This window comes from Zea mays, chromosome 10 (genome assembly GCF_902167145.1).
Source record: "Zea mays cultivar B73 chromosome 10, Zm-B73-REFERENCE-NAM-5.0, whole genome shotgun sequence".
In the NCBI taxonomy this organism is placed as follows: Eukaryota; Viridiplantae; Streptophyta; class Magnoliopsida; order Poales; family Poaceae; genus Zea; species Zea mays.
This window is the reverse complement of record NC_050105.1, coordinates 3,745,563-3,817,651: the sequence shown is the minus strand read 5'-3', so window position 1 is coordinate 3,817,651 and position 72,089 is coordinate 3,745,563. Positions and strand designations below refer to the sequence as shown.

General features: G+C 44.2%; 2 protein-coding genes and 2 pseudogenes across 4 annotated transcripts; all 4 read left to right on the top strand.

Annotated features, from left to right (window-relative positions):
* Nucleotides 1–28,009: 28,009 nt before the first annotated feature.
* Nucleotides 28,010–28,983, top strand: LOC100281973 (uncharacterized). Its single transcript, NM_001154890.2, has 2 exons — nt 28,010–28,483; nt 28,617–28,983. The coding sequence occupies exons 1-2, from the start codon at nt 28,104–28,106 to the stop codon at nt 28,624–28,626; spliced, it is 390 nt and encodes a 129-aa protein (NP_001148362.2). The 5' UTR covers nt 28,010–28,103; the 3' UTR covers nt 28,627–28,983.
* Nucleotides 28,984–29,389: 406 nt separating this feature from the next.
* LOC100280188 (LOC103628843-like pseudogene) lies at nt 29,390–43,020 on the top strand (annotated as a pseudogene). The gene is made up of 14 exons (NR_158744.1): nt 29,390–29,814; nt 29,944–30,122; nt 31,330–31,484; nt 31,766–31,833; nt 32,650–32,767; nt 33,797–33,912; nt 34,540–34,639; nt 34,721–34,900; nt 34,998–35,066; nt 35,242–35,604; nt 41,140–41,245; nt 41,380–41,458; nt 42,443–42,541; nt 42,631–43,020. The product of NR_158744.1 is annotated as a protein-like pseudogene (transcript).
* A 14,546-nt stretch (nt 43,021–57,566) lies between these two features.
* On the top strand, nt 57,567–58,472 carry LOC103640727 (Non-specific lipid-transfer protein). The gene is made up of 2 exons (NM_001310217.1): nt 57,567–58,032; nt 58,128–58,472. Exons 1-2 carry the CDS (start codon nt 57,677–57,679, stop codon nt 58,135–58,137), a joined length of 366 nt encoding a protein of 121 aa, NP_001297146.1. The 5' UTR covers nt 57,567–57,676; the 3' UTR covers nt 58,138–58,472.
* A 3,516-nt stretch (nt 58,473–61,988) lies between these two features.
* LOC100216807 (major facilitator superfamily pseudogene) lies at nt 61,989–66,784 on the top strand (annotated as a pseudogene). Its single transcript, NR_152384.2, has 11 exons — nt 61,989–62,637; nt 63,149–63,315; nt 64,203–64,337; nt 64,452–64,554; nt 64,659–64,761; nt 64,853–64,906; nt 65,025–65,087; nt 65,195–65,232; nt 65,331–65,406; nt 65,747–65,837; nt 66,536–66,784. The product of NR_152384.2 is annotated as a major facilitator superfamily pseudogene (transcript).
* Nucleotides 66,785–72,089: the final 5,305 nt, after the last annotated feature.

The following is a 72,089-nucleotide window of genomic DNA, read 5'->3' as shown; positions in this document are numbered from 1 at the left end:
TGCTGGGATCGTCATCTTCCTCGAACCCAGAGGGCCCGTAGGTCGAGACGTCCGTCAATCGGTCCCAAGGCGACCGCATACAAAACCCCAGTGGGGTTGCACTCGCCTCAATGAGAGCGCCCGCCAAAGCGAGGTCGCTTGGCGGGTTGAGGCCGAGTCGAAAAGACGTAGATGGGAATTAGTCCGTACCTTTTGGTCGACGCGGAGCGACGTAGTCACATCGGGGACTGGTTGCGCCGTCGTCTCAGGTACGAGGGCGACATCCTGCAAGCTCTCCGCGAGTGTGCCGGCGTCGTCCACTTGCTCAGGATTTGCGCGTCGCGGGGGGACGGCGCTTGCCTTCGTCTCGAACGCGAGGTCGACGCCCGGCGAGCCTTCCGTCGGGGCACTGGGGACGTCGATTCGCTCGACAGCCGACGAAGCGCGGCTTCCCGCTTGGCCTTGGTTGCCCCGCCTCCTCCTCCGTTGGCGGGGGAGAGGACGGGGCGAGCTCGAATGTTGTTCTTCCACCGCGCGGGGAAGATGTCGTCGGTTCTGCCGCCGATGGGCGGGATGTCGGCCGCCATTGTCGTTGTCGCGCGGCGGTGGAAGGAGTATCATGTCGTAGCTGCCGTCGAAGGACATGAACTCAAGACTCCCGAAACGGAGCACCGCCCCGGGCCGGAGAGGTTGCTGGAGACTGCCCATCTGGAGCTTGACGGGAAGCTGTTCGTCAGCACGCAGCAGGCCCCTACCTGGCGCGCCAACTGTCGGCGTTTCGAGACCGGGGGGTCCCCGAGCCGACGAGTGAGTGTGCCGCGTGCCCCAGCCCAGATGGGTCGAGCGCGTGGGCGAGCGCGAAGGGGGGAGAGGCGAGGTGTCCGGAGACGGGCGTGAGAGAGGTGGAGACCCCGCGGCCTTCGTGTTCGTCCCGCGCCCAGGTCGGGTGCGCTTGCAGTAGGGGGTTACAAGCGTCCACGCGGGTGAGGGAAGCGAGCGGCCCCAAGAGAGCGCCTGTCCCGTCCTCGTCCCCGCGCGGCCAACCTTCTCTAAGAAGGCCCTGGTCCTTCCTTTTATAGTCGTAAGGAGAGGACCCAGGTGTACAATGGGGGGTGTAGCAGAGCGCTACGTGTCTAGCGGAGGGAGAGCTAGCGCCCTAAGTACATGCCAATGTGGCAGCCGGAGAGATCTTGGCACCCTGTTGGTGTGATGTCGTGGCTGTCGGAGGAGCAACGGAGCTTGGCGGAGGGACAGCTGTCGGAGCGGTCGAGTCTTTGCTGACGTCCCCCTGCTTCCGTAAGGGAGCTGAGAGCCGCCGTCGTCACAGGGCACGCGGGGCGCCATCATTGCCTATCTGGCGGAGCTGGCCAGATGGGACACCGGTCTTGCTCTCTGTGGCCCGAGTCGGCTCGGGGTAGGGTGATGATGGCGCTCCCTGTTGACGTGGCGGGCCCGCGCCCGAGGCCGGGCGACGTGGGGGCTCCTCCGAAGCTGGGGTTGAATCTGTCTTCCGTTGCCGAGGCCGAGCCCGAGCCCCTGGGTCGGGCGAGGCGGAGGTCGTTCGGCAGAGGCCAGGGCGGAGTCCAAGCCCTGGGGTCGGGCGAAGCGGAGTTCGTCGTCTTCCGGGTCTTAGCCCGAGTCCGAGCCCTGGGGTCGGGCGGAGCGGAGTTCGTCGTCTTCCGGGTCTTAGCCCGAGTCCGAGCCCTGGGGTCGGGCGGAGCGGAGTTCGCCGTCTTCCGGGTCTTAGCCCGAGTCCGACCTGGGCGCGGGACGAACACGAAGGCCGCGGGATCTCCACCTCTCTCACGCCCGTCTCCGGCCACCTCGCCTTTCCCCCCTTCGCGCTCGCCCACGCGCTCGACCCATCTGGGCTGGGGCACGCGGCACACTCACTCGTCGGCTTAGGGACCCCCGGTCTCGAAACGCCGACAAATAAATATCTTAATATTTATTTATATAATATATAAAAACTGTTGCAAAGCACAGACAACTAGCTAGTATATTATATAAGTTGGATTGATAAAAGGGTATAAGAGAAAAATATCACTTTAAAACTATAAATAAACTGAAATAAGAAAGTATGGGGTAACTTATTTTATCTTATTTATAATCTTAAAGTGATATTTTACCCTCCTATCTTTCCATCATAATCTAATCTATGTAATCTAGAAGGAAAAGAAATAGTGCCTTAGAGCATCTTCAAAAGTTCCCTAGAATTCTCCTCTAAATCAAGTTTTTTTAGAAAACACAAAACGTGTCACCAACAGTTCTCTAAAGTGCTCCCAACTTTTTCATAGCATTAAAACTCTCTAGCTACAAATAGGGTTTTTTGGGCTCCCCAGAAACAATATACCGCTTTAAGGGATCTGTTAGACAAATGATTAAAATTTATCACCACTAATTTTTTAGATGCTCCTTGAAACTGATTTTCAGAAGTAATTTTCTGGAAGCGCTTGTAGATGCTTTTACTTGTCACGTGGGACGTTGATTAGATCATTAACATGGAGTCCTGGACATAACAAGTTTGGTGGATGAATGATGAACTAGTAGTTTATTATAAAGAAGAAAATTTAGATTGGTCGTTCCATCGCTGCCAGTACAAGAATTTGGAAAAGTTTTTTTCTAATTACGAGACCGCATGTAATTTTAATTTTGGTGCGTCGTCAAAAATAAAAATTAGGACTCAAGTAGGTATGTAACATTAAGACACTTCAACGAATACTATAAACTATTTTTTTCCTGTTTGGTAGGATGCACAAGAGTGGATAGGATGAAAATACTTGACTAATATAATTATATCTATTGTTGAAAAAAAAATAACTATACATCAACACTAACTTTTCTATGATAAAAGTAATTTTTCATCTCTTAATCTCACGCGTCCGATTGATTCTCCTCGCGCTCGCCCTGAGAAAAAGGCTTCATCATGTCATCTATTTATATTATTATTTGTTTCGTTTTACCTATCATCCAATAAGATTTTTAGATCAAATTCATATTAGTTTCCCTCTGTCCTCAAATATTTGTCGCAATAATATTTATGCCGGCCAAACTTTCTTAAGTTTGACTAGATTTATAGAATATATTAGCAATATTTATATATTCAAATAATTTTATTAAAAAATGGATTCAGAGATCTATCTAATGATACTAAATTATATATTATATATATATTAATATTTTTATGTAAATGTGGTCAAAGTTAAAAAAGTTTGATTGCTCGAAAAGTGAGAACTATCAATATTTATGGACCGAGAGAGGGTATTTTTATACCTGATCATCACTCTTAAATCACACGCGTATATATCCAACGTTATAGATGGTTTGATTATTTATTTCTAGATTGAATTGTTGCTAAATTTGTGTATAAATTTGTAAGGACTATCCTTGCTCGCCGTACAGGCGTGCACACGTCGTCTTCGTTCCTCCCCCTCGTTTCTGTCGGGGGGAATTGATCGAATTTACAACTAGGGAGAAGAAAGTCCACGCTCCCTTCCCACCAGCTCCGCGCCAGCTCCCATTGCATTGCATTCCCATCCCACCGCACGTCGTCTTGGATCGATTCACGACTGGCCACACGCTGCTGACACGCGGTTTCGTCCCCTTCTTCATTTCAATGGACTTCTTGGTCTCCAAGCCACCGCCACTCCTCCGCCAGCTGACGGCCAGTCAGTTTCTTTTTCTTTCCACCTCTCTCTCTCTCCCCGACCTTACCTTCTCCCTCACACATTCCACTTTCCACCGAACAACGACCGCCATTCTCTCCCTCTCTCTCTTAATTTCTCCATCCACGAACGACACGCACCAGCTAGCTAGCTAGCTACTAGCCTACTACTCCTGTCCTGACGACGACTCCACCGCCATAGACCTGCGCATTCGCGATAATGGGATGCACAGGAACCCAGACCCAGCAGCAGCGACTCCGACTCCGGCCGCCCCGAGGCAGAGGCAGCAGCTTCGTCTTCGTCCTCCGCGCGCTCACGCTCATCCTCCTCATCTTGCTCGCCGTCTTCGCACAGCCTGCTTCCAGCCGCAGGCCTCTGCCGCTCGTCGACGACCACCACAACAACGGCGTCGTCAAGGCCGCCGCCGCCGCCGCCGCCACCGACGTCATACTGCTGCTGCCTCCTCTACACGCCGACGCCGAGAAGGCTATGGTCGTCGCGGCACCGTCGTCCGTACTGCCGCCCGTAGAGGAGGACGAGGATCGGCGGCGGCATTGGCTCGCCGGTGGCCGCCACCAGTGGCTGCTCAACAAGAAGCCCCGGGGGAAGGCCCCGCCCTCCGCCCCCAGCAAACGCACCAACTGATCTCAACACTTCATCTTGCATCATACATGATGTTTTCCCTCTTTTATCTCTCTCTCTCTCTCTCTCTCTCTCTCTCTTTTTATTTCCCTTTCTCTATACCCTTATGGCCTTATCCAATTCTTGGACGCCTGCCGTGTGTCCGGTAGATGACACACTGATGCCTGTAGTTTTTCTATTCTATTGATTCTTTTGGGTTTGAGCTTGACTACGGTCTAAAAACATAGAATGTTAGACTATGTTCAGGAGTTACTCATATGGAAATATTGTATTATACCGAAGACTATATTATTTATATAGTAAAGTTTGAAATACGATGAGTAAGCTTATAACTCTATTTTAAAGTAAGTATAATAAAAGACTATAAACCGGCTTAATGCTGATATGAACGAGAGAGAAGAGAATAGCGAAGAAGCAGGGTATAAATTTATAGTCAACTTAGACATAAGAACCCAGTGAGAGAGCAAGTGGGCTATGTATTAATTGTGAAGAGCTAAACCACTACTCTTCTCTCTGGACCGGCTGCAAATTTCTTTACAGCCGACTACATTATTAAACTCTTTTAAGGCATCGTCTAGGGTGAGGCATCAGGCGATGCCTAGACGTCCAGGCGCCCATATAATTCTAGGCCTTAAGGCGTTGGTACAACTCCTCAACTTCCCGTACGACCCCGACAGGGTGGCCTCGGCCGACGAGGCCGTGGCGTCGGAGCTCGACTCGGTGGCCGCGCTGCAGTGCCTGTGCAGCTCCCGCCGCGGGATCGGGCCGCTGGTAGACGACCGGTGGTCCCTGGTGCAGCGCCTGGAGGCCGAGGCCAGGGGGAGGGACGCCGACATCGCCGCGCTCGGGAGGGAGCTCCGGAGGCTGCAGCACGACAACGCCAGGCTGAGCAGGCGGGTCGTCAGGAGCAGGAACGACGACGAGCGTCGCAGGACGCGTCTGCTGCTCTCCGTGCCCAAGGAGCTGGCGACGCCGGCGGCCCTCGTGAGCCGGTTCGTGGCGGCGTCCAGGTCGGTCGGCGAGTTCGCGGGGCTGCTGCATGGCGCTGGTACCTGTGCCAGCAGCAGCGACGACGCAGTTGCAGAGCAGGCGCGGTCGTGGAGGAGGTACGCGATCGAGGCGCACCTGTGGCGAGCGATGCTGCTCGCTGGCACCGGCGGCGGCGACGCCGGCAGCAGTTTCCACGGGATCATGAAGCCACGCGACGCGCTCGACGCCCTGATGCAGTTCCCACGCTCGGGGCTCTCAGCGTTCTGCCGGGCAGCCTACCTGGCCGCCGTGCAGCCGGAGGCGGAGGCGGCCGCGTGCCGGAACCTGGACCACAGGGCCTTCGTGTCCCGCGGCGGGCACCCGAGGACGCGGCTCTACCGCGCGTTCGCGGCGGCCGCGAGGTCCGTGTGGGCGCTTCGGGTGCTGATGGCGGGCTGCTCGGAGTCGGAGCAGAGTGGTGGTGGTGGTGATGGTGTCAGGATGTTCTACGCGAGCAGGGGGAGCCTGTACAGGGCGGAGTTCATGGAGAGCGTGCCTGCCCTTGGCGCGGAAGAAGACCGCCGCGTGGAGACGGGTGAGGAGAAGCTCAGCGTCGCATTTACCGTGACGCCCGGTGTCAAGGTCGGCGACACGGTGGTGCCGTGCAGGGTACTTCTTTGCCGTCGCCGGGAGGGCTTCGTCCGGATTCGATGACGACTCTCATCAGCAAGATAGTTTTTTTAGTACATTTTGCTTTTGTTTACGTTCTGTATCTTGGTATGGGTAGCTCGAAATATGAATATGCAAGAGTTACATGTTGATATTGCCATCCCAAACCCAAACCTCTTAGATTATATAAGTTAGTTTATGATAATTGATAAAAAGATATAAAGGTAAAATATCACTTTAATACTATAAATAAACTGAAATAAGCTAGTATTGGTAATTTATTTTAGTTTATTTATAATCTTAAATTGCTATTTTGCCCTTCTATGTTTTTACCATAATCTAACTTATATAATCTAGGAGAGAAATAAATAGGGTCTTAGAGCATCTCCAAGAGTTCCCAAAATTATACCCTAAATCAAGTTTTTTAAGAAAAACACAAAAACATGTGTTCCTTTAAAGTGCTCCCAACTTTTAGTAGCCCTTAAAACTCCCTCATTTGTAGCTATAAATGTGGTTTTTTAGGCTCCCCAGAAACAATATGTCGCTTTAAGGTATCTGTTAGAGAAAGGATTAAATCTATCCTCACTAAATTTTTAGATGTCGCTTGAAACTGATTTTCAGGAGTAATTTTTTGAGACCTCTTAAGATGCTCTTGTCACGTGGGACGAACGTTGAATTGATCATTAACCTGAAGTCCTGGACATAACAAGTTTGGTGGATGAATGATGAACTAGTAGTTTATTATAAAGAAGAAAAATTAGAACGGTCGTTTCATCGCTGCCAGTACAAGAATTTGGAAAAGTTTTTTTAAAATTACGAGGACCGCATGTAATTTTTAATTTTGGTGCTTCAAAGATAAAAATTAGGACTCAAGTAAGTATGTACATTAAGACACTTCAACGAATACGATAAACTATTTTTTCTGTTTGATAGGATGCACAAGAGTGGATAGGATGAAAATAATTGACTAATATAATTATATCTATTGCTGAAAAACAATAACAACTATACATCAACACCAATTTTTATATGATAAAAGTATTTTTTTTCATCTCTTAATCTCACGCGTCCGATTGGATCTCCTCGCGCGCGCTTTCTCTTAGCCCTGAGAAAAAAGCTTCATCATGTCATCTATTTATACTAGTTGTGTGCCCGTGCGTTGCAACGGGAACATATAATATCATTGATAGCTTATGTACGTTGGGATGAGTATCGACATATATCTGACCGGATCTTCTTCTTCCTTGGGGATCTGGAGAAAAGCCTGTTTGGAAGCCAAACATGTTAAGACCTGATCATGTGCTGCCCTTGTGTCTCTGATCATCATCAACACACTGTTCGACGCTTGTATGAGTCTTGTTAATTTGTATGCCTCGTGCATAGTCTCTCAACCATCAATTCATTATGGTATACAGAATTCATGTGAGTTGTGACAAACATTATCAAATTCATATAAATTATTTTAAAGAATCAATATAGAGTTTTATATGGTAGAGAAATACATGTGGATTAAAAAATGCTAAACAAAAGATCTAAAATATAACAGTTCGATCAAGTTGCATAAGATGTACAATTTTCCAATTGCTTCTGCATTTAGAAGTCCACCTTTCTATGTTATCTTTGCTATTTCTGACTTAATAGAATCCAAATAGTATTGAACACTAAGAAAACTACAAAATGAGATGGAGTTGTGTTGACTGAAAAACATATGTATGTAGCATTTGGAATAAAAAAAATACACTTCTCTACTACCTATTAAGACGGTAAGGGGTAGGCTGCCTCATTCCGTGTTCTGCCATTCTCATTCTGTCCTCACTGCAAAGCCCGTTCCCAAGCCCATTCCCATTCCCAGCTGCTTGTCTTTCTCATTCCCCCTTCCTGCAAAGCCCATTCACATTTCCATTCCCGGCTACCACGTGTCTTTCTCATTCCCACTCCCACAAAGCATATTCTCATTCCCACGTGCATCCCACGCCTAGCTAAAATTAAATTAAAAAAACAAGCTCCAAGAGGATTCGAACCCGCGACCTCTCAAATAAATGTGTTTGTAGCTACCACTACACCACATGTGTGTTTATGTTTACATATATTATAGTAAAAACATATAATACATCTCTCCCGAAGCCCACCTGCTACCCTTGCACAATGTGTAGTAGTAGATAAGTATAACTGGGATTATTAAATTATATTTTTGGATTGAGGGAGTAGTATTTAAAGAAGAGCCTTGCATGCAATTTCTTTTGTTTGAATAATGTTTTCAACTTAAATACTTTTTTTGCATGTGTAACATTTATTCTCCGTAATATTTTTCCATGGATCTAACTTATAAATCATTTTCATAAACCAATGCCAAAGATGAATCCATGTTTCTTACTTGGAAACCCCAAACAAACACCACTAGCACGAGGCGCTCGCGTTGGCGTCGCTCACCGACGACGAGAAGAAACTTGGTGAAAGGGAATTAGGCTTACACCTAGTCCCTAATTAATTTTGGTGGTTGAATCGCCCAACACAAACAATTGGACTAACTAGTTTGCTCTAGATTATATGTTACACAGGTGCCAAAGGTTCATCTATAACTATACTAAATCGACTGTCCGGAATACCGTAGATTATTCCGGACAGGAGAAGCCTTTTGGAAAAACAGGCCAAGCGCGGACCGTCCGGGCCCTTGCGGCGGACCGTCCGCGACAGAAGAATAACCCTCGGACAGAACCAATGCAAAAATACAAGTTTCCATTACGGACTGTCCGGAAGAAAAGCAAAGACCGTCCGAGTCCTCGCGCGGACCGTCCGGCCTCTGGCGCGGACCGTCCGGTCGGCAAGAAACCGAAAAACCCGAAGGTGACGGGTTCCGAAAAATGAATTATAGGGGGCCTCGCGGACCGTCCGGGGTGCACGACCGGACCGTCCGCGACTGGCTCTGTCTGACATCTGACGTCGCATTAAATGCAATATAGCCGTTGATATAGCCGTTACTGCTGACCGTTGCATCTTCAGCCATTGATCTTCAGGGGCGGACCGTCCGCACCAGGAGGGCGGACCGTCCGCGCTCAGCAGAAAGGCCCAACGGCTAGGAAGTGGTTGGTGGCTATAAATACCACCCCAACCACCTCCATTCAATCCATCCAAGCATTCCAACCTTCAACATTCAATACAAGAGCTAGCAATCCATTCCAAGACACATTCAAAGCCTCCATCTCTCCAAGTTTCACAATTGAGAAAAGAGATCATTAGTGATTAGTGGCTTGAGAGAGAAAGGGATCCGTGTGTTGTTTGTCGCTCTTGTCGCTTGGCTTTTTCAAATCGTGCTTTCTTGATTCTTTCATTGCGATCAAATTCACCTGTAATTGAGGCAAGAGACACCAAACTTGTGGTGGTCCTTGTGGGAACTTTGTGTTCCAAGTGATTAAGAAGAGAAAGCTCACTCGGTCCGAGGGATCGTTTGAGAGAGGGAAGGGTTGAAAGAGACCCGGCCTTTGTGGCCTCCTCAACGGGGAGTAGGTTTGCAAAAACCGAACCTCGGTAAAACAAATCTCCGTGTCTCACTTGCTTATTGGCTTGGGATTTGTTTTGCGCCCTCTCTCGCGGACTCATTTCTTTATTACTAACACTAACCCGGCTTGAAGTTGTGTTTATATTTGTAAATTTCAGTTTCGCCCTATTCACCCCCCCTCTAGGCGACTATCAATTGGTATCAGAGCCCGGTGCTTCATTAGAGCCTAACCGCTCGAAGTGATGTCGGGAGATCACGCCAAGAAGGAGATGGAGACCGGCGACAAGCCCACTACAAGCCAAGGGAGCACCTCATCGGAAGAGTCCCGCACCAAGAAAAGGGAGAAGAAGAAGAACTCCTCCAAGCGGAAGGAGAAAAGATCTTCCTCTTCTCACCACAAGGAGAAGAAGGAAAAATCTTCTTCTCACAAGCCGCATCGGAAAGGCGACAAGCACAAGAGGATGAGGAAGGTGGTCTACTACGAGACCGACACTTCATCAACATCGACCTCCGACTCCGATGCGCCCTCCGTCACTTCTAAGCGCCAAGAGCGCAAGAAGTATAGTAAGATCCCCCTACGCTACCCTCGCATTCCAAAACATACACCTTTACTTTCCGTCCCATTAGGCAAACCACCAACTTTTAATGGTGAAGATTATGCTATGTGGAGTAATTTGATGCGATTTCATCTAACCTCTCTCCACAAAAGAATATGGGATGTTGTTGAGTATGGTGTACAGGTACCATCAATAGGGGATGAGGACTATGACACGGACGAAGTGGCCCAAATCGAGCACTTCAACTCCCAAGCCGCAACCATCCTCCTTGCCTCCCTAAGCAAGGAGGAATACAACAAAGTGCAAGGATTGAAGAACGCCAAGGAGATTTGGGACCTACTCAAGACGGCGCACGAGGGTGATGAACTCACCAAGATCACCAAGCGGGAAACGATCGAGGGGGAGCTCGGTCGCTTCCGTCTTCGCCAAGGGGAGGAGCCACAAGACATGTACAACCGGCTCAAGACCTTGGTAAACCAAGTGCGCAACCTCGGGAGCACAAAATGGGATGACCACGAAGTGGTTAAGGTTATTCTAAGAGCTCTTATTTTCCTTAACCCCACTCAAGTACAATTAATTCGTGGGAATCCTAGATATCCACAAATGACCCCCGAGGAAGTTATCGGGAATTTTGTGAGTTTTGAATGCATGATTAAGGGCTCCAAGAAGATCAACGAGCTTGACGAGCCTTCCACCTCCGAGGCGCAACCGGTGGCCTTCAAGGCAACGGAGGAGAAGAAGGAGGAGTCTACACCAAGTAGACAACCAATTGACGCCTCCAAGCTCGACAACGAGGAGATGGCCCTAATCATCAAAAGCTTTCGGCAAATTCTCAAGCAACGGAAGGGGAAGGACTACAAACCCCGTTCCAAGAAGGTTTGCTACAAGTGTGGTAAGCCCGGTCACTTTATTGCAAAATGTCCTATGTCTAGTGACAGTGACAGGGGCGACGACAAGAAGGGAAGAAGAAAGGAGAAGAAGAAGTATTACAAGAAGAAGGGCGGCGATGCCCATGTTTGTCGGGAGTGGGATTCCGACGAAAGCTCAAGCGACTCCTCCGACGACGAGGACGCCGCCAACATCGCCGTCACCAAAGGCCTTCTCTTCCCCAACGTCGGCCACAAGTGTCTCATGGCCAAGGACGGCAAAAAGAAGGTAAAATCAAGGTCCTCCACTAAATATGAAACATCTAGTGATGAGGATGATGATAAAAATGAGGAGGATAACTTGCGCATTCTTTTTGCTAACCTTAACATGGAACAAAAGGAAAAATTAAATGAACTAATTAGTGCCATCCATGAAAAGGATGATCTCTTGGACTCCCAAGAGAACTTCCTAATCAAGGAAAATAAGAAACATGTTAAGGTTAAAAATGCTTATGCTCTAGAAGTAGAAAAATGTAACAAATTATCTAGTGAGCTAAGCATGTGCCATGACACTATTGCCAACCTTAGAAGTGAAAATGCTAAATTAATTGCTAAGGTAGATTCTCATGTTTGCATTGATCCTAGAAATGATAATGTTGATTTACTTGCTAGGATTGATGAGTTAAATGTTTCTATTGCTAGCCTTAGAAATGAGAATGAGAAACTAATTGCTAAGGCTAAGGATTTTGATGTTTGCAATGCTACTATCTCCGACCTTAGAACTAAAAATGATATGTTGCATGCTAAGGTTGTTGAACTAAAATCTTGCAAACCCTCTACATCTAATGTTGAGCATATTTCCATTTGTACTAGATGTAGAAATATTAATGTTGATGCTATCCATGATCACCTAGCCTTAATTAAAAAACAAAATGATCACATAGCTCAACTAAATGCTAAGATTAGAGAGCATGACTTAGAAAATGAAAAATTTAATTTGGCTAGAAGCATGCTTTATAATGGGAGACGCCCTGGCATCAAGGATGGCATTGGCTTCCAAAGGGGAGACAATGTCAAACTTAATGCCCCTCCTAAGAACTTGTCTAACTTTGTTAAGGGCAAAGCTCCCATGCCTCAGGATAACGAGGGTTACATTTTATACCCTGCCGGCTATCCTGAGAGCAAAATTAGGAAGATTCATTCTAGGAAGTCTCACTCTGGCCCTAATCATGCTTTTATGTATAAGGGTGAGACATCTAGTTCTAGGCAACCAACCCATGCTAAGTTGCCTAAGAAGAAAATCCCTAATGCATCAAATGATCATGCCATTTCATTTAAAACTTTTGATGCATCTTATGTGCTTACTAGCAAATCCGGCAAGGTAGTTGCCAAATTTGTTGGGGGCAAACACAAGGGTTCCAAGACTTGTGTTTGGGTACCCAAAGTTCTTGTATCTAATGCCAAAGGACCCAAAACAGTTTGGGTACCTAAAGTCAAGAACTAAATTTGTTTTGTAGGTTTATGCATCCGGGGGCTCAAGTTGGATACTCGACAGTGGGTGCACAAACCATATGACAGGGGAGAAAAAGATGTTCTCCTCATATGAGAAAAACCAAGATCCCCAACGAGCTATCACATTCGGGGATGGAAATCAAGGTTTGGTCAAAGGTTTGGGTAAAATTGCTATATCACCTGACCATACTATTTCCAATGTTTTTCTTGTTGATTCATTAGATTACAACTTGCTTTCTGTTTCCCAATTATGTCAAATGGGCTACAACTGTCTTTTTACTGATATAGGTGTCACTGTCTTTAGAAGAAGTGATGATTCAATAGCATTTGAGGGTGTGTTAGAGGGTCAGCTATACTTAGTAGATTTTGATAGAGCTGAGCTCGACACATGTTTAATTGCTAAGACTAACATGGGTTGGCTCTGGCACCGCCGACTAGCCCATGTTGGGATGAAGAATCTTCATAAGCTTCTAAAGGGAGAGCACATTTTAGGACTAACCAATGTTCATTTTGAGAAAGACAGGATTTGTAGCGCATGCCAAGCAGGGAAGCAAGTTGGCACTCATCATCCACACAAGAACATAATGACGACTGACAGGCCGCTAGAGCTCCTACACATGGATCTATTCGGCCCGATCGCTTACATAAGCATCGGCGGGAGTAAGTACTGTCTAGTTATTGTGGATGATTATTCTCGCTTCACTTGGGTATTCTTTTTACAGGAAAAATCTCAAACCCAAGAGACCTTAAAGGGATTCTTGAGACGAGCTCAAAATGAGTTCGGCTTAAGGATCAAGAAAATAAGAAGCGACAATGGGACGGAGTTCAAGAACTCTCAGAGTGAAAGCTTCCTTGAGGAGGAGGGCATCAAGCATGAGTTCTCTTCTCCCTACACGCCACAACAAAACGGTGTAGTGGAGAGGAAGAATCGAACTCTATTGGACATGGCAAGAACCATGCTTGATGAGTACAAGACACCGGACCGGTTTTGGGCCGAAGCAGTCAACACCGCCTGCTACGCCATCAACCGGTTATATCTTCACCGAATCCTCAAGAAGACATCATATGAACTCCTAACCGGTAAAAAGCCCAATATTTCATATTTTAGAGTTTTTGGTAGCAAATGCTTCATTCTTATTAAAAGAGGTAGAAAATCAAAATTTGCTCCTAAAACTGTAGAAGGCTTTTTACTTGGTTATGACTCAAACACAAGGGCATATAGGGTCTTTAACAAGTCCACTGGACTAGTTGAAGTCTCATGTGACGTTGTGTTTGATGAAACTAACGGCTCTCAAGTAGAGCAAGTTGATCTTGATGAGATAGGTGATGAAGAGGCTCCATGCATCGCATTAAGGAACATGTCCATTGGGGATGTGTGTCCTAAGGAATCCGAAGAGCCTCCCAATGCACAAGATCAACCATCCTCCTCCATGCAAGCATCTCCACCAACTCAAAATGAGGATGAGGCTCAAATTGATGGAGAAGAAGATCAATCAAATGAGCCACCTCAAGATGACGGCATAGATCAAGGGGGAAATGCAAATAATCAAGAAAAGGAGGATGAGCAAGAGCAAAGGCCGCCACACCCAAGAGTCCACCAAGCAATCCAACGAGATCACCCCGTCGACACCATCCTCGGCGATATTCATAAGGGGGTAACCACTAGATCTCGTGTTGCACATTTTTGTGAACATTACTCGTTTGTTTCCTCTATTGAGCCACACAGGGTAGAGGAAGCACTCCAAGATTCGGATTGGGTGGTGGCGATGCAAGAGGAGCTCAACAACTTCACTAGAAATGAGGTATGGCATTTAGTTCCACGTCCTAACCAAAATGTTGTAGGAACCAAATGGGTCTTCCGCAACAAGCAAGATGAGCATGGTGTGGTGACAAGGAACAAAGCTCGACTTGTGGCCAAGGGATACTCCCAAGTCGAAGGTTTGGATTTCGGTGAAACCTATGCACCCGTAGCTAGGCTTGAGTCAATTCGCATATTATTGGCCTATGCTACTTACCATGGCTTTAAGCTTTATCAAATGGACGTGAAAAGTGCCTTCCTCAATGGACCAATCAAGGAAGAGGTCTATGTTGAGCAACCTCCCGGCTTTGAAGACAGTGAGTATCCTAACCATGTCTATAAGCTCTCTAAGGCGCTTTATGGGCTCAAGCAAGCCCCAAGAGCATGGTATGAATGCCTTAGAGATTTTCTTATTGCAAATGGATTCAAAGTCGGAAAGGCCGATCCTACACTCTTTACTAAAACTCTTGAAAATGACTTGTTTGTATGCCAAATTTATGTTGATGATATTATATTTGGGTCTACTAACGAGTCTACATGTGAAGAGTTTAGTAGGATCATGACACAGAAATTCGAGATGTCAATGATGGGGGAGTTGAAGTATTTTCTAGGATTTCAAGTAAAGCAACTCCAAGAGGGAACCTTCATCAGCCAAACGAAGTACACTCAAGACATTCTAACCAAGTTTGGGATGAAGGATGCCAAGCCCATCAAGACACCCATGGGAACTAATGGGCATCTCGACCTCGACACGGGAGGTAAGTCCGTGGATCAAAAGGTATACCGGTCGATGATAGGTTCATTACTTTATCTTTGTGCATCTCGACCGGATATTATGCTTTCCGTATGCATGTGTGCAAGATTCCAAGCCGACCCTAAGGAAGCTCACCTTACGGCCGTAAAACGAATCTTGAGATATTTGGCTTATACTCCTAAGTTTGGGCTTTGGTATCCTAGGGGATCCACATTTGATTTAATTGGTTATTCCGATGCCGATTGGGCAGGGTGTAAGATTAATAGGAAGAGCACATCGGGGACTTGCCAGTTCTTGGGAAGATCCTTGGTGTCTTGGGCTTCAAAGAAGCAAAATTCAGTTGCTCTTTCCACCGCCGAAGCCGAGTATATTGCCGCAGGCCATTGTTGCGCGCAATTACTTTGGATGAGGCAAACCCTGCGGGACTACGGTTACAAATTAACTAAAGTCCCTTTGCTATGTGATAATGAGAGTGCAATCAAAATGGCGGATAATCCCGTCGAACATAGCCGCACTAAACACATAGCCATTCGGTATCATTTTCTTAGGGATCACCAACAAAAGGGAGATATCGAGATTTCATACATTAACACTAAAGATCAATTAGCCGATATCTTTACCAAGCCTCTTGATGAACAATCTTTTAACAAACTTAGGCATGAGCTAAATATTCTTGATTCTAGGAATTTCTTTTGTTAACTTGCACTCATAGCTCATTTGTATACCTTTGATCATATCTCTTTCCTATGCTATGACTAATGTGTTTTCAAGTCTATTTCAAACCAAGTCATAGGTGTATTGAAAGGGAATTGGAGTCTTCGGCAAAGACAAAGGCTTCCACTACGTAAACTCATCCTTCGCCGTCGCTCCAAGCAACTCTCCGTTCTAAGGGGGAGAAAACATGAGCACCAAGCAAAAGGACTTCTTCTTTGGTATAATCTTAACTCATTTATTTATGACCAAAGAGGAAGATATCACTTCATGGGCTCTAATGATTCCGTTTTTGGCGATTCATGCCAAAGGGGGAGAAAATATGAGCCCAAAGCAAAAGGACCGCACCACCACCTATTTCAAAATCTTAAGTGTTGAATTTTTAAATTGGTATCCTATTGTGTTCAAAAGGGGGAGAGTATTTCAAAATGATATATCAAAACCCTCTTGAACACTAAGAGGAGGATCTCATTTAGGGGGAGTCTTGTTTAGTTAAAGGAAAAGCATTTGAAACAGGGGGAGAAAATTTCAAATCTTGAAAATGCTTCTCAAAATCTTATTCATTTGCCTTTGACTTTGAAAAGTATTTACAAAAGAGTTTGCAAAAACAAAACATGTGGTGCAAGCGTGGTCCAAAATGTTATAAGTAAGAAACAATCCATGCATATCTTATAAGTATTTATATTGGCTCAATTCCAAGCAACCTTTGCACGTACATTATGCAAACTAGTTCAATTATGCACTTCCATATTTGCTTTGGTTTGTGTTGGCATCAATCACCAAAAAGGGGGAGATTGAAAGGGAATTAGGCTTACACCTAGTCCCTAATTAATTTTGGTGGTTGAATCGCCCAACACAAACAATTGGACTAACTAGTTTGCTCTAGATTATATGTTACACAGGTGCCAAAGGTTCATCTATAACTATACTAAATCGACTGTCCGGAATACCGTAGATTATTCCGGACAGGAGAAGCCTTTTGGAAAAACAGGCCAAGCGCGGACCGTCCGGGCCCTTGCGGCGGACCGTCCGCGACAGAAGAATAACCCTCGGACAGAACCAATGCAAAAATACAAGTTTCCATTACGGACTGTCCGGAAGAAAAGCAAAGACCGTCCGAGTCCTCGCGCGGACCGTCCGGCCTCTGGCGCGGACCGTCCGGTCGGCAAGAAACCGAAAAACCCGAAGGTGACGGGTTCCGAAAAATGAATTATAGGGGGCCTCGCGGACCGTCCGGGGTGCACGACCGGACCGTCCGCGACTGGCTCTGTCTGACATCTGACGTCGCATTAAATGCAATATAGCCGTTGATATAGCCGTTACTGCTGACCGTTGCATCTTCAGCCATTGATCTTCAGGGGCGGACCGTCCGCACCAGGAGGGCGGACCGTCCGCGCTCAGCAGAAAGGCCCAACGGCTAGGAAGTGGTTGGTGGCTATAAATACCACCCCAACCACCTCCATTCAATCCATCCAAGCATTCCAACCTTCAACATTCAATACAAGAGCTAGCAATCCATTCCAAGACACATTCAAAGCCTCCATCTCTCCAAGTTTCACAATTGAGAAAAGAGATCATTAGTGATTAGTGGCTTGAGAGAGAAAGGAATCCGTGTGTTGTTTGTCGCTCTTGTCGCTTGGCTTTTTCAAATCGTGCTTTCTTGATTCTTTCATTGCGATCAAATTCACCTGTAATTGAGGCAAGAGACACCAAACTTGTGGTGGTCCTTGTGGGAACTTTGTGTTCCAAGTGATTAAGAAGAGAAAGCTCACTCGGTCCGAGGGATCGTTTGAGAGAGGGAAGGGTTGAAAGAGACCCGGCCTTTGTGGCCTCCTCAACGGGGAGTAGGTTTGCAAAAACCGAACCTCGGTAAAACAAATCTCCGTGTCTCACTTGCTTATTGGCTTGGGATTTGTTTTGCGCCCTCTCTCGCGGACTCATTTCTTTATTACTAACACTAACCCGGCTTGAAGTTGTGTTTATATTTGTAAATTTCAGTTTCGCCCTATTCACCCCCCCTCTAGGCGACTATCACTTGGCGACTGCCAGTTCGACCTCTGGAAGCAGTCCTACATGGCCCATGCGCCGCTGTGTACGGCAAGCTCCGGCGCAGCCGCCGCTTGGACGTGGTCCAGAGCGGCTGCACCGCGCTGTCCATCGTCAAACATGGGGACCTCATGGTCGTCGCCAATGTCGACGACTCTCGGGTTGTTCTGGGCATCACAACCTACGACGACGCCATCACGCCGTCTAGCTCATCATCCACCTGAAGCCTAACCTGCCACGTAAGTCGCTACTGACCGGCCATGAATTCTTGTGCGCTGGAATGACGACCATTGTTGTTGTTGTGTGAGTGTCCTCGAACAAGATGTATGTAGAGGAGTAGCACATCCGGTGGTGCAACGACCAGGTGTACTACCTCGCTGATGAGCCCGGGGTGCACTTCATTTGGCAGCCTAGCCAAGAGTGATCGGTACTCACCATATCGCGCGCGTTCGACGACTATTATATCAAGGATTGTGGCGTCATCTCGACACCGGAGGTGAGCAGAGGTGGACCGACAACAATGACCACTCGCCATCGTCGGGGTACCTTTTGTGCCGGCCTGCCTTTAATTCTCTTCGCAAACACACACTTGCATTTTTTGTTTAAGCAAGCGTGTATGGTGGTGCATGCCTGATGACTAACGATGTACGACGGAACTTCTACCGGCAGGTGTGGCACGTGCTCTCCAATAATGAGACCATGCAAATCATGACAGATATCGAAGTCTGCATGATACTGATGGTTGCAATGTAGTAGTGAAACAACTAAATTAAAATAACAAAATTTATGTATGGCTAGGATCACAAATGGATTATGAAATATTTTCTTATAACAATATAAGACACATTTTGTATGTAAGTTATCATGGTATTATATGTTCCCGTTGCAACGCACGGGTACTGACCTAGTTAAGTATTCAAGTACCAGATAATGCCAGACAAGGGATTAATTCCACAGAGCAAAGTACAAATCCATGACAAGATATTTCATAATAGATTTAAAAAAGGAAGGCTTTTGCTTAAAATATGAGGCCTTAATCTCAAAATGTGTATATGTGATATTGAACGGGTCACCACCAATGCCTACACAAGTTGACTGCCCCAAACCTACAGCTGTTGTTTGAAACACTCGTCAACAGAAATCAAACATGCATTAACCAAACATAGTCAGGTGCTCGTGCTTTGCCACAACTCACAAATTATTAATCTTTATTTTTGCATAATTTTAGATTTTTACCGTTTAAATGTGGAGAGAGAGGTGAATGGAATAGTAGAGATAAGATTTATAAGAAATAGGGATCTCCACCAAGAACATAAACACAAATTAATTAGCATATTATTGCCCCCTCAAGTTAAAATCATGCATCAATAGTATGGCAACAATACAAATCCGGTGTGCATACTACAGAACAGGAATGTAGGCATTACCTTAATTAAAAAAGTAATGTGCTAGTATTAGTAGTACCTTCTAGGGTTGAGTCTTCCTCAACGCCCTTGTATGCCTAGTGGCATGATGCAATGATGTTCTCAGACGCATATCTTGCGATATTTATTTATAACCAGACAAAAACTCAGAGAGTAATCTTACTTTACAAAGGATTTGAAACATAAAGAAAATTATGAAAATTATTGTATTAATCAACGAAAAAACACTCGATGCAACAACATACAAAGATCAATTAAATGCCCAAGCACAAAAAATCTGAATGTGAAGCAAAGCATATATATACATATCTGGACATACAGTCTGGTTCTTGCCGCATGCTTCCAGCTGGACACTTCTCCGACCATTCTCTGTGCTACCGAGCGAATAAATGTCTGAATAATTAACATTTAGCTTCTCTCTTTCTCTCTCTATATAGAAAACTCTTATCCTAGTTCCATATCATTATGTTTTTCTTCAGTGTGTCGATGTAACCGGCTACGCTGTCTCCATAGAAGTCGTCTTTAGTCGGCTAGATGATGCTGGCGTTCCAAACCGGGCAACTAGTGAACAAAACAGAGCATGCCCTAGCATCCAGGTTCCTATAGATTTCAAGATCATGACTGATGATGCCCAGTATTTGACGTACATACATAGTGTAAAACAGTCTTACTTGCGTACCAGTGGAAGTCGACGGTGTTCCCTCCTTTGTCGGAGTGAAGTGGCTATGGAGTACAGGTAGTAGTTGTGTTAGCAGTCAGTAGCATGAGCGATCAACCACATTGTTGATCTGATCAAACACACCAAATAGAGCACATCAAACCTTGCTTGCGGTTTGTACTACGTAGTGTATGTATCTGATGAAGTGCGAGAGGAACATGAGTGCCCGTGTGTTGGATTGGACCGAATATAACACAGGGATCTAAACAATCTGAGGCTCCATTTCACTGGATCTCCAAGACTGCGAAACATGAAAAGTATATCATTACCTATTGTCGATTTGGCAACTGTTCGAAGAATTGGACCGAGCACGAACAATTCAGAAATTGCTAGGAGGACATGTCTGATCTGGTGACTTACACGGCGCAACGGAAGCATCGCTGAAATGGACAGGCAAAATCTATGAGCAGAGACACGCAGAAGCGACCGCATTTGGACCGAGCACTAAAGACTAACACCTCGGCCCAGATCCAGTGACAGACGCGCGCGCACGACATGAGCCGCTAGAAACTGAATCTGAAGCAGGCAGCGAGGGCGGCACTGGATTGGCTGGATGTACCGGGCCCGGCGCATCGCCGTCATGGCGGATCATGACAAACTCGTTGCGGTTGTGCGAGCCCGCCACCATCCCCATTTTGATCAGCAAACCACACCAGCAAGCGCCCATGAGAAGACGGGTCACGGCCGGTCAGACCCACCGCTCCTGCGTCGGTTGGGAATCAAAGTCGCGGTCGGATCTGGGCAAGCAGGGCGCGAATCCGGGCATGGCGGCGACAATGGCGAGGAGATCTGGGGAGGAGCGGGCGAGATCAAGGCGGTGGCGCTCGAGCCCCTCCGGTCTCGCTTTGGGCTGGTTCGGGGGCGGCTGCAGGGTTCCACGGGTCACGCTAGGTGGGCGTGCGGCATGCGTCGGGCGGGCGGGATTGCGGCGTGCGGGCGGGAGGACGGTTCGCCATGGTCACGGCGGGATTTGCGGGCTTGCGTTGTGCGGGCGGGAGGACGGTTCGCCTTGGTCGCGGCGGGGTTTGCAGGTTTGCGGCGTGCGGGTGGGCGGGCGTAGGGAGGCGGGGGCAGTCTACAGTAATTTCTTAATAATTAGTAGAGATTACTGTTTCTATATGCCTATATCAATCATAGCTGAATGCCCGTGCGTTGCAACGGGAATATATAATACCAGTATACTACGATAACTTATATACAAAATATGTGTTATACCGTTATGAGAAAATGTTTCATAATCAATTTGTGATTCTGACCATACATAAATTTTGTTATTTATAATCTATCTGTTTCACCACTACATTGCAACCATCGATCATGCAGACTTCGATATATGTCACGATTTGCATGGTCTCATTATTGGAGAGCACGTTTCACAAATACCGGAAGAAATTCCCTTGTATATCGTTAGTCATCGGACACGTACCACCATACGCTTTTGCTTAAACAAAAAGGTAAGTGTGTATATTTGCAAGACTAATGGTCAAACATCGTATAACCATAAAGTTAGAATACTATATTAATATATTAAATAAATTATTCCAATAGACATAGATTAACCCAATTAACATAGGATAAATAAATATCTAATTATAAAAGTATGAAACATGATATAATCAATGTTGTTACTGTGTAGTAAATATTCATACGAGACTAACATAACTGGAACAGTTCAATTTGGAATTAAAATGGGGAAGTTACGAATTTCCAAATTTTCTATGTATTTGATATAGGATTAATTAGGAAATCAATTTTATTGTTGTTTTCATGATAAAACAGAGGTATTATGTGATAAAAAATAATATTATAGAATTATAGAAATTGGAATGAACTCATTTGGATTTAATATGAAATTTCCATGAATTAAATGGGTTTCTACAATTATTTTTAAACTAAAAATCAATTTCTAAACTCTTTTTCCCTATTTTCTTTATTTCCTGGACTGCGTCCCAAATTCCAGAAAGATCAGGGGCCAAGCTATAAATATTTTTCTAGACTCAGTGAGCATACAGAGTGGACGGTGGGTTAAACACAAAAGACGTCTTAGTTGAAGTTGTACGCAATTTAACATGAGTCACGTCTAGAGGGTGGAAGGCTAGACATTCTACTCAATAGATCCAGAACGGTAGACTACTCTTACCATCTTAATTAGTATAGATTATTTGTTTTGTTTTTGTTTTTATTCTACTACATGTTGACCTAGATTTTCCCAATTTCGGTTCTTGCACACGCGAGTAATACGGGAGTACGCCTCCAAAACAAGTGTTGTCCAATAGTTCAACTGCTCGAGTAAAAACCAACAATCATGTTTTTAGAGTGTGTCCACAACACAACCTTTGCTTCGTACTCTCCTTCCTAGTGGTGATTGATGTTTCATCCTCTCATTCCCGACGAATCGGTGGTGATCGGCACGCCTCTCTTCACTCCGCTAAGCAAGACGCCTACAACACCATGGCTACCTCTCTTTGTATTATTGCACCAAGCGGTATGACTACACCGTACCTCGACTACTGCTGCATATATTTGTTTTACCCATCATCCAATAAGATTTTAGATCAAATCCATATTAGTTTCCCTCTGTCCACAAATATTTGTCGCAATGATATTTGTGTCGGTCAAACTTTCTTAAGTTTGACTAGATTTATAGAATATATTAGCAAGATCCATCTAATGATGTTAAATTGCATATAATATATATTAATATTTTGTATATAAATGTGGTTGAAGTTAAAAATGTTGACTGCTCGAAAAATGAGAACGATCAATATTTATTTACAGAGAGAGTATTTTTATACCTGATCATCACTCTTAAATCACACGCGTAAATATCCAACGTTATAGATGGTTTGATTATTTATTTGTAGAAGAAATTGTTGGTAAATTTGTGTATAAATTTGTAAGGATCATCCTTGCTCGCCGTACAGGCGTACACACGTCGTCTTCGTTCCTCCCCGCCGTTTCTGTCGGGGGGGGGGGGGGGGGGGGGGGGGGGGGGGGGGGGGGGGGGGGGGGGGGGGGGGGGGGGGGGGGGGAATTGATCGAATTTACAACTAGCTAGGGAGAAGAAAGTCCACGCTCCCTTCCCACCAGCTCCGCGCCAGCTCCCATTGCATTGCATTCCCATCCCACCGCACGTCGTCTTGGATCGATTCACGACTGGCCACACGCTGCTGACACGCGGTTTCGTCCCCTTCTTCATTTCAATGGACTTCTTGGTCTCCAAGCCACCGCCACTCCTCCGCCAGCTGACGCGACGGCCAGTCAGTTTCTTTTTCTTTCCACCTCTCTCTCTCCCCGACCTTACCTTCTCCCTCACACATTCCAATTTCCACCGAACAACGACCGCCATTCTCTCCCTCTCTCTTAATTTCTCCATCCACGAACGACACGCACCAGCTAGCTACTACTCCTGAGTCTGACGACGACTCCACCGCCATAGGCCTGCGCATTCGCGATAATGGGCTGCACAGGAACCCAGACCCAGCAGCAGCGACTCCGACTCCGCCGGCCGCCCCGAGGGAGAGGCAGCAGCTACAGCTTCGTCTTCGTCCTCCGCGCGCTCACGCTCATCCTCCTCATATTGCTCGCCGTCTTCGCACAGCCTGCTTCCAGCCGCAGGCCTCTGCCGCTCGTCGACGACCACCACAACAACGGCGTCGTCAAGGCCGCCGCCGCCGCCGCCGCCACCGACGTCATACTGCTGCTGCCTCCTCTACACGCCGACGCCGAGAAGGCTATGGTCGTCGCGGCACCGTCGTCCGTACTGCCGCCCGTAGAGGAGGACGAGGATCGGCGGCGGCATTGGCTCGCCGGTGGCCGCCACCAGTGGCTGCTCAACAAGAAGCCCCGGGGGAAGGCCCCGCCCTCCGCCCCCAGCAAACGCACCAACTGATCTCAACACTTCATCTTGCATCATACATGATGTTTTCCCTCTTTTATCTCTCTCTCTCTCTCTCTCTCTTTTTATTTCCCTTTCTCTATACCCTTATGGCCTTATCCAATTCTTGGACGCCTGCCGTGTGTCCGGTAGATGACACACTGATGCCTGTAGTTTTTCTATTCTATTGATTCTTTTGGGTTTGAGCTTGACTACGGTCTAAAAACATAGAATGTTAGACTATGTTCAGGAGTTACTCATATGGAAATATTGTATTATACCGAAGACTATATTATTTATATAGTAAAGTTTGAAATACGATGAGTAAGCTTATAACTCTATTTTAAAGTAAGTATAATAAAAGACTATAAACCGGCTTAATGCTGATATGAACGAGAGAGAAGAGAATAGCGAAGAAGCAGGGTATAAATTTATAGTCAACTTAGACATAAGAACCCAGTGAGAGAGCAAGTGGGCTATGTATTAATTGTGAAGAGCTAAACCACTACTCTTCTCTCTGGACCGGCTGCAAATTTCTTTACAGCCGACTACATTATTAAACTCTTTTAAGGCATCGTCTAGGGTGAGGCGATGCCTAGACGTCCAGGCGCCCATATAATTCTAGGCCTTAAGGCGTTGGTACAACTCCTCACCTTACCTTTACCGCCTTAAGAACATTGACTCTTATTAGCAAGAATGTCTTATATTTATAGAGCTAATTCTACTGCTTTGTTACTATTTCTACATTATTGATACGTGTGCCACAGTATAAACATGAGACTGTGACCTTGGAGGGTAACGTGTCATTCAATCAATCGTGTGCATGTACCACTATATAAACACGAGAACATGATATTGGAGGGTATCATACCATTCAATCTATCAACAGGATTTAATAAATAGATATAAGACACATGGTAAGTATAAGTTATATATAAATTTGTGGTACAACTCGTAGAAAAATTGTGTCGATGAGAGACGGGCGAAAATTAATTTAGAATAATTCTTTTTTGTATGTGTCGTTGAGAAAAATTGATAAGGGGGTGTTTGGTTAGAGGGACTAAAGATTAGTCTCTAGTTTTTAGTCTCTTTTAGTCTCTTTTTTGCCAAACACTAGGACTAAAATATGGACTAAAATGATTTAGTCTTTAGCCATTCACATAGGTGCTAAAAGAGACTAAAAGCTCATAATTATCATGTTGCCCTTACCTTTTTATAGATAACTAATATTATGAGTATATTCTAAGGGTATTTGAGTCTTTGGACAATATATTTAATGACTTTAGAATCTATTTAGTCCCTAAAACCAAACATATAGGGACTAAAGTTTAGTCCTAGAACTAATTAAAACCAAACATGCCCTTAGAATAAATCTAGAGAGACTAAAAGAAAGACGCATGTTCTTGTTCTTGATTGGATCAAGCGAGAGAGACCGGCAAGTATGGGAGGGCGGGGAGGGGACTGGTGTGGGAGGCATTCCATGAACCATTTTGACGTCTGCATCACTGCATCTGCATGCATGGCAGCATGGCTGACCTGCGAGACACGCAAGGTCCTTCCGGCAGGTAGCAGCCGTGCCGCAGAAAGGGGTCCTCTCCGCGCCGGCGCCCGGCGGTGGCGGGGACAGGACAGCGAGTCGACAGTGCGTGGGCGTGGCCATCAACGCGGCGCGTTTTACGCGCTTGCCCTTTTGCGTGCACGGGTACATGCCGACCATTTGCAATGCGGCCTTGCGGGGAGAGAGCGAAACATTATACAGTAACAATTTATTTTAGCTTTTTGTATGTATAACTTTTACTATACATCTAAGTATAGGATATATCTAGGAATACTAAGAGCCCTAAATGTATAAATTAGATCGGAGGAAGTGTTGCCTATAGTCCTACTAATATAATAACCGTGCGTTTGCGCCATATTTTTCTAAGCTGATGACCATATAGGGGTTATAGATCTTGACCTCTAGAATAAGTGCTTATTCAGTAAATGGATTTTCAAACTGATTAATGAGAACAGTTTATGGTAGTCAATCTTACGAAAGAAATATTTGAGAGAAAAGACCTTAACCCAAGTAGAGCATATGCTTGGTGTGATTCACACTTTTGGACAGGTCTAATGAAGGTTAAAGATGTGTTTTTGGGTTCGAGGCATTTCAAGCTCGGGGATAAGACCCTAACAAAAGTTAAATATTTACATGCAGCGGCTGGAATAAGTTATTTATTCCCTTTTCAAAAAAAAAAAATTGTATATATAGTATGTACTTATTACCAAGTGTATGACTGACTGTTGGTACGTCCAAACTCGGACGCAAAAGCGCGAAGCTGGTGTACCATTCGCGAATTAGTCTCATGGGCCAAATCTATTTTTTTTTTCTTTCTCGGAGGAGGCCCAACAATAGTAGGAGAGGTGACGGGTACTGAGCAACACAGAGATGGACAACACAGCCCAACAGCGGCCTTCATCGCTCAGCCCGGGAATTCCATAGAAAGAAAAAAAATTTAGGGCTAGTTTGGGAACACTAATTTCCCATGGGATTTTCATTTTCCCAAGGAAAATTAGTTTATTTTTCCTTGAGAAAATGAAAATCTCATGTGAAATTAGTGTTCCCAAACTAGCCCTTAATGGATAAAACGATTGAATGCTTCTTTATTGTTTCGTATGCACCCATATAGATTTGAAGGCCTTCATTTTTGTTTGGTAGAATGTATCCTTTATAAGGATAGATTTAGGGGGATCAAGCTTAGAGAAAGTCTAGAAAATGCTCTAACAAGTCCTCGTAACCGAGGCGCTAAAAGCTAGCGCGAGTGCAAGACCATTGGAGAGAATAATAAGTAGCATAGAAACGGGCAGACACAAATTTAGAATGCTAACTAAAAAGAAGGAAAAAAAAAACAGGGCACGCTAGCTCTTTGTAGAACAAACGTACAGTCGTAGTGGGTTCATGGCTGGCAACAACCTCAACCTCTCACCAGAATTTTCAGGCCTGTCATCAATTAAGGTGGTGAACATTGCATGTTACGGATCCGATGCAAGTAAAAGCTAACGTGTAAAGGCGAACATAATTGTTGCGTGCTTTTGCTCTGCTCTGCTCAGCCAGCAACTGCAATTTTTTCCTATCTATTGCAGATGCACGCGTACGTACGTGCGTGCCATTATGATCGGCGACATCAGAATTGAAGGCGGTCATCAGTGATAGGTAATGATTCTGGGCCACCCGTACGAGTTGGTAGTGTTCGTCAGTCGTCAGTAGTAGTGCTGGGAATTGGGTCAGATGAGGCTGGTCCGTACCAAACGAGATTGGATCAAGAAAACTCAAAAAAAAATCGGTCATGTCGTGCTAGTCCTAAATATAAAAACAGTAGTTTAACCCGACTCTAAACCATGTCGTGTGTTTATTGGACCGTATCGGTCCAAACCCGGCTCATACATTTGACAATGTAAAATCAAAATATTTTAACCACATAATAAAGCCTATAACTTAATAAATTAATGATATTAAACAATCCTAGCATCATTTGAATATATAAAGTCAAAATATCACATTAATACAAAGTCTGTAGCTTACTAAATTAAAACAAATTAAACAACATGGACTTTATTGGACTATGTCGGTCTAAGTCCGACCCATCTGTGCGGGCCGTGCCGGAGGCCCAACAACTGTTTTCTTGAGTGCTTCACAAAAAAACACTCGGCAAAATTAGGTCTGTGCCAGACACAGCTACTCAATAGCTGAGTGTATTTTTAGTGTTCAGAGAGTCTTATCTCGTCGAATGGTACTCGTCAAAATATGTGTTACTGAATAGCTGATATATTGCACTCGGTAAAATGATGAGTAATCGGTAAAAAGCTGGATTAGGATAGGGACTACATTTGCATTCGTGTACGTGCCAGTGGCTGGCAGCCGCAGCACGTCAGGTCCGGGCTAGCACACAAGGGGGTACGCATGCACATGTCATGTATGGTATCCATCCATCCATCTATCTATCTATCTATCTGTGGACAATGATGGACGTTGCAGCCATGCAAGCAGCCTTTGTTTTTTTGTATGAAAAAGTCCGATACAAACGAAGCCGTTTCACGTGCAAGCATTCATCTCCTCGTCGCATCGCACGTACGCGGTACGATCCCTGGTTGGTGCGTGCTCAACCACCGCTGCAGTAACACTGCACGTGCATATATTGGCCCACTCATCGGCAGATCTCAGCTAGACAGCCGCCTGCCGGGGCCCCTCTGCTTGCCTCGCCAGATCGGCACGTACGACACTCTCCAAGTGATGAGTTACCAATGCAAGGCCGGCCCTATTTATACCACCCCACCCATGGCACCACCTTGCTCCCATCCATCACAGCTAGCTAGCATACAGACGAATAATCTCTTCTTCACCTCACTAACACCAGCTAGCAACTCTTTCTCTCCTGCAATAATGGCCGCTCGCTCCTCCTCCTCCCAGCCGCAGCTGGTCGCGGCGGCGGCGGTCCTGGCAGCGGCGCTGCTGCTGCTGGCGGCGGGGGCCGGGACGGCGTCGGCGGCGGTGAGCTGCGGCGAGGTGACGTCGTCGGTGGCGCCGTGCCTCGGGTACGCGATGGGCAGCGCGGCGTCGCCCTCCGCGGCGTGCTGCAGCGGGGTGCGCTCGCTCAACAGCCGCGCGTCGTCGACGGCGGACCGGCAGGCCACCTGCAACTGCCTCAAGAGCATGACGGGCCGGCTCGGCGGCGGCGTCAGCATGGCCAACGCCGCCAACATCCCCTCCAAGTGCGGCGTCTCCGTCGGCGTGCCCATCAGCCCCACCGTCGACTGCACCAAGTACGTAGGCCCGGCAGTCCCGGCCCCCTGCATGTCTAGTTAGTTAACCATGCATGCATGGAAGTTGTTATGTTATATGTACATTGCTACTAACCATGGAAAATAATGTCTTCCCGTGTTATGCGCATCGCAGGATCAACTGATCGATGGAACCATAGTGGAGGTAGCTCGCTCGTTGGATGGCAGCGTACGTGGCCATCAGCAGCATGCAGTCGTCGTCGTAGCAGAGATGTCCTAGCTACGTGTGTGTCATGCATCAGACTGGCACATAATAAAGAAGTAGATCATGCACCCACCCCACTAGTGATCACTTCGTCTAGTGTCCCTCCCGTCGTCGTCGTCGTGTACCTCGTACGTGACATGCCGTAGCACGTACTACGCTAGCAGAGCAGCACCTCAATGTCCTTGGGCTTGCTTTGCTGGCTCTCTGTTTTCGTCTCTCGTGTTGCTTTTAATCTGGTACAGGTTTCTAAATTATAATAATGAATAGTTTTTTGTCCAATATATATTCGCCGTACATATGCATGCATGAATCATGATAAGGCATATACAACTCTATTAAATATCTATCTCTCGAGAGATCTCTAGCAGGGACGGAGGCAGTGGACAGTGGTGGGCGAACAGGGCTCAAGCCTCCTCTACCACTTAGCCTATAGAGTCCTTATTGGAGCCTTCCCAAGTTAACATGTACAATATAGTGTATAAAGAGACTTATATATTGTACCTGATTAGTTCAATCCCTCTTTTTTTTCTAGCTCCGATCCTGGTCTTTAGGGTAAGACTATGTCCATCAATTCAACTATATGATCACACAAAACAATGTTTTTCAATGTAAACTATAATGCTCACGCAGTGAAGTTTGAATCTCTACTACTAATTAAGCACGTAACGTGGGCGCTGGCGCTACCACGGCTCCGCTCCGCGCACCCCCTCTGCGCTGTCAGACAGCGCCAGGCGATACCGTGTCCCCCGCTCCTCCCCACGCGCAAGAGTCGCCCTGCTCACCCCGCACCGCGATGCTCGCCGCTCTGCTCCTCCCGCGTCGCGTCCACATATGCGATGACCGGGATCCATGACCGCCGCCCCCACCTCGGCCTCTTCCTGTCCGTGTAGCCGGCCACTGCTTCTCCGCCACAGCTCGCCGCCTCCTCAACCACTGTTGTGCCACACAATCCTACCGCGACGCATCTGACTCAAGCTAGGACGTCTCACGGGAGCGGCGGCGGAAGCCAGTCCAAATCCAACCGAGTCATCTCGGCGACTCCACCAGTTCTCCATCGCCCTTTTTTAGGCGTTCAAGTTCCTCCGAGAGGACGGCAAGCAGAGGAGAGGTAACCCTAATCCCAAATTCCTTCGAGTTTTCCTTTCACTTCCCAACACCCGGCCCACACTCTCCTTCAATCCCTCCGACGACGTCGACAACGCATCCCCGTGGCCATCCTTGATTCTCCTCGCCGAAGAGGCGTTAGCCAAGTCGTCGCGGTCGCGGCCCGCGGGCCACTCGAGAGTGTTCCTGGTGAGTAGCACCACCACGGTGGGGAGCGGGGGAGGCAGCACTGGCGATGGCAGGGTGCAGCTCGCCGACAACCTCGATCTCGACGTCTATGTGCAGTCCAAGTGCCAGACTATGAACGAGAAGGTGAGTCTGCCTGCCTGTCTGCTATCTCTGTTCCGGTCGTGTCGCGAGATCTAGCTCGCCTGCTGCATCCTATTGTCAGAGTGGGTTGGACCATATGGGTGGTGCAGTGGAGTCGTGAAGAAGTCTCGTATCCCATAAAACGAAAGAAAAAACTGCCCAACAACCAATCATGGTCAAAATGTTTACATCGAACATTCTTTGTTGGGTTCAGGTGAAATTATCCAAAGCAAGTTAGTTCGATTTGTAATGGGTGGATACAAATTCTCTTCTTAGTTGAGATTTCTTATCTTGCTGATTTCTTCTTTGTTAGGTATAAACTCTGGTCCTCATAAATCTTGTGATTTCTTATCATGCTAAAGGTCAGCAGAGACAAATCCTTACTGCTAGAAGCACATAGGCAGGAATAGGCTGCATGTCTTTTTGGGGGAAAATACTGCTTTTGCTTGCAGCTCATGGGCAGTAAAGAAATGCATGTCCTCATAAATCTTGAATGATGATTCCCTATCTTGCTAGAGTTCAGCAGAGCCAGTTCTTTACTGCTGCAAGCACATAAACATGAATAGGCTGCACGTTTTTTTGGACAATACTGCTCCTTGCATCTCATGAGCAGGAAAGGAATGCACGTTCTTTCAAGAAACCTATTTCTATTCTTTGCAAAAAGCATGCAGCCTCATTACTCCCAATTTCTATTTTTCATGACTATAAATAGCACTGCCGCTATGAAGCTACATTTCTTGAGCTAAACATATTTGCAAGCTAATGCGCTTTTTCAATAAATATTTTATTTAACTGCATATTTATTGAGCTAAACATGACGACCATGTTTTTTTATTTAACCGCATATTTATTGAAAGCACACACTTGGTTTTCTTTTCTGGTTAGACAACTAGAGTAATTATCTTAAAGTTTCTGTATCGCCCAAAAGAAAATTTCAGCCATCACTTAATTTAGACCTTAGTTTTGTAACAACAAGCACATAAACTTTGCTTTCTCATATATGCTGGTAATTATTTGTGTAGTCTTACATGTGGTCTCATGATTTCTATATATAGATTTCATGAGATGCCAATATTACTGATGAATTATTTATTGTAGCCCCCAATATTCTGCTCATATGCTCCAAATGTTGACCTTTTTCTGTGATAAAACTCTTTCTTATGTTGACCGATTATTGTACTAATTTGGTTTTGAATTCCTTATCATACAGAGGTGTTGGAGCATGCTTGTGGAATGGGAACATTGCAAATGGGCGAATATGAATCAAGTGTTTCTATTGGGAATGACACCTTTAGCATTCGGGAGCCACCTGGTGTTTGCACTGGGATATGCCCATTTAATTTTCGTGCTATGATTCCCCTATAGGTATGCTTAAACTAACCTTTTCTTCCCAGTCAGTTTGTTTGTAATAGAAGGCTTGGCACCAATGGTCATTTGAACTATGTGACAGTTATACCATTTCATTCTTACTTCAACAAGATCTGTGCTGTTTTTATGAGCATAATATTCTAGACACTGTCATTATTTCTGTTGCTATTTTCCATTTACACGTTTCAGCTAGAGAGAATATATTTATTCTTCCTCGTTTTGATGCCTTGTTGCTTACATTCTAGAGCATCCTGAGCCACACCTGTTCTTCCTAGCAGGTACCCAGAAGAACAATGTTTAAATCACAAACAAATGACAAAAATCTTTTATTGGGTATCATTTCAAGGTTGGATCAGATTCGATTAGTTGATTTTCTCTTGTCTGTATTCTTGAAAAATGTTGCAGTATCATTTGGTGCTTTAGTTAGTATCGAAAAACTGAAACTAGAATGCTCTTTTGTGATTAGTTGGTCATATTACTATTTACTACCATACTTGACATACCAGGTACCAGTTCGACCATCACTGTTTATAATTGATAGCCATAGCTGAAAGCCTGAAACTGAGAATAAAAGAAGATAAGAACGTAGCTCCCACTGGCTCTCCTGGTCTGTTTCAGTTTTGCAAGTTCTGTAGACATATGAAAATATTTTTTATTCATAATTAATCTAATCCTACTACTAATTAAGCATGGAATGTGGGCGCCTGGCGCGTCCATGGCTCCGCCTACCTATCACTGCCATATTGGCCCTATCAATAACCTCGTGTCCCATCTCGCCTGCCCCACAGAAGCATCGGCCGCCACACCTCCTCTCACCTACCCCGCAACGGCGACGGCAGAATCCCCTCCACCCGGCCATGCCCACACCACGCCTCGAATCCGCGATCTCCAACCAAGGACGCCATCAGCGCCCCCAATCCCATGCCCCAGAATCCCTTTCGCGGCTGCCTCATAATCCCTTTCGATCTTTTGAATAGCAAATATATTGTGCGATAGTGTTTCTAGATGTAAAATATCATTGTACGGGACCCACTCTATATGTTTTATTTTTGAGATGTTGATCTTGGAAATATAACCCAACTTGAAATTTACATTATCTTGTTTAGTATAAATTTTCTGCGAGCTCATAGTATATGGTTGAATTTTTGTTTGATTATTTCAGAAAGTTCCCTCCTAAAATTTATTAGCCTATTTTGGTCGGATTTCTGCGAGCACATGCTGTTTTAGCCTGTTTTGGTCCTTTTAGACCTTTGTATTCTGCGCGCCTTCACTTTCATCTGGTGAGTCCCGAATACATCCCAATCCTTCTTTTTGCTGTGTGTCTGTGTGAAAATTGGAGATGTGTGAGTTGCAGGCTGTCGATGCCACCTTTTAATGTTATGGATTAGGGATTGCATTGTTAAGTTTAACAGATGTTGCACTGATCTGCCATGGATCATGAACTGTTATCCCATCATCCTATGTGTGCCATATTTCCTCCACACATGATTATTGTGTAGTTGAGGTTTAATCTGTTACAAAATTAAATTAAAGTTTCCAGTAATACACTTGCTCTATCCAAAGTTTTGTTTTCATGTTACTCTTCAATTTCAACGTTAAAATGATGTGCATGTCATCTAAATACTACACAAACATATTTAAGTGACTCCTGCTACACAGACACGCTTGATTATTAAGTTTGTGTACTTCAAGTTTCCGATTTCACACGCATGATTAATGTGTAGTTGAGGTTTCATCTGTTACAAAATTAAATTATGGTTTTTAGTAGTGGTTGCCCACGCAAGTAGTAGTTTGTAGAAATACACTTAAATTAATTTAGTCTTTTGGTCTGGTACTCTTCCAATTCACCGTTACAATGGTGTTCTGGTCATATGAATACTACACAAACACATTTAAGTTACTACTGAAACAAATCTGCAATGCTTTTTATTTTTTCAAAACTACTTACATAAACCCACCGGGTTCATTTTTATTCCATGTATGTCTGTTTAATAGGTTTACTCTCAATGGTTCACTAAGATCTTGTTCAGTACAGTGTGAATCTAGGTTCAGTTCAATGATGTACATGTCTATTTAATAGTTATGTTAGAATATCGTTTGAGGTGGTGAACGTTGTTCAAAAACAGTATAGTCTTTGAGCGTAAACCTGAATTGATAGAAACTCGTATATAGAGGTTTGTTTAAATTAACAATGAGCTCCATAGATATATGTCATAATGTATATAGAGCAATGATTACAATTAAAATTCCTTGCATCTGATCGTACATATTAGTGTTTTAGACTAATAACATCCTTTTCATTGTGATAGGTGAACTGGATTACCTTCCCTCTCGAATCCAGTTACAAGAGAGATCGACATTAAAAGGAACCTCAAGCTTTGTATTTCAACAGGACCTTTATAAACGAATAACTTAAGTCGGCTAGGTAACAACCAACTTAATTCACCATTCCATTTTTTATCCATTGATCCTATCTCTAATCATGTTCTGTCTTACTTTACCATTACATGTTGCTTACTATTTTGTGTGCATCTAATAATTACCAGTGTTTTCATCGCATGCTTTTAACTTGTGTTTTTAACTTGTAAAAACACATCTGATCATACAGAACTTTGTATAGCAAGGTTTGGTGCCTTCTTAGGTTCAAGTATTTGGACATCACCACCTATTTTATCCACATAGTTATAATAACCAAAAAAGGGCTTTCCATCTTACCCTCATTAAACCTGCATATAATTATAGGCAACTGGTGTTATCTTGCAACATTGAGCTAGCTGAGGTAAATAATTGTAAACACATTGATAAACTTATTGGAAAGATCCATTAAGTAAACAGTACACACTACCAGATTTGGTATCTCACTATGAACCTGATTGTTATGTTACAACATTCTTTGAACCTTGGTGTGTTTGAGAAGTATATAAATCTGGTAAAAGTGTGTGACGACAACAAATTGGTTTCTCGTAAAAAATGTGTGCAAACTGATACATGCTGACAATATGCTAATCAGTCTGTGTGAAACTAACTAAACCATCCCATTCTCAACTAGCAGATTTCCTGATGTGAAAACGAAGAACCAACAGAAACGGATATAATGGGGCATAATGCTGGTCGCACACCATTCATAGACATCTCAAACACAAGCATTATAGGTAAAAGTTTGTTCCCACGTGTCAATTAATGATTGAAACTTAGTACGTATGTGTTCATTAATACAAACAGTTGAATTGTAGGTGATCAAAATGGATCAAACTCGCTTGTACCAATAGTCGATGCTAATGAATGTAAGAGGCAAAGGGATAAGGAAAGATATGCCACGATGTCCATTGAACAAAAGAATGAGAAAAATAGGAAGCGCCGTGAAGCACGTCAACGAAATAAAGCACTACCCCTAAAGTCCGAGTCATCTAGAGGTGATGCAAATTTAAATTTTGTAATTGTTATACCTACATGTCCCTACAAATAAAAGTTGACATGTATCTTTTCTATATGGGTAATTAAATGAAGAAGACATTAATACGAATCAGACACGTGAGACGGTTAACGTTGAAATAAGTCGAGATGTGCATCTTGGTTCAGGTAATAAAACATTTTACCATAAATTTCAGTAGATCATGTTGCTGGTTAGTATGAATTAATCCTATATATTTTTTATTTCATCATGGTTCACAGTTAACTGTAGCACCATTGATCTCACAAAATTTTGCCTTTTGTACCACCGTTCATTTGGCTAATGCTAGGATGATTATGGTAGGTCCTATTAAAAACACTCCATCGCCTGGTAATTCTATCGAACGAAAGAGGCAAAGGGATAGAGAAAGGCGTGCAACAATGTCGGTTGAACAAAGGAATGAGTACAATAACAAGCGTCGTCAAATGCGTCAACGAAATAAGGGACAAAATGTGATGCCCAATGTTTCAGGATGTGATGAAACCCGTCAAATTTAAATTAATATGTATGTTCATAGACCTACTATTGTAAAGTAATTGTATTCATATTTTGTAGATGGCGACAAAAAAGTAAACGTGGATCCAGATGATGATAGCGACTGGCTGCATCGGAACGAGACATTCCAGTCAAACGACTATGTCGCAACGACGGACCTTCTGCCACCAGGTACATGACTGTTCACTTTACTAAAAATAGGCAAAAACAACAAATTTCGTGCAATTGAACCTATACATGCCATATTCTAGGCAGTGTGCATGAATCTGTTGGTGTCATTGGGGAACCAGGTATCAGCTTGAGGGAGTATAGGCTTCAACGCCTTAGGTTGTATAATCAGACACCAAAGAGGAAAGAGGCAAAGATAGAGTACATGAGAAAACGTAGAGTAGTACAGGCTGACACTTTGAATGTTGCGTCCATCGCCATGGAGGACCCAACATATACCCCTGAGGTTGTGCACCCTGCAACGGAACCTTCAACAGTTACCGCCTGCGACTGGGTTATCCCTGAATTCGTTAGGACACCTTTCCTACCAGCTCAAACACAGACCGAGGATGTCGGTTCATTCGATATGTCTACTGAAGCAATAAGACGTAAACATCATGTGCCGCGTGGGGAAAGACAAGCTATCTTAGCCCGTCGAAACCAGCAATTTCAAGCATCCATTGCAAGAAACGTGACTACTTTGAATGGGGATACTATCGGTGACGCCAACAACAATGGTAATTACTATCCAATCTTAAATGGATCTTGCACGACGGCGATAGCATATAGTCAGACTAATCGTGTGTTTCCATCAGCACAATGTAGCGTTCCATGCCAAGTCGCTACATTGCCAACAAATGGAAGTGAAGGCATAACCGAACAAGAAAGTGAGGTGGAGCATACACAAGAGAAGCCAAGGGTCATTTCAAATTGTAATTGTAAAAAATCTTTATTTAGATTACACATTTTCCCAACCCAGAATGTCTTTGTCTTTTACGTGGCTCGTATTTTCACGATCCAGATGATGATGATGATGATGAGGCTGTTATATTCGGAGAAGATGATGACGACGACGAGGGATACATATTCGCTGGCCAATGTACTTATGTCAATTTTTATTATGATTATGATACCAAGGCTTGTATAAATACACATGTTTTAGTCGTTGTTTTCCAAACACTATTAGATGAGGAGACTGACGAGGACATCGAAATCGATGGTACTCAAGGTGAATCTACTGGCATTGATGTGCCTGACCCATACGACAAGGTATACAGTAACCTCCCTGAAGAAACACATATGCTGAAGCCTGTTCCTGACTGCGGTTATTGCACTGCGAAGAAGTTTGAGTACGAGCCACCTGGGTTTTGCTGTCGTGATGGGAAGGTTGAGCTAGCACCACTCGATACCCCTCCCCAGCTCAGGAGGTTGTGGGATAGTGCAGACTCTGATGCTAAGCACTTTCGTGATAACATTAGATTTTTTAATGGCCATTTCTCTTTCACTTCCCTGTATTGTTGCCTCGATAGTATGACAACTAATGTGCGAGATTCTGGTATATACACGTTCCGAGCACAAGGCGTGATGTACCACAATATCAAGTCATTCGGTAAGGAAGGTGGGTCGGAGCATAAACATCTAGAGCTTTACTTTTACGATGATGATCCTAGTCTCGAGCATCGGTACCGTAAGTGTCGTAAAGAGCAGCTTCAGAAAGACAAAGAGGTTATTAAACAGATAGTTGGCATACTCCATGGAAACCCGTACTCCGAGCACCTTAGGAGCATGGGCCATGTTGAGAACCTTGATGACTATCATATCGCATTGAACCTTGACCAGACTTTAAACCAGAAGACATATAACACACCTATCACTTCGGAGGTGGCCGCTGTATGGATCGAGGGGAGCGAACGGCGAGGCCAGTTCAGCAAGAGTGTTATGCTACATGAGAAGGATAGGTCAAGCCACGGCATCCGCTCATACCATGGTTGCTACGATGCACTATCGTATCCACTGTTCTTCCCTAGAGGTGAACTTGGATGGCATGCAAATATCCCAAAGGTTGGTGTATCCATGGATGAAGTGGATGCATACCGTGCGACACATAGGGCAAATAATTCAAATGATGAAGATGCAGGTTAGTTGTTTCTTTGTACTTTGGGATTTTTGCACATTATTAACTATTCTTTCAACATCACTCACTTTTCAATCCTTGTGTATGCAGAATCTCCTACCCATTTATGTGTGTCCGTACGTGACTACTACTGCTACAAATTCTAGATTCGTCCCGGGGTATTCAATCCAATACTTCATGGAAAGCGGCTTTTCCAGCAGTTCGCTGTCGACACGTACATCAAGATTGAGAGCTCTCGTTTAGATTTCATACGTAAGAATCAGGATCGTTTAAGGGCAGACCTATACCAGGGCTTGGTGGATAGCATGTTAGACGGAGATATTAGAGCAGAAAAGGTTGGGAAGCGAACTGTGTTGTCTACGTCGTTTATTGGCGGTCCTCGTGACATGAAACGTCGGTATATGGATGTTATGGCTCTGGTGCGGAAGTTTGGTAAACTGGACATCTTTCTTACCATGACATGTAACCCCAACTGGGATGAGATAAGGAGGGAGCTTCTCCCTGGGCAAACACCGCAAGATCGTCCTGATCTTGTAGTGCGTGTCTTTCATGCGAAGCTACAGGAGTTAAAGCATAGGCTGACTAAACAGGATATTCTTGGTAAGGTTCGGGCCTACGTCTACGTCGTGGAGTTTCAAAAGAGGGGTTTGCCACATGCCCATTTTCTACTCATCATGCAGAGGAAGTACAAGCTAACGAGCCCTGAGCAGTATGACCTTTTGATCTCTGCAGAGATCCCACACAACAAGTACCTTGAACTACGAAAGATGGTTATCAAGCATATGATGCATGGCCCATGTGGGTCGCTAAACCCTAACTGCCCATGCACTAAGGGCCATGCATCGTGTAAGAATCATTACCCCGGCCTTTTAGTGACACAACCTTGCAAGGGAAGGACTCATACCCGATTTACAGACATCGTGATGATGGGCGTAAGGAAAAGGTTCGAGGGTGCGAATTGGACAATAGATGGGTTGTCCCTTACAACCCTTACCTCCTTCGTCTCTTCAATTGCCACATCAATGTTGAGGCGTGCGGGAGCATCAAGGCTGTTAAATACCTGTTCAAGTACATATACAAAGGCCATGATCGTGCGTCTGTTGTTATGAGAGATACGAGCAAGGCAGATGATGATGTAGATGAGATCAAGCAGTACAGAGATGCAAGGTGGGTGACTCCTCCAGAAGCGTTATGGAGGATATACGGCTTTGAGCTTAGTCAGAACTCTCCACCTGTGATGCAACTGCAACTCCATCTTCCAAACATGCACATGGTAGCGTTTCACGAACGACAAATGGTCGAGCGAGTCGTCAACCGTCCAGGTGCTGATAGGTCAATGCTCACGGCATATTTTGAAGCGAATAGGCTACATGAGGGGGCTCGTGGCATCTTGTATCGTGACTTCCCTGAGTGGTACACTTGGCAGAGTGGTAAGGGCAAAGTATGGCAACGGAGGAAGCGTGATACAGGTGGACAAGTCGGTAGAATAGTCTCTGCTCATCCTGCTGAGGGGGAGCGCTACTATCTCCGTGTTCTCCTAAACCATGTGACTTGCGCCACCTCCTATGTGGATCTAAGGACAGTAGATGGTGTCACGCTACCAACTTTTCGTGAGGCAGCAGAGAGAAGGGGACTGCTTGAGTCAGACAACACACTGGATGAGTGTCTCACTGAACGTGCTCTTTTCCAGATGCCATCGACGTTGCGACGACTTTTTGCCACAATATTGGTGTACTGTGAGCCAAGTGACGTGGCGGTACTCTGGCAGAAACACCTAGATGCTATGTCAGAGGACTATCAACACAGGAGTCAGAGTAAAACTCATGTTGAGCAGATGGTATTGATTGAAATTAGGAACATGCTACAATCAATGGGAAAGGACATAAAGACATTCCCTCTTCCTCCTATCATCGACACATATGACGATGCTATTGGTACTGCTAGGGAGGTTTACGAGGAGGAAAGTATCGAACCGGCAGTGGGAGATGTGGCTCTCAAAGACTCTCTTAACGAGGAACAGAGGGCCGCCTATGATAAGATTCTATCTGTCGTTGACACTGATCAGCACGGATTGTTCTTTGTGGATGGACCTGGTGGCACCGGGAAGACTTATCTATATAGAGTGCTGCTCGCGACGCTACGCAGCCAGGGCAAAATTGCAGTGGCAACAGCTACATCTGGCGTTGCGGCTTCCATAATGCCTGGAGGAAGAACCGCCCATTCACGCTTCAAGATACCCCTCACTATTGACGATGGCGGTGTATGTAGCTTCACGAAGCAGAGTGGAACCGCAGAGTTGCTACGGAAAGCATCTCTCATTATCTGGGACGAGGCTTCTATGACCAAGAGACAAGCCGTGGAGGCACTGGACAATAGCATGCGCGATATAATGGGTCGGCCCGAACTACCATTCGGTGGTAAAACCATTGTCTTCGGTGGGGATTTTAGACAAGTCTTGCCTGTTGTTCGTAAAGGGTCAAGGGCTCAAGTGGTTGCTTCTTCTCTACGGATGTCTTACCTATGGGAGTCCATGTCCCACTTAAAGCTTGTTAGCAATATGAGGGCAAAAAACGACCCTTGGATTGCGGAGTATTTGCTACGCGTAGGCGGTGGAACCGAGGACACAAATAGTGACAACGACATCTGTCTTCCTGACGAGGTATGTGTGCCTTATAGTGGGAGTGACAACGATCTTGACAAGCTAATAGAATTCGTTTTCCCAAATCTCAACGAAAATATGTCTAATTCGACCTATATCACTTCAAGGGCGATACTGTCAACGCGGAACGACTGGGTGGATATGATAAATGCAAAGATGATCGATCGTTTTCAAGGGGAGCATATGGTGTACCATAGTTTCGATAGCGCCATGGATGATCCCCATAACTACTACCCTCCAGAGTTCCTAAACACACTGATGCCTAATGGGCTGCCACCACATGTTTTGAAGCTCAGGATTGGATGCCCCGTTATATTGCTTCGGAATATAGACCCTGCGAATGGACTTTGCAATGGCACCAGGTTGGTCGTTCGTGGTTTCCAAAGAAATAGCATTGACGCAGAAATTGTACTGGGCCAGCACGCTGGAAAACGGATTTTCCTGCCGCGTATACCTCTGTGTCCCTCCGATGAAGAAATGTTCCCTTTCCAGTTCAAAAGAAAGCAGTTTCCTGTACGGCTTAGCTTTGCAATGACGGTTAACAAAGCACAGGGTCAGACTATTCCCAATGTTGGCGTGTACTTGCCCGAACCAGTGTTCTCTCATGGCCAACTATATGTTGCTCTATCTAGAGCGACAACCCGATCGAACATAAAGATCCTTGCCATCCCAACCTTCGATGGGAAGAAGAGGTCGAGGAAGGGTGTAAGAAAGAACCCTACAGTAGATTGTGGGACATGCACCAAGAACATCGTATACAAGGAGGTCCTAACAAACTAGACCCAGGGTAAGTTTGTCAAAACTGAATTGTTTGTTAACCACGTAAAATCTCATGGAGTAAATTTCTGTAAGCATGATCATTCATTGTTTGGTACTTGGATGATTGGGTCCTAACGCTTTTCATATTTGTTGATTGTTGCTTCAGCTTGTACCGGAAGGTTATGTGTTTGTGCTGGGAGATAACAACAACAATATCTTCAAGTACCAATAATCTGAAAAGATGGTTCCCTACTGGTTCTGCATATAGGAAGGTATTTATCTTTATCAGTTGTATTCTGGAATATGCCATCTGAATTAATTATCTGCAATTTATCTTTATCAGTTGTATTCTGGATGACGTGTGATGTTTTGACACATCAAAAACTTGACTGGCATTATTTTTCAGCTGTGACATACCATGTATTTGTATCTGAAGAACTGTTTGACATATATTTGGTTCCTGATTCTACGATCTGCTGCAATTGGTATATTGCTCTTTTCTTAAAAAATCTCTAATCTAATGTGCAGATACCTCATGTGACTTTAATTCAGTGTTTCCCTATTAGTTATCTAAGCATATCAGAAGATTGGTACGAATGAACTGTTATTCATAATCAATTAACTAATGAATGAAGTGTTCTTCATAGTTCATATCATTGTCCTTGATAGTGTTTTTTGCAAGTTGAGTGCACTGCATGAGAATCATCAACGTGTTCTTAGCTTTTTTGACCTTTTATATTGCCCGACACTTCAATGGTAGACCATTATAGTAGTCTTCTTATCTTATTTAAGCATCCATAAAGCAGGACCTAGCTAGGTACATATATTTATAGTGCTCAGTTTTATGGGAGATCTAAAAACTTTTGTAGCCATCAACTTGTTGTCCAGAAACCATGTAATAAGGGGATTAGGGGAACCCTGTGAATAGCTATGAGATAACAGCAAATCTTCCTGCTTTGTGTGTCCACCTTTGCTTCCATCTCAGCTGGTTTGGTTCAGAAGATTCTTCTTCTACTGGTGATCTTTTTATCATCTATGTGTTCTTGTCTAAAATTATCACATCTTCACTGCATTGTGCCCTTGTCTGAAACTATCCCTTTTGTATGTCAAGGTGACTCTGTTTGGTTATGAGGAAAGAACATTCATTTCCTTCCTTATGATCTGGTGAGCGTTGCTGCAATGTTAGGACACTGCAGTCATAGTAGCAGAGAATTCTATCACTCGAGTGTCGGCAGATGGGGAAAGATATATATCTATCGATCGTTTTGTAAATATGTTGCTGTAGAAAAGAGTGTTAAATTTATTTATCTATTTATTTTTTGAAATGTCATCAGCCTTATCCTTTATAAGCAGCAGTAAGATCTATTTATTGTTCCTTATTTATCTTTTGGTCGTTTTGCTTACATATAGCAGTAATTTGGCTATCTTATAAGCAGCAGTAAGCTTATAATCGTCGCCTTTTGGTTCAGACATGCTTTTGGTTGATTCAACTTTTCATATTGAGCTGCACAAGTGCAGCACAAGATATGGCCGCATATTTACATTACAAAGGTGCAGCTTTGCTAACAGTAAGTTATCCACTAATAGTCAAATCTGCTATGTGCATTACAAAGCCTTGTTTCACTAATAGTCTGACAAAAGTCGTTGTTCCTGCCAGGGATCTGCACGAACCAGAAACCATCAGGAATAAGCATCGCTGTCTGAGAAATATGGCACAGGCTTCAGACTGAATGTTTGGCATAGCCTGTGATACAGCCTACAGCTTCAGCACGAGACCAAGGGGACTGTGATCACTGGCAGAGGTGTCCGGAATAATATATGAAACATGCACTCTTTCTGCGATTGATTCGGACACAAGAAAGTAATCCAGGCGCCAACCTTCAATCCAATGAATAAATCAAAACAAGTGAAACGGTGAGAGTGATCTTGACTTATGCTGGAATAACAAATGGGTATACCAATTTTGATCAGTGCTTGTGCATGATGGATGTAACTCAGAAACCTTGCTAAATTACAGAAGTTTCCATGTATTGTGGCACAAATTGCTAAAATCGTAGGTATGTTTGTAAGGGGCACATAATCTCAACGATGTGTTTGAAACAGCACATAAGGTCATAAACGCACAATACCAGGTGGCAAAGCCCATATCAATATATCATCCAGTTCCAGTACATACCTTTGTTTGTCTTCCGGGCATTATGTCTATACCCCCAGTAACTGTAGGCAACAACATTAGGATGCATTATATATTTACTCTTTAGAAATTATTTGTATGATTTTATTTCAATCTATTTGGGTAGACATATTTATATCGTTCTGTATCTATGTTTAATAATCACATATTTTGTAGTCACTGTTGTACTCACGCCGCCCGTCGTCAGGGCCCTAAGTCCATTAGAGGGTCGTAATTTGTGTTCCGTGGCATCGCACCGGCACGTTCCTAGTATAATTATGAAGATGGGTAAACTACTGAAGATAGTCTAATTAAAAAAAATAAGAGACCATCTATTCACGAAGAATATGTCTTACATGACTTTTTAAACATAAAAAGTTAATTAATTATGCATGGAAACTGTAGGATTAATTGTACCGCATGCAGATCGCTGTTGGGTGTGCAGTGTGCTGCTCTCTGCACGGATCCACATAATGACCTCTACACCATGTGTCCCCCACACATATTTGTGACTTTTGTCGGTTTGTCCATGCAATGCAACACGTTACCACCCCACCTTTGCAACGACAGCCCCAGATGCATGAGAGTTGTACCTGTATGTTCTGTTCTGTACCAAGGAGTTAGGACTGGAAATTTGTTTTTGCGGCCTGGAGCTGAAAGACTGTAAAAGATACTCTCACCTTTGGCCACATGATTTAGTCATTTTAAATTTATCTTAAGTCAAATTATTTTAACTTTAACCAGTAAGATGAAATTATTTTAAACTAAAACAATTACATATTATGATAGTTCAAGACACGAAGAATCTATTAACTTTACTTTTATGTTGCAAAATCTTATTAAACATCCGATATAACTGGTCAAAGTTAATAATAATTGACTTAGGACAAACCCAAAACGATAAAATCATGTGGACGGAGGAAGTAGAACGGGAACATTTACTTATAGACTCAATCATCATATGACACCATACAGACAACAACGAAAGGGCCTCTAGTGAGTTGATTAGGTGGTATAAATAACACTCATACAAGAACCTCTACCCGGAACTTAGTTTTGTATATTTGTTTGATATTTTGTGTGATTAACTTTTGTTAGAATTTGAGACTTTTCTAACGGGTACGAATTACCCAATGCATAAAAATTATCCACAGGAATACATGTATAGTCATATAGGTACGATTTTATACCCGCATGCAAATAGATACCCTATGGATAGAATTCTTTTTAAGGGCTAGTTTGGGAACATCATTTTCCCAATGGTTTTTCATTTTCCCAAGGAAAATTAGTTTATTTTCCTTTGGGAAATTGAAAATTCCATGGAAAAATGGGAATGTCAAACTAGCCCTAAGACCGGAAACATAATCCCCTCCTGGATTCCCGGGAATTGAGAAAATTAAGCTAACTTTTTCCTTCATCTCTGGTATCCTAGAAAATATTTAAGTTTCCAAATACTACCTGATATTATATATCCGTCGCTAGTCTTAGTGAACATGTAGCATCAGATTGAGTCACGTACGTATTATGTAATCGGTGAATGCTTGCATGTCCGGTCCGAGAACTGGAAAAGCAACGGGCACTTTACACTAATTGGGCTCTGTACAGGCCTTCGTCACAGGCATGTTTATGGCCCACCAGCCGAGGCATATGCATGTCATGGCTTGGGAATACATAGGGCCTTCCTAACCATGTACTACCTCTTTTTTAATATTTATCGCCCGCTACTTTATTTTTAAATTAAAATACGACAAATAAGAAAGAACTGGGGAGTAGTATGTAGTAGTGTGTTGGGGTGTCACATTCGGGATTCGAGGGCACCGGGACCTGAGCGTGAACATAATCACCACGTGTACTAGGACCAAGTTAAATAACCAATCACCATGGTACAGAAATGAATGTCTCAATCATTAATATATAACGGAGTTATGTACAAAATAGTTAAATAATTACATCATACAAAGACAACGATCCATCAACCAAAGTTGACTGGGAGACGACGCATAGACCTCTCACGAACACATAGCGCCATCCTTCATGCGTATTATCCTGGGGTACCTGTTTTTGATCTGTGAGGGGGTGTGAGACACCAAGGGTGAGCTCACATACGTTCATCGCTCAACAAGTTGTGAGGAATAATGTGCATGAACTCACTAAAATAGAAAGTTAAAGCTGAGTATTGCTTTTAAAGTTGGTCAGGTTTTATTAGCAGTGGTACTCGAACTTAGTACGTTGTGTTATTTGCATCTCTAAACTCAGAACTTGGTCAGTCCAACAGATTTGGTCAAATCAGACATCTTCTATTTTTCATTTTATGTGATTTTTGCGTTGCTTAATTAAAGAAATAATTTATGCATTTATAATGTACGTTTCTTATTTGTATGCGTTACATCACATACTAAACCGTTTTGTTTGCTCAACTACAGAAATATTTTAAGCATTTTTGGGATGTTTCTTTTAGATTTGTGTGGGTTTACGTGACATAATAAAATATATAGGCTTGCTTAACTATACAAATATTTTTTATATCTACGACATGTCTTCTTCGTATGTACTCCCTCTATATTAAAACAGTAGTCGTTTTGACTCTAAATTTTTATGTCCATATTTATATGAATGATTATGGTACACATACGTAGAATATATATATTAATTATTATACTAGTTGGCTAAAAAATAAAACGAATTTTAGTTTGGGACCGAGTGAATATGAGTACGGCCACTGCGTGAATGTTTGGTTCACTATCTTAGTTGACATACTTTGCCTAACTTTTTTGTCTAAAGTTAGTTATTCAATTCGAACGACTAACCTTAGACAAAGGGTGACACATTTAGCCACAAACCATGTGGCCGTTTTTCTTTTTTTTATTTAATCTAGTTTGTTCTTCTTATTTTTATTTCCTTGTTTCTATTTAATTTTTTTGTTTTCTGTGAATTTTATTCTTTTAATATTTTTATTATCTTTTTTAACTATTGTTAATTATTTTCTGTATTTCATTTTCTTTATCTGCGTACATACTACTCGTGTCCTACCGTGTGTACGGGACACGTGGGTGATGGTACAGTAGCTAGCAGGTAGACTTGTACGTGTCGCGATCGTCGATGGACGACGTACGACACGAGCCTCGCTCGCCGGCGGCATTAATACCACTAGCTGCGTAGCGTTGGGGAGGTTGGCATGCATGCACTTGGCAGCACGCCGTCCACCGACAGCAATACAGTACTGTATCTGTATGGCGTCCGCGTGGGCGAAATGCATGTGTCCATACATGCCTCTCCCTCCTTGTGTATATGCATATCGAATACTCCCTCTATTCATAAATATATTACACTATTAATATTTTTTAAAAAACTTTAATCACTTATCTTATTCAAAAAATAATGAGTTATTATTTATTTTATTGTGATTTGTTTTTATCATTTAAGGTGGTAGTCTGTGTTTGACTTAAAATTTACATTTTTAAATAAATATTTTGAATAAAAACGAGTGATCAAAGTTTTTTAAAAAAAGTCAACGATACCATACCATATATTTATATATTTATGAATGAAGGTATTAATATACTCATACGTCGACTATTTGCTATCTTCACCGGTTCTCAATATCATCATTTACTTCTTCACTGTCCTCTAAAAGATTCCATCATTCTAAATCTTAGCTCCATGTAATGGCTCCCTCTAAATTCACCTCTATACACGGTACACCATATTCCTAATATACTTTAAATTATGTAGTTATCATAGTTTAAAATAATACGTACATATTAATTCTGTATTTAATTCATAGTCTACCATATTTAAAAGATTTAGGAAGAAATAGAGAAAACAATGTACATTTACGACTAGGAGGATCTATTCTAAACTTATGATGCTCTTTTGGGGGCAACCTCACCGCGGCTTTAAAATACCTCTAAAGTTTGAGGGATGCACTACGGGCTACGGATAGTATAACTCAATATATAACTTGCTGTGCGGTTATCTGTTCTAGGTCTACCCAGTGAAATAAAAATAAACCAATTAATTATTAATTTAGGTTAAACTAAACTATAGGCTATCCAAATCGAATAAATTTATAGATCTATATTATATGCACCAATTATAACTACGCACATGCACGCATGTATGGGCTCAAGCCGAGTAGACCAAGCCACGACATATATCTCACTGGATACAACATTGTTCCTGACATTCTTAGGCCACTAATATGTACCTAGCTAGGTTGAGGCAATATTGTTCTAGCTAGTCTCTGCTCACGAATGACGAGTGTTTTTTATTTACCACACCGTGAGGAGCTCAAATAACTGGTGTCATGAGTTTTCCCCATTTTGGGTTTATAATTTATAGACTTTTTCTTTCTTCCGAACATGGTGATGTAGGCACTCAAAAACATTGTTTTTGTTGGGCCCATTTTTTGTGTAGATTTGTTACGTCCCGTGGTGGGTCTCGAACGAGTTTTCACGTTTAGATCATTTTTATGAGCTATAGCTCAATAGTTACAAGTGTTTCCAAGGTCCTAGAACTTTCGAGTACTAGACATTTTTAGGGTAATATGATGTACCTTGGTCGAGACAATATTTTCTTGCTAGTTTTTTTCCTTATAAATAAAGTTTATTTAGATTTACTATTTCTGTGACTCTGTGAGTAGCTTAAATACCTCAGAGTCATGAGTTTATTCACTTGGGTTTGTGATTCTTTAGCCTTTTGTTTCTTTCAACATATGAAACATAACGATCTAGGCACTCAGAGGCATATTGTTTTTATCGTGTCAATTTTCTTGTGTAGATTTTTGATGCCAACTGGTCTCCGATCGATTTTCACGTTTTGACCATTTTACGGGAGCTATAGCTCATTGGTTTTTGGTGTTCTCGAGGTCCCAAAATTATTGGTTCCAAGTATTCTTAGGCCACTACTAAGGGCATGTGCAGTGGTGTTTAATGTGGAGTCTCTTAAGGTGTTTAAGGGGGTTATTTGCAAAAAAATCTTAGAGCCGTCTCTCCGTGAAGAGACGCCTCTGGCTCGTAAACCAAGTAGCAACAGACGCCTCACTTCCCACTGTACGAATTTATCGTCTGTTCTATCGATCTGATGCTATACAAATACATTTAATTCTGTATTTATTAATAGACTACGTTTATAGACACTCTATTGTACAATATAGTCTCTTAGTTGTCTCCTGTGCTTGGATAACCGTTTTGGTGTCTCTCCACTGTACATGCCCTAAGGTCACTAGGATGTGCCTAGTCTGAGACAATATTGTTCTGGATAGTTACTGCTCATAGGAATAAGTTTTTTTCTGGATTTACTACACTAATAATGAGGAGCTTATTTTTGTTTCGCTATTTTGGGTTTGTGTTTTCCTAGGGCTTTTGTTTCCTCCGGTATATCAAACATAATAATCTAGGCACAGAGACAGTTGTTGTTTTTATCGTGTATGTTTTATTATGTAGATTTTTTGATGTCCGGCCCGTGGTCTTACACCGATTTTCACATTTTGTGGGTCATAGCTTACTGGTTTTAGGTGTTATGTTGGCCTTGTTTTCTTGTGTAGATTTTTGATTTCCCATGGTTAATTTTTCAGACCGGTTTTCATGTTTCCACAAATTTTTGCGAACGATAGGTCACTAGTACGTATTAGGTGTTTGCGCTTTCATAGAACCATTGAGGGGGTGTTTGGGAGTAAAGTTTTTTCAAAGTTTTGGAAGAATACTACAGTATTCTTAAAAACTGTAGTATTATATACCAAAAGGTGTTTAGCAAGCCAGCTAAAATCTCTGTTTTCAAAACTAAAGTATTACAAATACTGCAGCTCTTTTGAAGTATTTTAAACTTAGGTTTATACCTCAGTTTTCTCTGTAAAACGCAGCGCGCGCATCTCTCCCGCATGCAAAAAAATACTTTGCTTCCAAACACCTCTATGTATTTATTACTGTAGTATTTTAAAATTGTAGTATTTTAAACTGTGGTATTGTCATGACTAAATTATACTGTAGTATTTCAAAAACCGTGGTTTCTAAAAACTTTGTTCCCAAACAGGGCCTGAGTCTCACCGTGTCTAGGATGAAGTAATATTGTTATAGCTAGTTTCTGCTCACAAACTAGTTTTTTTTTAAAAACAATTACTACACCAGCGAGGATATTAAATACGGTTATAAGTTTTCGTTATTTTAGGTTTGTGATTTAAGTTATTATTATTAAAAAAATTATCGATATCGATTTATTATTATATGTACGCGTACACTTGGACATGGGCGGCGTGGTGAGCGGAGTATGGGCGCGGTATCGTCCACTTTACGCGCACCAGTCCAAGCACGAGTACTAGAAGTGTGTACCACTGTGTACTAGGTAGATGGCTAGATGGAATGATGAAGGTACATACTCCTACTATACTCACTCTAATATACTATTAGTTGTCGTTTAGAATAACATCACGGTCTCTAAAATATAACTATGACTAATAATTTTTTTTAAAAATACAATTTTTTAATACATTTATACTATAAAAGTACATGTAAAGACTATAAAGACAAATTGATGCATATAAACATTATATTTGAAAACTATATAATAAAATAGTTATTTGTAATCAAAATTTTATAATTTTAATTTAAACCTTGTTCAAAACTACAACTACCGGACGAAATATATAGGATGGGCATCCCAAACCCAAATTATTGTATGGTACGTATGGAAAAAGAAGTGGTAGCACAGCACAAGAAATAAAGCAAGAGCAGAGGCCGGCCGGCATGGATCGATGTGTGGAACCACGATCGAGTCCCATGCATGCATGTGACAGCATATGCGTAATATATTATACACACTAGCTAGTTCGTTCAGGAACATGGACACGTGAAGATGTACCGAGGATACGTACGTACGTGCATGCATCGATCAGTCTCTTGTACGTTTCGGCACGTACGTATGCAGTGCAGTACAGTCAGTAGTATAGCAAGCAGCAGTGATGGATATAGATCTCGATCGATATGGATAGATATGTATGATGGCCGCTGTAGCTGTACGTTGGCACTTGTACACCTTTTCGTCACTGGTAGTTGCACGGGCATATGGGCTCACAACTTCACATACGTGGCTAGTTTGTTTGTTTTATTTTTTCGTTCTTTTCTTCTTTGGAAAAAAATGATTGACGTGTTTTTGGAGCGTCGGACACGGGAGGTTTGGCGTCCGTGGGCCGTGGCGTACGTGGTGGCTGCCTGGGCACACAGTCACACACACAGAGACAGTCACACGGTTAGAGTCACTACCGAGAACAAATTTTTTGCCGAGTGTCTCAAGGAAGCTTAAAAATACTCGGCGAAGAGTCAAGCACTCGCAAAAAGTTAAATTTTGGTAGTGGGTAACTATATATAATAGGGTGAGATATAAGTGGCTAGACTATACTAGATATCACATTAGATTTCTAATGTGGTGATGGAGAAGAAATAGAAATAGAGAGAACGGAAGCGTGAGCACTCACAGACTCCAAGATATAGATTGTGAGGGAAAGAGATAGCAAGTACTCCCTCTGTTCCATTAGATTTGTGGTGATGGACAAAAATTAGAAATTTGTTAGTTAATTAATAGGTTCGTGCAATACTTGATGTATGTGTTTTACATATGTGTCTATATTCATTTTCATCTATTTAAATGTAGACATAGAAAATAAGAGCTAAAACATTTATGCAGTAAAAAAAATAAATTAGCGTAAACATATCACCTGTGAGTTCTTTGTTATTGACTGCCAGAACATCCGACAGAGGTTGATGGAGTTGGGCACCTGGAATACGACACACAATGCATAACAAAATGAAGCATATGAATGGGGAGATTATGAAGTAGCAGAGTGTGCATAAAAATTACAGAGAACTCGAGCACCTTGGGAAGCAGGACAACGGTCGCCGAGCGTGTAGAAGAACAATGTGACGCGTGCGCGGAGGATTGTCAGCGGCGGGCGGCTCCAAGACACTGACAACGGCGGCACCGATTAGGGTTGAGGGCGAGTGGCGGCGGAGGACGGCGAATCGCCCTGGCGGGAGGGCAGCAAGGGGAATCGCCCTGGCGTCGCCTGAATAATCGCGGCGAGTCGGCCAGGAAGGTTGACTGCGCGGGGGTTAGGGTATAGAAATGTTTGACCGAGTGGGAAGTGGGGTAGTGGGCCAATTCCTAAATTTCGGGAACCTGGGTCGGCTGAAGTATTTACGCTAATTCTCTATTGTGTATAAACGGACGAATGGAATAGTGTAAACATGTGCTGACTAAGGAAGATATGGCTGATCACCTGGAAAGTGGGCCTAAGCCGCTATTTCTGGAACGAGGGCCCACGACTGTTTACTCTGTTTACGCTAAAAAGGGTTTACGTTTACGCTATATCAGTACGCTTGCATAAAACGTGATCGGACGTGGGTTTGCATATTTGATGGCTGGGGCTCTCCACAGTTATATAGAGCCCAGGGCTTCCATTAGTATCGGGAAGCCCCAGCCAATTAAACGGAACCGGGCAGACCGCAGGTTTGTTCGGCGGTTTATGGTCTGGTCGAACCACAGCGTAAATCATAAGCCAACAGATCGTAAACCCGTGTGTATTTTAGCGTAAAATGGTATACACGATAAAATCGCGAACCATAACTGAAGCCTCCCGAAAATATCGCCCAGCATGCACGTAAGCAGAAACGCGAGGCATAAATATGTACATACAATGGCGTAACTGGATACATATACTTCAGTAAATATAAATCTGTTTCAACAAACCGTGATAAATTCTCTCGAGTTGTTATCACCAGTCCGACAATATCTCCTGGCATGCAGGAACAAACTTTATAGAACGTAATTGACCGAACAAAATAGCGTAAACATTTTACACGGGATTGGTTAGCTCAGGGCATATAAAAAGGAACGTGGCGGCTGATTGTATTGCATTGTTTACAATGGCTGACAGCAGAGAAGAAGAAGCAGGCGATGATAGTTCTGTGTCATTGCACAGAGCTGCACCAGGTACATTTGCAATTGAATAATTACTTCAGTTCATAAAATAATTAGACAAATATGATGGCCGGCTTGCAGACACATGCAGTGGTCTACCAGCAGCGCCCACATCAAGAATTATATCTCCAAACTGTGGTGCGAGTCCACGGATAAATATAGTAACACCACCTGCAGAATTACGAGCGCCGGGGGTCAATGATGGCAATACAACAGTAATTGAAACAATGGTAGCAGCAAATCAAATGGTGCCTATGAGGACCATTAGTGATCATGAACAAGATACACCTAATATCCTCCGAAGTCATGTAAGTTATTTATCTTTGGTTATGTCTATTATACAATTTAAATAACATTAAGACTGTAACTAATATAAAATTAATTGTATTTATGATTATGTTAATTCACAGCCTGAAAGTATTGATCCAACCATGGTGCCTAGGATCGGTATGACATTTGGAAATGTCGATGAGGCATACAATTTTTACATTCGTTACGCATATGAGGTTGGTTTTCCACTTAAAAAGTATAGGGAGAGAGAACTGTAAGTGGTTAAATTGTTCAATGGAGGGTAGAAATACAGAAAGGTTAGCTAGTAATCCTAGAATCAGTAATACATCATCGAGGAGAACACAATGCAAGGCTGGTTTGAAACTAAAAAAATCTATGATGACTCAAAAGAAAATATTGTAGCCGTAAGAATCGATCTAGTCCACTTAGAACATAATCATGAATTCATTAAGAAGGATACTGTAAAGAAACACCTACAATGCAACAAGACTCATGATCCTGAGTACATGGAGTTTCTCAGTTCAATGCAGCAAAGCAGAATCCCGCAACACTGTATCATGGACTTCGTGTCTGAGATGCATGGTGATCCTGAAAACGTACCAATTACAGCAAAGGACATTGCTAATTTGTAAGAATCATTTTCTTTATGTATCTATTATATAAATTTTAAAATCCATTTCAAGTTAATGAGTAATAATTATAAATTTTTGTTGAAATATACAGGAAACAGGCAAAGCAACGAGAAAAGAATGTCAATGATGTGTCTAAGCTTTTGGCTTTTTTTCATTATGCAAAAGGGATAATCCACAATTTTTCTCTGATTTCCAGTTAGACAGCGAAGGAAAAATATTGAGTATTTTTTTGTCTCATGCTAGTCAGCAAGGAGAGTATGTTGATTTTGGGGATGCAGTTACCTTTGATACAACTCATAAGACTAATTTGTATGGAAAACCCCTAGGAATGTTTGTTGGTGCAAACCAACACCTACAATGCACAGTGTTTGGGTTCTCATTATTGGGAGATGAAACTGTTGAAACATTCGAGTGGGTATTTAATGCATTCAAGACATGCATGGGGACTGAAGGACCAAGAGTCATGTTGACAGGTATGATTTATGTAGATATAATAACTATAAACTCGAAGTACATGCAATATAAATTCAATATCTTATGCATATTTACAATGCATGTGAGTCTTGTTTTGTTATGTACCATACAATGTTTACATAAAAATATGCATATAATAATGTCAGACAATGAATATTTACAGATCAAGACCCTGCAATGCCAGTGGCATTACGTCGGGTCTTCCCAAACACAGTCCACAGGTTGTGTCTATGGCATGTGCAAAATAGGTACATGCCATTTCTAAATGAGTTGTATGCACGATATGCTGAAGCGGATTTTAAGACAAAATTCCAGTCTATAGTACATCATCCATTGACTGAAATAGAGTTTGAGGCTGCATGGAAATTGTTGATTGATGAATTCAACCTGCATGAAGATGGAACACTTAGAAAATTATATGCAATGCGTAAGGAATGGATACCTGTTTTTTTTCAAACATGACTATTGTGGGCTTATGGTGTCTACGCAACGTAGCGAGAGCATGAACAAACTCGCGAAGAGCGCTCATGTCGATTCAAACACCCCACTTCATGAGTTTGCTAAACAAATGTTGAAACTACTGCATAGCAGGAAGATGCAAGAAGGAAAGGAAACACTAGGATGTATGGTATGTAATATTATTTATGCATTATACTATTTAGTAGGCTCGCAAGACGTAACTAATTATTTTATATGCAGGGTCAAAAAGAAACCACAACTCTATATATGTTCGAAATTAGGGTTGCAAGGGCATACACCAGGGCTGTGATGAATAGATTCGAGGAGTCAATAAATACGCTACTGCATATAGGATAACACTTGATCCAGATGGAGGCGCAAATGATTGGTTGGTGCAGCATACGTCAAGATCGAAAAGAATCGTGTGGGGGCAACACCAATTCAAAGTGAATGCAGATGTAGAGGCAGGAAAGTTTAAATGTGAATGCAAACAGTGGGAACACACAAGTAAGCAAGAGTTAAGAAATAACGTCGTATTATTTATACGCTAATAATTAAAGCTGAATGTGAAATGTTGCACCCTTGTTTAAATGTAGGACTATTTTGTGTGCATCTAATCCGAACATTCATGCACATTCAGCTAGAGAGGATACCTAAGGAATACATTCTACAGCGTTACACATACTCAGCTAAGCAAGATGTGGTATTTTCAAGAGATGACAGGAAAATGAGTGGAAAAGATGGAGAAACAAAATCATATAGGCAAAAAATGTTGCTTAAAAAGGCAATGAAGGTAGTAAACCAAGCTAGTATGTCAAAGGCAGGGAGTGATAAGGCTTTGGACACAATGGATGAACTGTTGGAGATGCTTGGGCGTTTAGAGCCAAATATAGGATGTGAAGATGCTGGTGGTGCAACTACTGGAGAGGGCAACCATGTGGGTGTTCTTTTATATAAAATTGTTGAAAATTTTATTCAGAACTTAATTATTGCTAATTGTAAAAATTAAACGTTGCAGGGCGAAGAGGATGATGTTGGAAACGCTGAAGATGAACATGTATCACAATGTGATAACGAGGAGCATGTGGCAGTACATTCACGACAACAGGTAATATTATGGCAAAAAAACAATGTAATTTATGTATAGTGCAAACAAATGGGATGATTTATACATTATTTGTGATATTGACTATAATGCACTAATGAGTAGGATGGAGGCTTAAATATTGATGCACATCATCAATCTGAACTGCAAATGACGCTTGTTGGAAATGATGATTGTGAAGGAACACAATATGGGGATGTTAGAAAGGTATGAAATCTAAATTTATTAAATTGCAGATATTTTGTATATGTAATGTTAGTAACTATTTATAATTTGACATTATAACATATGTACCTATAAATACTTCTTTGTATGGCATGTAGAGACTGGAATATGATGTAGATGACATAAGCTTATTGCGTCCAATTAATGCAAGGCCAAAGGGAAGGACGATAAAAACCAGTGAACAAAGAGTTCTAAAACTGGGTGCGAAAGGAGAAAAGAAGAAGACTCGAAAGTGCCAAAAATGTGGCATTGCTGATGGACACAACAGTTGAACCTACTTGTCTATAGAGGAAAATAGGGTTAAATTGGCTAGCCTTGCCGATAGAAAAAGAGGACGGCCGCCTGGGTCTAGAAACAAAAATTCAACAATGACCCCGCAGTGGAATGAGACATCCACATCAAAAAAACATAAACATACCGATTCTGAAGAACATGGTTCGGATGACGATAATTTGGCAGGATTGTAAAACATTTATACATAAATAATGGATGATATTGAAATGTTATGATCATGATACTATTTGATGATTATGAATATTTACGTTAAAAGTTCACTGTATGGATTATATCTATTAATGCGACGTAATTATTTGTTATGAGCTATGCTACTGATGGGTTTGTTTGGCTATATAATCATATATTCACAGCATCTCGTACAGTATTTATGTTGAAAGAGTAATCGCGGCGAGTCGGCCAGGAAGGTTGACTGCGCGGGGGTTAGGGTATAGAAATGTTTGACCGAGTGGGAAGTGGGGTAGTGGGCCAATTCCTGAATTTCGGGAACCTGGGTCGGCTGAAGTATTTACGCTAATTCTCTATTGTGTATAAACGGACGAATGGAATAGTGTAAACACGTGCTGACTAAGGAAGATATGGCTGATCACGTGAAAAGTGGGCCTAAGCCGCTATTTCTGGAACGAGGGCCCACGACTGTTTACTCTGTTTACGCTAAAAAGGGTTTCCGTTTACGCTATATCAGTACGCTTGCATAAAACGTGATCGGACGTGGGTTTGCATATTTGATGGCTGGGGCTCTCCACAGTTATATAGAGCACATGGCTCTTAATAGATAAACTATATATATATATATATATATATATATATATATATATATATATATATATATATATATATATATATATATATATATATATCAAGACCATAAAACATAATGTAGACTATACTGTTAACCTTGCTATTAGGGACGGACGACGGGATGGACGTGGCGGAGCTTCCCGATCGACATGTGGGCTCCATTGATTGCTGGACAACTTAAACGCTGCTACTGCTGCTACTTGAATTTTTTGAATGTGCATGTAACCTAGCTCCTGCGCTGTACGCGTCCCCCATCAATCTCTGTCTTGCGGTTGTAGCCTGTGTAACAGTGCAAGAGTATGTATGATAATAGGTTTTAAGTCTGCTTACATGACATTTTTTATTGTGGAAGAGACATATAAAAATTAGAGAGAGTGGTTCTCATGCAACGGCGGACGGCCCGGTGCTAAAAGAGCTTCAAGACAAAATAATGAAACAGGAAGAGAGTAGATTTATCTAAGAGCCAACTTTATTATATGAATGTGTTTATTGTTGGCTTTAGATGATATGGTAAGGAGTTAGAGCTAATAATATATAGGCTCTATTATTATTATTATTAATTAAACTCGCTCTAAGGAGGAAAGTGGGAGGAAGGGACGAGGACGAAGACTACTGGAAGCATCGTCCATGGATGATGGATGTGGTGTCTCTTAATGTAGGTGGCCGGAGGATGTACGTGTTAATTGCGCGATAAGCACTCAGATCCAACCGCAAACTACCTCCACACTGACACACTGATAGAGAGAAAGAGAGACCTCCGACGACTGCCGCCGCAGATGAGCCACGTACGTATACGACGTCTGCCGGCCGGCTCAGGCTGCCGCCATCACCCTGCTCGAAAGTCGCGTTAGGCGGCGCCAGCTACATAGGAGTATCTAGTCTAGCCAGTTAGTATACTACTACTGCGCTGATGATGAATTAACTCTGCATATATACTGTACATGCCTCCCTCCAACACCCAACCACCTCCTGCTCGGCTCTTAATAACTTGGACACGGATCGATGCCATCCAAGGAAGAAGACGACGACGACGACGGAACATCCACCATGCAAGCTTGCATCCATACGCCGATACGCGTGCATCCATCCATCCACCATTATTTCCATTTTCCACCGATCACACGTACACAGGCCTATTTAAGGAGCGACATCCCACTGCAACTCTCCTCACCACTCATCACCAGCTAGCTCTAGCAAAGCACTTGCCATCTACCGACCGCCGCATTCCAAACAGCCCGACGAGCTAGCAGAGCGGCAGGCACCTCCCTCCTCAAGGAACATGGCCCGCATGCAGAAGTTGGCAGTGGCGACGGCGGCCGTGGTGGCCTTGGTGCTGCTGGCGGCGGCGGCGACCTCGGAGGCGGCCATCAGCTGCGGGCAGGTGGCGTCGGCCATCGCGCCCTGCATCTCCTACGCGCGCGGCCAGGGCTCGGGGCCCTCCGCTGGCTGCTGCAGCGGCGTCAAGAGCCTCAACAACGCCGCCCGCACCACCGCCGACCGCCGCGCCGCCTGCAACTGCCTCAAGAACGCCGCCGCCGGCGTCAGCGGCCTCAACGCCGGCAACGCCGCCAGCATCCCCTCCAAGTGCGGCGTCAGCATCCCCTACACCATCAGCACCTCCACCGACTGCTCCAGGTATATACACTTTGTAATTTTGTATAGGAACGTACGCACGCAGGCATGACTACTGAGCTATAGTACTGACTCCATGACCGTGCATATATATGCAGGGTGAACTGAACCCTAAACGACGACGACGGCGCCGGCGGCCGCCTGAAGACGATCCATATCTATCCCGCCGTCGTCGGCGCCCGCGGATCGGACCGTCATGACCATATCTACCTACGCATGATCACGACTTGCATGTCTACTACTACTACTGAATAAAAAACCTCTCCGCGCACGTCGTCCTTGTGTTTGTGTGTGTGAGAGAGAGAGGAGATGGAGAGCCGGCCATGTCCTTTTGGCTGTTTGGTTTATTTTTGAGTTCATGCGGTCTTTATTTATTTCCATGTACGCTGCTTCCTCGTATACCCACTTTAAATTTGTACCATGCATGCATGTTCCTTATGATACACTCACCTCTTTTTGTTTGCAAACTGTGTTACGCATGCGCTGCAGGCATATGTGACCGTGTGTTCCATATGTCCACACGCCTTTTTTTCATGACACGTACGACGACACGCACTGCATGTGCTACTCGGATACTACAAAATTTGTCTTAATAATTCAGAAAATACAAAACAAAAACTATAAAACAAAGCTGGGCGAGGGGCTGATGTACCCTCTCCGGTTCCTTCGGATTGAATACTGGAATGATTCCTGGCTGAAATGGTTTATTACTACTAGGGCCAATACTTATGGCTTGCTAGTTCATTTTTAAACTAAAACGCGACAAATAAAGAGAGTATATACGTATACTCTTAATGAGGTAGAACGGGGTCGAATTCTAGGTAACCGAACGGACACTAAACGGGACCTGTGATATATTAATTTCCTCTATCCCGTGCAAATCTCATGCTTTATTTGCATCAGAGTCCAAGAGCTCCAAACTCGTTTTCCTGATTTTCTAAGTTTAGGGTCCAAATGACGGTGTGTCAAGTTTAAGAATTGCTGATACATTTTTCTCTAAAACAAGGAAGCAACGAGACAAATGGAACAAAATGATTGGTTTCTCCTTTTTATTTACCAGTAGTTTTACAGGGTATTTATAGACAGAAAATAAATTAGTAAGTTTGAATCCAGAAAACTCCCAAGACAAACAATAGGTTCATGATTCATGGCACATGAATACTAGAGGTATGGAATTTACAAAGTTGTAGCGGATTTTTAACATGACGAGCCGTCATTGCTGGGCTGCTGTGAACGTGGCCCAAGTCGGCATTGCCGGTAACGGATCCGCTAGGCCGTTCGTGGACCAAGCTACCGGACTGGTGCAACCTAAAAGCCGTGAGCGCAGTGCGGCCTGGCCTGCGTAACGAATGAGGAGGCCAGCTAGTCGTTTGAGGGAATTGCCTCCCCCAAGTCCCCGACTCCTCGTACTTGTCTCTTGAATTTCCTTTCTTTTATTTATACTTCCCTCTATCCTAAAATATAATTCGTTTTAGATTAATTACATATTCATTGAGTAACATATAAATATAGTTTCCATATATATCTATATTCATTATCATTTGAACGAATGTGGACAAAAAAATAGGCTAGAAAGAATTATATTTTAGGACTGAGGGGATACTAGTTAGTTCCCATACATTGCTAGGTTTGTATTATTATATTTTTAATTTTTAAATTATTACTATATATTTATATTTACAATATCAATCCTTGTGCAATATAATCGAACCTGCGGTAGCAGCCGAGCAATCGCTTCCCTAGTAACTAGGGTTGGATTCGAACCCTAGTGCCTCTATTTTTATTTTCTGGTGCGAGGGCGCGGACTATTTTTTTCCTGTGTGGGGGCGTGCGTGCGGACCGGGAGCGACCGCGTGAAGAGATGACACACGAAGAAATTCATGCTTTAAATTACGAAGCAATGCCTAACACTTTTGAGTTGGGAGCTTCTTTGGCCGTAGCCACTAGGCTGTTCACTTTTTTGATCTAAAAATATGAACTACACGTGTGGTAAAAAAACCTTTAAATTACAAAGAAACATACTTTCGTCTACTCTATAGTTAACACTAATAATCAAATCAATGTTCAGTAATAAACAGATCAACATTTTAAAATGTTTTTTTATAAAAGCATTTATTAAGTAAGCAACACAAGATATATAGTCTGGTAGATATTAGAATTAGAGCTAGATTAAAGAATGAACATTTGTCTAATAAGTCAGTACTAGTGGCATTAAAAAAAGTCACAAGTAAACCAAATAGCTATTCTTAACAAAGTTAAAGTGTCATTAGCTGCAATATATAGTTGAACAATTCGGGGTTATATATAACAACATGTTCTCTGAAAAGCTAGAGCGTGGTTGTGGGGGATAGATATCCCCTGGGTCCACTAAAGAAGTAAAAGGCCTCACGAACGGCCCAAGGGCCCAATAATTCGTAAGGTCATTCTTTCGTGGGCCTAGGGAGAGACAGCCAACAAAGGAGACGTGAGACTGATTAGTGCAAACACAGGCGGCCCACAACGTCGAACGAATGGATCACAACAGAGACCCGACTTTCCCGCGCTGAAGCCCTCATGCAACAGAGCCATGCGAGGATAAGTCGGCGAAGGTTACGTAGGGATAAACTCAAGAGGTTCACTATCTTTTAGCTACTTGTTGTTATCGTATCACATGTACTGCTCCACGGCCGAGTATATAAGGCCTAGGGGGCACCCCTTCAGATCGATCGACCCTGTTCTACTGAGCCACTCACGAAAACTCTCTGCGCCCTCTATCCAGAGAATCCTCTTGTAACCACGCTCATATACTCACCAGGACGTAGGGTGTTACGCACTTCTAAGCGGCCCGAACCTGCAAATCTTGTCCATTGTCCCTCGTGCGATCGGCACGAACCATTTTGCTACAGTCGTCGACACCGTCCTACTCCTAAAAGCACCTTGAGGGGCAACCCCGGGTGTGCGGTCGGACCCAAAACACCGACAGCTGGCGCGCCAGGTAGGGGGTGTGTCGACGATCCAAGCTAGCTCAATGGCCGTCACCTTCCACAGCAAGATTACCATGCGTCCCGGATCCACATTCTGCTTCGGGACGATCTCATCCGTGGCGGACGAAGAGGGAATTCTACACCGCCTCGCGGATCTACCGGAACAGAAGTCTCCTCCAACAAACTCCGAAAATGCTGGAAAAACGCTACCTCCGGCTCTTCGGAACAAGATCGTCTCCGGGGAGGCTGGAGCTAGAAGCTCGCTGACCCGGAAGACTCCGCTGTCTACTTCCCCGACGAAAGAATGGACACAGATCATGAGAAGGAAGGAGATCAAGGAGAGGCCAGTCGTTCTTCCCGTTCCTCCGACCTCAAAGGAGAACGGAAAGAAAGTCGCCGCGGCAGCAATACCGCTCTACCCCGACGTCCTCTTCATCGGGAGAGCAGAGTCGCCCGCCGTCTCCGACGATGAACCGACCGCGCCTGGAGAAGAACCACCTCAGCGAGAATCCCGCCGACGAAGGAATCGACGCAGGAATGTTCGACGACATCACGCAGCTGGAGAACGGGATCCGGAGCAGCCTGTCTCGCGAGACGAGGTCTCAGAGATAGGAGAAACTCCGGAAGAACGCGTCTTCAGGGAACGAAGGAACTCCCGACGACGAGATCGCCGTCGGACTCAGGAGCAAGCCGAGCAAGATGCAAGGCAACGACGCGAGAAACTGATAAATGTTCGTGGGTAAAAATAAGAACGTGGGTACTGACGTTCTTACTTGAGTTAAGTTCATGGGTTATGTTAAGAACGTGGGTACCGACGTTCTTAAGTTAAGTTCGTCAGCCCTGACTAAAACCGTCGAACTTAACGAGTTAGAAACGTGGGTACCCACGTTCTTAAGTTAAGTTCGTCGGGCACGTGGACACCGTCGACCTTAATCATGAAAACCTAAATCCAATGCCACGCGCGGCTCTCTCTCACCTGTCTCATTCTCACCCACGCGCTTCTCTCTCTCACCAGCAGGCCACGCCGCCGCTGCACCACCGCTCTCCGGATCATCGGCTGTCCCCCTCCTCCTCCTCCTCGCCCACTCACCGGCCATCCCTGCTGCGGTGCCGCGCGTTCAAGCAGGAGGCCGACGACGGCGACGGCGACCCGACTGAGGCCGACGCGCGGAAGCGCAGGAAGGGCCCGATGTACAAGCTCAAGGCGGCGATCCAGGGCCTCGCGGGATCTCGCTCCGCCGCCGCGGAGGTGTATGGGGGAGAGTACCAGTTCCAGCGCGCCGTCGAGAATTTGTGCGAGCCAAGGTTCCCCAATCCACTCACGCGCGCGCATCGCTGTGGTTTCCTGTGTTGCTTTCCACCCTCGCGCGCTCTTCTTCTTCATGGAGCCATGGCAGGAAGCGGCAACAGGAGATTTGGCCGGGATATGGTGTCTAGCAGCACACATTTCTCCCAATGGCAGATGGTCTGGGTTGGAGACCACGTTCCTGGCGGCAGAGTCGATCTGCAATGTGGAGGTCCAATCTGGCCACCGATGTCAGCTCGCTCCGGAGCCAATTCCGATTCCCTAGCAGTGACGACGTTCAGATGCAGCTTCAGATGCAGCGACGACCTCTCTCTCCATCCATGGATCTCTAGGCAACTGGTACTGAAACTGACTTCCTCCTTCAAAATTTTCAGTGGTAATCTTTAGGTTAGCTATGTATGCCCACTGTGGACTGAAATCCTTCATTATTTCTATGGAATAATGATCTGTATTGCATTGGCATGGGGACGGATATGAGAATGTGGACTGAAATCCTTTTTCTGCACTTGGAGGTGCACAATATTGTCAATGTTCATACTTGCTACATACTTATGAAGGAGTTTGTTTAATGTTGTCTTAATCTATGTTAATCTGATAGTACTATTATTTTGAGTTTGATATCTCTTTTGGTTACTGTTGCTTTTGCTAAAAAGTAAATTTGGAGTAATGAAGCTTGGTACCGCTCTTGTCATGTATATGGAATTTTCAATTGGTAGGGGTTGCTGCTAAGTGCTATTTAATTGTCTTGTGTTTATCATATTGAACTGCTTAAGATATATGTCAGCACTTTTAGTTTCATTTTCTCTCTGCTGTCACCTTCAATGCTAAAATTTATAATGACCATTCAAAGCGAACAAGGGAACCAGGCATCAAAATGAAGGGAACCAGGAATCGAAACGGCCCCGAGAATCCCAAAGCACGAGAAGGGGAACAAGGGAACTAGGCATCGTGAAGAGAGCCCGGGGTGATGAATTGTTACGGTTCATGGACGGAGCAAGCAAGGAGCCTCTCCGCAAGGTAAACACTAACACGCGATTCCTCTTCAATCCCCGGTCGTTTCCCGAGATCTGGTGTTATAACCCTTGTAGCTTCGACTCCTAGCTTCAGTTGGGGGGCAATAACGGATTCGGAAATTTTGGGCTGAAAGTTGTTCCTTGTGTTGTTGAGGTGCTGGAGGGGAGTGGTTAATTGTGGTGTAGCGCTATGGTGTCAAAAGGTGGATGGAGTCCGTGACATTTTCTCATTGATTTATTTTAGAGCTGCTTTTTTGTGTGCCATAATTAGGCTTGCCCAACCGGTGCAGGTGACTTATTTAGCATGCTGAACTGTAGGTAGTATTCTAGTTTGTGGCCGTCGTGCAAGTACATATGTGTTGGCTTTCAGTTCAACCGTCTTTACAGTATTCGGAAATTGCTTAAAATTCAGTGTTGATCATAGAGGCAGCACAAATGTTTCCTATTCAGAGCTGGTAATGGTATGGTCATTACTCTGAATCATAGTATCAGACAATGGCTGGCATAGTATTTATCCACCATGAAAACACAATTAGCTTGCAGGTCTAAATTTGGCATCCTCTACATGAACTGAAACCAGTTAACCTCTTACGAAGTAAGAATCCTTGGCCTTGAACAAATCAAAGCTACCATGCTTGATGGAACCAAACATTTCCTCACCAGTAACACATTTGTTGAAACAATACTTTCATTACACTCCAGGTACAGCCGTACAGTGTTCAGCTTAACCTCATGATTTCTTACTACTGCAGGTCTAACATTTACATTGGTAACCTTTTTTTTATCTTTCCAGCACTGTCGGTCCAGTCACTATTCCCTTATCTATACTTCATGGTACGTAGGCATGTTTTTATCCCAATTTTCGCCTTCTCACTATTAACTTGTATGCAGAGTACTTGCTCTGTTCCACAATTTGATTCAGAAAAAAAAAACAAATATTCACCTTTATTGCAATCAAACAAGATATCAGGGACTTGAAAGTGGCGAAAGAGGAGCAAGACATTGGGTTTTATGCTGGTTTTGTTGGTGAGCAGCGTCTTCTTTCATCTATTATTGTTTTACTGTCTCATTTGACTATTGTTTTATTATCGATGCTGTTTACTTCCTCAGTGGCTAGCTGTATCTAATTTCTCTTGTTAGGGGCTACCTATTTCCTTGGAAGGGCCATCAGCGCCATGCCATGGGGCATGTTCGCTGACAAGTATGGAAGGAAGCCATGCATCGTGATCAGCATCCTCTCAGTGTATGGATCGATCATGAACTCAAACTGTGAGATCAACCTTAGCATCCATCCAATTTGACAGGACTAACCTAGTAAGTAAATGTTGTTCTGGTTCCCTTTTTCAGGATTGTGTTCAACACACTGTTTGGACTTAGCACAACTTACTGGATGGCAATTGTGACTAGGGGATTACTTGGGTTGCTATGTGGTATACTTGGACCCATCAAGGTACATAGCTAACTACATTTGTTGCTAGACCAGTATTTATAAAATGATGTGTCTCTTAAGTTCTCATGGTTGCATCTACTGCATTTGCTAGGCTTATGCTTCAGAAGTCTGCAGGAAAGAGCACCAAGCTCTGGGAATCTCTCTTGTAGGAGCAATCCTTTTATTTGCAACCCTTTGTTTCAACTTTTTTTATTAGTTCTTAGTTTTTTGTGTTTATTTTTACTTGTAACTAACTTGTGTCTGTGATATTGATTATGTAATAGGTTACATCTTCACGAGCCATAGCTCTTGTTATTGGGCCTGCTATTGGAGGCTTCCTTGCACAGGTGAAGATTATGGAATTTAGATAGCAGTATAAGTTAAATTCGAAATGCTAATGAGTGCCTTCATCATGTATCCCTTAATCATAATTGACCTCTGATGTGTAAAAAAGGGATAGTGGTCGACAAAAATATTTCTAGCATCAGGAAGGTAAATTATTTCTAGTAGTACAATTTCTAGCATTTAACTATTTCATTGTTTTTAGACGACTATTATAAACCTTCAAAAATTATGCATCTAATTTTCAGGTTTCCATAATTCCTTCCTTGCTTTGTAATATCGTTGCTAGCAGCAGGATCATGTATTGCATGCATTTGGCTTCCGGTATGCCATATCATCTTCCCTATTATTTTCTATCTTGAATCCAAATAGTTAGATCCTCTTAAGAAAATAAAAGAAAACTCTGACAACCTATGGAGGTATGACAGCTCCTGACATAGCATGATAGAGAAGACCTTCTCACCTATACGGCTATACCAAGAAAAGAACCGTGCTCCATCCATACAAACAAGATTTGTTAACCCAACATAAAATTCACTCCTATAAAAATTTGAACTAGAAAGGCTACTAAAGGGCCTAAAAACGAAATATGTTTGGACTTATGTTTCTCCACTCAATATACCTATTTTCTAGTTAGATAAAAAAATCGTTCTTTTGAATCTAGATAGAATTGGCAATATACCTATTTTCCTACACATCCAATGGGGCCTTGGGGACGCCCTCCATGGCAAACACAGCCACTTCCATCACCAGCGGTATGTTCCTGATTCATGCTGCTTGCTACTTTTATTTGCTACAAATTGGACTTTTTTGGGACTACTCCACTACTGCTTATACATCTGGTGTTTGATCAAGCTCGTAGTGGACATACTTGCAAGTCTGGATATTGTACAACATATTACAGCGTGAGCTACAGCGTGCTGAAAATTTTAGATTGTGAATAATGACTGAATCTGGAATTTTGTGTTGTGAGAGCTGTTTTGGAGTTCTTTTGTGGCTGATCTAGGAAGTTTTAAGCTGAGGTGTTGGTAGAGTAACTCTCTGTCTGGTTAGTTTGGTGCTCAGTTCAACACTAAATTCTGAATTCTGTCAGGTAAACTAACCTGAACATGCTTTAGTGAATCTGGAATTTAGTGTTGTGAGAGCTGTTTTATTGTGACATGCTTTGGGCTGTTAGGTGGCTGAATTCTGAATTTTTAGATTTGGAATAACGTCTAAGTCTGAATTTCCAAATAGTTTCTTGGACATTTAACATCGCGGATCCTTTGCACGATGCATCATTTTAAATAACACGGTGCTGCGTCTTGAAATGAAGTTTGTTTTCACTCTCATGTTCATGTTCATGCACAAATATGGAAGCCACATTTTGTGTTTATCATGCTTTCCTATATCTTTGTGTACATGTGATTTAATGCCAGTTGTGTATTTATGAGAATTTTGGTTTATTTTGTAGGATTCCGGCTCTCATCAAGTGACTCCTTTCCCTCACATTGACTTTGCGGACAGATGTCTCAATTCTAGTGGTGGAGCTACGAACAACAATCCGATGTCCTGATCGAGAGCGATGGAGCTAATGTTTGAACTTGTGTGTTTGAACTTGTGAACTAAAAATGTGAACTATGGATGTGAACTTGTGTGAATATGTGAACTTATTTATTTAGACATATGTGAATTTGTGAACTTATATATTTGGACTTGTGTGAATTTGTGATATGAACATATATCAATGTGTTTGAAATCTGTATTGTATGTGATATATTGTGTTGCATGTGATATTATGTGTGTCTAATTTTTTTATTTTTTTATTTTTTATTTTTTCTGGAAAAGGGTTAAGAACGTGGGTACCCACGTTCTTAAGGTTAAGAACGTGGGTACCGTCGAACTTATTGTGCAGTCCTTGCAGACGCACGCAGGGTTAAGAACGTGGGTACCCACGTTCTTAAGGTTAAGAACGTGGGTACCGTCGAACTTATTGTGTAGTCCTCGCAGCTGCACGCAGGACACATAAGTTCGACGGCCACGTGTCCCCGTCGAACTTAACCTTAAGAACATGAGTGCCGTCGAACTTATATGAATAAATTCGACGGCCCCCGTCGAACTTAAAAACGCACGTTCTTAATGTTAAGTTCGACGGTACCCACGTTCTTAATGTTAAGTTCGACGGTACCCACGTTCTTAATGTTAAGTTCGACGGGGCCGTCGAACTTACTTCTCTAAGTTCGTCCAAAAATCGCCGTCGGCTATATTCGTCGGTAAACCCACGTTCTTACGGTAAGTTCGACGGCTTATTACATTAAGTTCGACGGTTTTTCACCCACGTTCTTTAACCAGTTTCCTGTAGTGCGAACCTGCAAATCTTGTCCATTGTCCCTCGTGCGATCGGCACGAACCATTTTGCTACAGTCGTCGACACCGTCCTACTCCTAAAAGCACCTTGAGGGGCAACCCCGGGTGTGCGGTCGGACCCAAAACACCGACAGCTGGCGCGCCAGGTAGGGGGTGTGTCGACGATCCAAGCTAGCTCAATGGCCGTCACCTTCCACAGCAAGATTACCATGCGTCCCGGATCCACATTCTGCTTCGGGACGATCTCATCCGTGGCGGACGAAGAGGGAATTCTACACCGCCTCGCGGATCTACCGGAACAGAAGTCTCCTCCAACAAACTCCGAAAATGCTGGAAAAACGCTACCTCCGGCTCTTCGGAACAAGATCGTCTCCGGGGAGGCTGGAGCTAGAAGCTCGCTGACCCGGAAGACTCCGCTGTCTACTTCCCCGACGAAAGAATGGACACAGATCATGAGAAGGAAGGAGATCAAGGAGAGGCCAGTCGTTCTTCCCGTTCCTCCGACCTCAAAGGAGAACGGAAAGAAAGTCGCCGCGGCAGCAATACCGCTCTACCCCGACGTCCTCTTCATCGGGAGAGCAGAGTCGCCCGCCGTCTCCGACGATGAACCGACCGCGCCTGGAGAAGAACCACCTCAGCGAGAATCCCGCCGACGAAGGAATCGACGCAGGAATGTTCGACGACATCACGCAGCTGGAGAACGGGATCCGGAGCAGCCTGTCTCGCGAGACGAGGTCTCAGAGATAGGAGAAACTCCGGAAGAACGCGTCTTCAGGGAACGAAGGAACTCCCGACGACGAGATCGCCGTCGGACTCAGGAGCAAGCCGAGCAAGATGCAAGGCAACGACGCGAGAACCCGCTCTTCGGGCGCAACCTGAACCCCGACTTCGCCCGAGCTATGAATACGCCGAGCGAGGTCGGAGGCGTTCTGGCCCGGATAGCTGACGGACTTCCTCGGACCCCCGATGCCGAGGGATACCGGCGCCTGTTCACTCAGGCAGCCAACCATCTTCTACCGCTCGCCCACCCGCCGAACGATCTGCGACACGCCATCAACAGTCGCCGAGACGCGCGAAGCTCTATCAATGCTTCGCGCGAACGGCGGCACGAGAACGAAATTCGCCGTCGGGAGGAGTATGACCGAGATCATGGCTTCCCGACTCAAAGCCAGGCCACCCAAACTGAGTCGGCAACAGCTTCAACTGGTGGAACCACCCGGGGACGGTCGAGGAACCACCACCGCCACTCCCCTCCCCGGGACAGACGACATCCTCGACGACAGGAGGACACGTGCGGAGTATCTGCCCTTACCCCGCGCCTTAGGGCCATCCAATGGCCTCCCAACTTCAAGGTATCCAATGTCGACAAATATGAACCTAAGCAGGATCCAGGGGGCTGGTTAGCCGTCTACACCACCGCTGCTCGGGCTGCCGGGGCATCCGAGGACGTCATGACTGCGTATCTGCCCATCGTCCTCGGGCAAGACGCGCTGCAGTGGCTACGACATCTACCCCGACACTGCATCGACGACTGGGGAGACTTCAGCCGACGTTTCACCGCCAACTTCCAGTCTCTCTCCGACAAGCCAGCGCAACCATGGGACCTCAAATCCATCAAGCGCCGGGGGGGATGAGACTCTCCGGTCATACCTTAAAAGGTTCCAGACCATGAGAAACCGCATCCCCGAGGTCGCGGAGGCGGCCGTGATCGAGGACTTCTACAGAGGATCTAATGACTCGGCTTTCGTCCGAGCCATACTGCAAAAGGCGTCAACCACCTCCGAGGAGCTATTCCGGGAAGCCGACCTCTACATCACCGCTGACGAGCGGGCCCAGGACCTCATCGGAGGAGCAAAGCCCGCACCGGCGGCACCACGACGCGACGCGAACCAGCCGCCCGACAAGCGCTGGGAGAAGAGGCCTCGCGAAGAGGTACACGCCGCCGGACCACCCGCCTCTCGCGCCCGAGGAGGACCTCGTGGAGGCGAACGCACGCTGGACGACATCCTCGACGCCCAGTGCCCGTACCACAAGGATATGCGCCACACTCTCCGCAACTGCCGGGACTTCAAGCACTCCGTCGGGCATGGCCGACCCTTCCAACCTCTACCACCTCCTCCGCCGAGGGGAGGACCAGATGAACCACGACAGCCCCATCAGCCGGAGGAGGGGGGAGGAGGAGCTTTCCCGCGCGTTGACAGGGAGGTCAACGTCATCTTCGGCGGACATGGGTCGCAGGAGAACAAGAGACAACAAAAGCTCAACGACCGCCAGATACTGGTGGCGACCACCGGCCCTCCCGCCCCGTACCGGTGGTCGGAGCACCCAATCACGTTCACTCGGGATGATCAATGGCTCAACTTCGACCACCCGGGCAAATACCCGCTCCTCGTCGATCCGGTGATCCGAGAGAGCCGGGTGAAGAAGGTGCTAGTGGACGGGGGGAGCAGCATCAATGTCACCTTCCCCCGTACGCTTCAAGGCTTGGGAGTTCACCTCAAAGAGCTCCATGAGTCAGACACTCCTTTCTTCGGCATCGTGCCGACGGAAGGGGAATACCCGCTGGGCCACATCTACATGCCGGTCACCTTCGGGACTCCGGATAACTACAGAACCGAGTTCCTGAGGTTCGAGGTGGCGAACTTCGACTGCGGGTACAACGCCATCATCGGGAGGCCAGGGCTGGCCAAGTTCATGGCCATCCCACACTATACGTACATGATACTGAAGATGCCCGGACCACAAGGAATCATAACTGTGCGCGCTGACTTCCAAGGCGCCGCGGAATGTTTCCGAGTGGCCATCCAAGCAGCCCTCACCACCAAGCCGTCAACGGTTCCTTCTACACCGGCGAACTCTAAGCCTGATGAAGACCTCGCCGTGCCGGCAAACGAAGCTCAGGCCGCGACCTCTATGCGGCCGACTGAGGACACCAAGCGGATCAACCTGGGGTTCGCTGATGAGCGCAAGACGGCCATCATCAGCTCCAGTTTGAGTGACAAATAGGAAAGCGCACTCGTCCAGTTCCTGCAAGATAACCGAGACGTATTCGCATGGCAACCTGCGGATATGCCGGGAGTCCCAAGAGAACTGGCCGAGCACAAATTGAAGGTCTATCCCCAGGCGAGGCCGATCCGGCAAAAGCTGCGTCGTTTCACGCCCGACAAGAGAGAAGCCATTCGTGCCGAGTTAGCCCGCTTGGTCGCGGCCGGATTTATTAGAGAAGTATTACACCCCGAGTGGTTAGCCAACCCTGTTCTTGTACTCAAAAAGAATAAAGTGGATTGGCGCATGTGCGTCGACTATACTGATCTCAACAAACACTGTCCGAAGGATCCCTTCGGGCTCCCAAGGATAGATCAGGTGGTGGATTCCACCGCTGGATGTTCGATGCTGTCTTTCTTAGATTGCTATTCCGGGTATCATCAGATTAGTTTGGCAAAAGAAGACGAAGAAAAAACGGCGTTCATCACCCCGTTTGGTGCTTTCTGTTATACCTCCATGCTGTTCGGCCTCAAAAACGCTGGAGCGACTTATCAGAGAGCTATTCAAACATGCTTAGCCGATCACTGGGGCAAGCGTGTGGAAGCTTACGTAGACGATGTGGTGATCAAAACGGAGAATCCGGAAAATTTCATCGAAGACTTACAGCTGGTTTTCAACAGCTTGAGAAGATATAGATGGAAGCTCAATCCTGAGAAATGCGTCTTCGGGGTACCAGCAGGAAAGTTACTCGGATTTATTGTCAGCCACCGGGGAATTGAAGCTAATCCAGATAAGATTGAAGCTATCATGAAGATGGAAGCTCCTCGATCGCAAAAGAAGGTTCAGCGACTCACTGGATGTATGGCAGCCCTGAGCAGATTCATATCCAGGCTGGGAGAAAAAGGTCTGCCATTTTATAAACTGCTGAAGAAGGTGGATAAGTTTCAATGGACTTCAGAGGCACAGGAAGCTCTAGACGCACTGAAGAAATTCCTGACAACGCCGCCAGTATTGAAACCGCCCCGGCGAGCTACGCCGACTCAGCCGGCTGAAGATCTGCTGTTATATATCTCTTGCACGACTCACGTGGTAAGCACTGCGTTGGTAGTCGAGCGAGTGGAAGAAGGGCATGCCTACCCGGTACAACATCCCGTCTATTTCATCAGTGAGGTTCTAGGCCCATCGAAGAAAAAGTATCCTCAAGTTCAGAAGCTATTATATGCAGTACTTCTAACTGCCCGCAAGCTGCGCCACTACTTTGACGACCACAAAGTCATAGTAGTTACTGGTTTTCCAATAGGGGACATTCTTCACAACAAGGAAGCCATTGGCCGAATAGCCAAGTGGGCTTGCGAGTTGGGGTCCCATGATATCGAGTTCCGACCTCGCACTGCCATCAAAACTCAAGCACTGGTCGACTTCGTATCAGAGTGGACAGAACAGCAAGTGCCGGATAATCCAGAAACCGCAGAAGTATGGCGAATGTATTTTGATGGCTCGCTGAAGCTGCAGGGAGCAGGAGCAGGAATTCTCTTCACTGCACCTGGAGGCGAACACCTCAAGTACGCTCTCCAATTGCTATTCCCGGCCTCTAACAACGCAGCCGAGTATGAAGCTTTGATACACGGATTAAACATCGCCATATCGCTGGGTGTCAAGAGACTGATGGTGTACGG

Excerpts from the sequence above, each read along its gene's own strand:
- LOC103640727 (NM_001310217.1), top strand. The coding sequence starts at position 57,677 with ATGGCCCGCATGCAGAAGTTGGCAGTGGCGACGGCGGCCGTGGTGGCC.
- LOC100281973 (NM_001154890.2), top strand. The coding sequence starts at position 28,104 with ATGGCCGCTCGCTCCTCCTCCTCCCAGCCGCAGCTGGTCGCGGCGGCG.